The sequence below is a fragment of the Aphis gossypii genome, chromosome X (genome assembly GCF_020184175.1).
Source record: "Aphis gossypii isolate Hap1 chromosome X, ASM2018417v2, whole genome shotgun sequence".
Taxonomy (NCBI): domain Eukaryota; kingdom Metazoa; phylum Arthropoda; class Insecta; order Hemiptera; family Aphididae; genus Aphis; species Aphis gossypii.
The window spans coordinates 43900518-43972606 of NC_065533.1; the positions used below are offsets into that span (position 1 = coordinate 43900518).

Here is a 72089-nt window from a genome sequence, read left to right on the forward strand (position 1 = left end):
TAACTACAAAATCATTTTTCAATTTTCAATTAATTGATAAATGTTGTCAAAATTTAAACTTTAAATACTTATAAGAAAAAAAGGTGCCTATGTATTTTTATTATTTTTTAATTGATGTTGAAACAATATATCAGGAGCCTTGTATTACTTTTTAACGCTTTTCTACCGAGCAAAACATTTTTTATTGACAAAGTTTAAAAAATAAAAATAAAAATCGAAAATTTCATATGCCTATAAATAGTTTAATACGAGTCAAAATATTTTGAAAATTTTACGATGTATAGAAAATGCCAACATAAACATTTAGTGGAAATTGTATGTGTACGGTAATTTTTTTACAGTTACACTAAAAACCAAAATCGATTTTTTTTCGAAAACTGGTTTAATTAAAAGAAAGTACTTTTACTTCCCCAAACCGTAATGACAGACACACACAAAAAAAACACACATTATTGTAAAATCAATACATTCATCGCTCCGCTCAGAATCTAAAAGTTTACCAGAAAGTAATATTGATTTTTTATGACTGTTTGAATTTAACATTTTCATGATGTTGGATTTTCATCGGTAAATTAACGAATTTTCATCTATATTTTTGACTTTTTGTTGTAGTTCAATAACAAAGAAGCTTAGATAATTGAAATTTACATCATATGTTTATTTTATCAATTCATATATTATACTTGATAACATTTTCAAAATATTTTGACTTTTGAGGTGTTTACGGACATTTTCAATTTTAATTTTTTCTATAAATGTCAATAAAATTTTTTTGTTGGGTAAAATAGCGTGAAAATGTTATACAATACTTCTGATATATATTTTATATAATTTGAAAAATATTAAAAATACATATTATGCACTTTTTCGTTTTATAATCATTTAAAGTTTAAATGTTGACACACATTAATAATAGTCTTAATAACAATATTTAACTTTACTAATTTTATTGTTGTATTTTTTATTAGAAGTAGTTGTAGCTACAAACCACGTATGGCAGGATATAAGTTTTGAATTAAATAATCGAATGTCCAACAATGCTCTGCATGTATTTGTTTACAAAGGATACCATGGAATAAAAGAAAAACTCGGCTTGACGCCAATTAAAACACCAGATGTAGTATTACCCAAAAATGATATACTCAATAATTTAGACGATAATGATGGTTAGTTCAGTTTCAATTCAAATGTAATTTGTGTATTCCATGCATTTTTAGTTATATAAACTGACTCTATATTATAGATTCCGAGTCTATTGACGAATTGGATAGTGACGAAGATTTTGCAAATAAAAAATTTGTTATTACATTCTCATCTGACGAATGGAAGACAATTCACCACAACGGGTTAAATATAATTTTATGGATAAAAAACGACCTCTTCAGCGTTTTAAAACCTATGAAGTTTTACCCAAAAACACATGGACACCATTAATTGCAGAACATTTTTGGATACACACGCAATTACCATGCTGCCTTTCATTTCACCGAGCGAAAGTGTCACCAAATGGTGAAAATTATGTGTCTGTTGTTGGGCGGTGTTCTGATTGTGGATCCTATTTTAAAGGAATAGTATCTGAAAAACCACCAGAAAATTCTAGGTAATATTAACTTAAAGAATATGAAGAAAATATTTTATAATATATTATTATAGAGTACTTATGCAATGTACATATGTTGGGAATTTCAATGAACTGCATAAAGCTACTAAAAAACGACGTATGATAGGTCCTGTTATAGAAAAAGCGTTATCGTCTATAGTAGAACAAGGGATTTCGTGCGAGACATACAGAGAAAAGGAAGCCGTACGTCTAATGAAAACAGGTAAGTACCGAAAATTCAAATACAATTGCCTGGTGATAAAAAAAAATTATATCAACTATGAAGTATAGAATTATTTAAAAAATAAGGTTTACTTAGTTTCAACTTTAAATAAATGTTAAATACAGTTGATCAAAATCAGAATTTTTAAATTGTTTGCATATTATTTAGATTAGATAATATCAGATATATTTATATGCTTTTAACATATTTGTACCATATTAGGAATAATAAAACAATCGTAATTTTTTGTGAGTATTAAACTCCGTGCGGAGCCATGAATGTTTTATTTTGTGTTTGTCATCACTGTTTGGGTAACGCAGCATCAAGGTACATTCAGGAAGTCAAAATTTAAGTTATTTTATAATAATTATTGTAAGCTAAACTTATGAAAAACCTTGTATTAAATTTTCAACTCTTAGATACTTATACAAAAATATTTTTATGAATTATACCTACAAAATAATTTGCAAATATTCATGATTTTGACGAATTCTTGTCAATATTTGAACTTCAAATGCTTATAAAAAAAATTGTGCCTATGTATTCTTATAATTTTTTTCTCTCGATTTTTTTGAAAACTGTTGGAAAATGTTAACTTTTGACCTCTATAATGCACCAAGGATATTCACTTTTACATCGGAAACCACCCCCATAGTTTGAAATTGTAGAATTATTTCGACTAGTTATGCTGTACACAGACACAAAAAAAAAAAAACACACATCATTGTAAAATCAATACATTCTTCACTTCGTTCAAAATCTAAAAATTTGAGGATTATTCAATTTAAACAATTTTACGAGTGTTTAAAGTTTTAATTTTAATTTGAAATCAAAAATACACGTGTAAAATAACGTTTTACTAATAAATAATTTTCGATTTTTGTTATTTTTAAAAAATTACTAAACGTAAGATCTTCAAACTTTTACTTAAATGTTTGAATTTGTTTCAAAATAGAATATATGACAATATTTAAGTATAATATATCCTAGACTGACAAATCATCTCCGTTCAGAATCGTTTTTCGTATACAATAATACCTATCATTGCATTCAAATTTAACCTACCTAGTCCGAAGTCCACCCCACCCCTTAATGTACAGCAGAGCGATACTCACTTACCCGCTTTTTTTATTTATACTTAGGTGATCATGAACCAGCTATAATTCCAACTGGACATGTTTTGAGAAATTTAAAAAGACGCCAACGCTTAAATAATCAAAGACATTCAGACAAATTGACCGCTATATGTATTATGAAAACTGAAATTGAATTTAAAACTGTAATTAATGACATAGGTCTCGATCCATTTTTCGTGCATTACCATACTGGAGAGCAGATTCACTTATACAGAAATTATGCACGTGAATCTAAGTATCCACAAATTATTTTAGATGCAACTGGTTCTGTAGTTTCGAATTTTAAAAAATATGATAATGAAAAAACAAAGTATATATTTCTTTATGAAGCTTTGGTTTATGATCAGAAAAATGAATTTAGTTTTACCATCAGTAATATGCTTAGTGAAAGACATAGTAATGTTGCAATTTTTAATTGGCTTGCTAATTGGAAAAAAAGTGATGTGCCGTTGCCAAAAACAACGGTATGCGATCAGTCATTGGCAATACTATCGGCAGTGGTACAATGTTTTACTCAGTACTCCTCTCTCCAAGATTATATTAATGCTTGTGCCGATTTAATTGTGAACAATCTTCCAGCTAACAAACACTGGATTCCTAGATGTTTCGTAAGGACAGATATTGCTCATTTTTTAAAATTAATTACCAAATGGCCACCACTCAAAACTGTAGCAAGAAGAGTTAGAGAGGTTATACTCCGGTCATTTTGTATGTTAATAAAGAGTCAATGTCTAGAATCGATGTGTTCTCTGTTGTTAAGTCTCTTCATTGTACTTACAAATGAAACAGATGGTACTGACAAAATAACCAGAGAAAATACTCCATGCAAATTCACAAACAAAAAATTATCTTTGTTAGTGCAACTGGTTTAATGGATAATGAAAGTGTATTAGAAACAGTATTAGATCCGGAAAACGACGAAGACATATATATAGTACAATCACAGGAAAATTTGAATGAAGCTTTAGGAAGTTTAAATAATCCATTTCAAAAACTTGTTGAACAAATTTATGATAAGAGTAAATCTTTTTTACAAACCGGAGATAATATAAACCCTCTATATTTACCTGAACTAGTTCCATATATAATAAAATGTATGAAGCTAGTGCCTTTATGGTCGGCTATAATGGTACCCATTTTTGGTTATGGAGATGAAACGGTGAGTTCTGCAGCCGTCGAATCAAGCTTTAAAAAATTAAAGAATGTTACGTTTAAAAATATTTCACTACCCACGGATATTGAATTGTTTTTAGAAAATCATATATCTTCGCTCCGTGGCATGTCCCTATTAAAGTCAAGTGGTTGTTTATTAAAAGACACAGAAATTAATCATAATAACCAAAGCCAATTCAACAAAGACGGTTCTGGACTTAATGTAGAAATTGACACTAATAAAGAAAGTTTACATTATGCAAATTCCGGCGAACAAAAATCACCACAATATGCAGAAAGTCTAACGAAAATAAGTTCACCAAGATATTATTCTGATACTAATTCCAATAAAGAAATATCACTAAAATTTTACGAAGAGAGCCCCGCGATTAAAATAAGTTCACCAACATATTTTACAGATAGTCATTCTGATGAGAACTCGCATCATTACGGAGAATATGATTCAAATACATCCACGATTAATATGGATAGTGATTCCATACTAAAATGTGTAGAAAATGATAGTTTAGAAAGTCCTAATTACAAAAAGAAGATACCGGTAAAAGATAATTATGAAAAGAAAGTTGATAATTATATTGAAAGTATATCTACCGACTTCAATGCAACAAACAAAACCAAAAAATGCCCGTTATGTTCAGTAGGTGACTTTCCAACAGATAAGTCTCAAAAATGTGCCGTCTGTGAAGATCCAGTTCATACATTGTCTACCTGCTCAGTTACTAGACCTGGACAGAGTGGTAGTGGAACATTCATTATATGCTTAAAATGCTCTAATGATGTCCTCTTTGTTGATGAATTGACAAAAGAAAATAAAAGTACTGAAAGTTGGAATAAAAAATCTACGAATAAAAAGAGAATACGGTCTTATCTAAACCCAATCCTCATCTTAAATATCTGGAATTAAATAATTTAAAAAAAATGAAAACTTTACCTATTTTAAAAAATGGTTCTCGGGCTGAGGAATAAAAAGTTGTTCAATTAAGGATTATGGTAAGATAATACTAAGTAACACTTGTGCGTTTGATTCAGCTGCGTCGATATTAATGGTTGCATACTGTGATAGTATTAATTATAACACTGTGGTCGATAGCTCAAATAGTATGTTCCTTAAATTCATTGCTGAAATAGTCAAGAATGGGATTTCAGCTAAGACATATTCGAACAGAGCAGAAATTATGGTAATTCTTTATTATATAATTAAATAATAAAACAATGACGAAAATTATAACTTACTAAAGTGTCTGACAAAAAATTAAAAAAAAAATTGTTAGGTATGTAATTTTAATATTATTTAAACTTTAAAAAAGTTGTTTCCGAATAAGGGAAATTTAAACACTGCACGGGGGGAGTATAGTGATATATTATAATAATGAAATAACGAAAATGTTGTTGTTAAAATAATTATGCCATTTTACAATCACTAAAATGAAAACAATAAATTAATTTTACTTATAATATTTTATTATTTAATATATAAATATGTATAAAATTGTATTAAAAATTACAACATTATATTATTAATAAAATATAATATTATATATTATTATATTTATTAAGTTGATTTATATTTTATTTTATACCAATATAAAATTATTTTGTATAAATTTTGTATAACAATATAAAAATGCCGTCTAAGCTCTAATTTAAGGAGGGGGAACCACTGATTTACAAATATGTACACTTAGGTCTGACTTTTACATAATTTCCTAAAAAAGTCAATTTTTTGAAAAAATCAATTTAATGTTATTTACAATTAATTGTTTATAAAAAAATTACATTCAAACACATTAATTAAGTTAATATATTAAATAATCAATCAATTAATAATTTTTTTATATAATACGTATACTGAAAATAAAATAATTATTAATTCACTCATATATTTATATTTATAGATAAAATACTTAAAACCTAGAATGGAATATTTGGAATATAATACAACATTGGCAGTATGTGACACAACAGTAGGAAATGTTTTCAAACAATTATTGATAGAGTTTCCTACAGTATTGGACAATATAAACTGCACTATATCCACTTGTAATAAAACAACTAAATGTCCAATACCTGTGCCATATATAACACTGAATATTACAAATGGTAATTTAAATTCGCTTGAGGAAGATATAGGAAACAGATTATTAAGCGAAAATTCCACATGTCATCATGTTGATACAAAAGGGGAAACATGTAAAGGATTAAAAACTATTCATCCAATTGCTTCACCGATCCATCTATTTATTGAACTCCTTAATTGGGAAGGTATGTTATAGTTACAATAAATTTTATACCTATTTATTACTTAGTTAATTATAAATGATTATTTAATTACACTTCAGAAGATGCAGTCGACAAGGATTACAGTGCTGAAGTTGCACAACAGGTCAACGTATGTTTAGACGATGTACCTCCAGTGTTAACAATAAACAACATTAAGTATGAACTGAGGGGTATATGTTCACACAGACACGGGTTGAGTAGATTGAGAAATAGTGTTGGACATTATCAATCATACTGCAAGCGGAACCACATACAAAACTGGGAACTTTATGATGACATGAAATCCAAACCAATGCCAGTCAAATCTAATACACGAGTACCTTGCGAATTTTTAATTTACACAATATGATATTTATACAATATATAAAGGTAATGGATCATATATTGTTCATTAGGTAATAAACTAATAAACGTTTTAAAACTTCATCCTTAAATTTGTTCTTTTCTCAAAATCTAATACCTACAGATAGTTTTTACCATACATCTTACGTATTATGTAGACATACGTAATAATCACGATGTAGAGAATATAAAACTCGTTACTGCTATACTTGTTAATTTTAACCGTCACGGATAATGATACAATTAAATTCGTATATCAATGTAAATTGTACAATCTAGTGTGAGTTACAATATTAGTTAGTAATATAATATTAAATATTTTTATTATAAAATAATATGTAATTTACTAGCTGGACACAGCAATACGTTTTTGTGAATAATGCGAGTAGTATATATTATCAGGTAGGCAATCTATTATCTAGTATATTAACAGGTAGGCAGTTTTTAAGTTCTTGCGATTTCCGGCGAACGAAGATCGTACAAATTTTGAAAACGGTCGTACAAATTCATACAAATTACGTACTAAAACATAGGACTGGAAAAAATTCGAAAACGCTAAAATTTGTCCGCGGGGTGGGGCTGGGGTGACGCCGGTTTTTAAGTTCTTGCGATTTCCGGCGAACGAAGATCGTACAAATTTTGAAAACGGTCGTACAAATTCATACAAATTACGTACTAAAACATAGGACTGGAAAAAATTCGAAAACGCTAAAATTTGTCCGCGGGGTGGGGCTGGGGTGACGCCGGTTTTTAAGTTCTTGCGATTTCCGGCGAACGAAGATCGTACAAATTTTGAAAACGGTCGTACAAATTCATACAAATTACGTACTAAATTATGGTGTAGGTTAGAGTATGAATTATTTAATGTTAACCTTGGGTGGGGCTGAAATCACATCACCCCAGCCCCACCCATTGTTTTTGGTTGATAACGAGAAAATCAAGGCCGCACAAATTTTGAAAGTTGTCATACAAATTCATACAAATTACATACTAAATATTGGTAAATAAATTTTTTAAAAATTCCAAATGGGTGGGGCTGGGGTGATGCACGTTGCAATGTGCGCTTATAATATGAGTGTGCGGCTCGTCCGGCTTACACAGTACACACTGCAGCACACATAATATCATAAATTAGGACAGTGAAGTTATTGTATTAAAAAACATAATAAATTGATTGCATTATTGCATTAAAATATACAAAAAATTGCGCTTATATAATTTTTGAAAATTGCATTATTTCCATTATTTCTATAATATGTACCTATTTACATTATTTGAATCACGCAATTTATATACATTACAAATTAAACAATATTATACATATTATAATACTATGTACAATATTATGTTATACATTTTTAAAACATCGAGTTTTTTAGTTTATAACTTCCTACCTTATCACCAACGACTCAAGTTCAACCACGGAATACGTGCTACGTCGTTTAAATTATTAGTTGTAATCGGTCGCATTGTCCTGCACAGCTACATTGATCGCTACAAAACCATTCTCTGACATTTAATAAAATTACAACTCTCTTGTTGTATTTTAATTATTTAACGGAGTATAATATCGACCGAGTCGTTAAAAGCTCAGGTTGAATATTGTAATGATATCGGCGTAAGTATAGTTTTCATAATGGTATTATTTAGGTCACCGTAAATATTACAGCTCGGTAATACATTCAAAAGCTTAAAATATATTCTGAATTACTCAACTTGTAGACCATCCGACTACACTCTTGCAGTGTCATCGATAATAATAATTTATAGGTAACTGAGTTTCAAACAGTAATTGAAAATTATCTACTATAAAAATTGTGTTCTATTAAATAGTTTCAAATACGTAACTCTGTTTTAGGATGGGGATATTTGTAAAATAAAAATAATAAGGTTTCTTATAAAAAATGCCAATGCTTGTCTATCAAAGAAAAAACGATAAGAAAGAAGTAGAAGTCTTTTTCACAAAATTTGTTTAATACGTAAAAACAATCTATACGTCTTTTAAACGATTTATTTTACGTGTTCATAATGCATAAGTAAATTAATATTACATAAGGTATGTATTATATATATTATTAATATTAAGTAAAGCGTTTTATATTTTCGTGTAGCTACAATACTATATATAGACGCGTCTTTAGGCTTTGGTCAGGTACAATATTCCGAATTCCGATCTCTCCCTCTGCCCCTTTCATATTGACGACGTCGCACTGTGAGACGTTTATAATCCGTTACGGGTCCCCCGACGACACAATGGGATCAAAGTTTACTCCGCAGCGCCGAATAAGCGCCGCCACGACCTAAGTCGACTGTATAATATGCACACTGGTTGACTGGTACACACAATAATAGCAGTCAATACAAATATAATATGTAATACACACACGTACCTATATATTATATTAATATATTATATACGGACACGATGCGACTGCTGCGACGGGGCGCTAATCCGACAGTTTTACCGACTTTACCTGTTGCTTTGGCGGAACGTTCGCGCGCGTAAATAAAATAAAAATAAAACATAATAAATAACGTAAAATTCGTTTCACACAGTTCGGTCTCTGTTGTGTACTATGTATATTATATAGTTTTTGGTTTCGCGGCTATCTTTCATGCTCGTTATATAATACCTACATTTATTATACACATAGCTAGGTAAATAATAATATATACTCGTATATATAGGCCTGTCGTGGCGGTCTGCACTGCAGTCGTTGTTTTGACAGCGTCGGCGTCACCGGCACCACATAATAATAATAATATTATGATCCGTTTACACGTATATAGGTAAGACCGCCATAATACGACTTACATATACAATATATGTGTGTGTGTGTGTGGGTGTGTGTGGAGAGGGTACGTGCCGATTAAGACGACCGGAGGACTGCTCGCAGGGATGAGCTATCATACGCTTTGATAATATATTATTGTGTTATAATATATAATATATATATATATATATATATATACGTCTTAATATTACCTATACGCAATAAATATAACGCAGTTCGACTTGGCGTGATAACAATGTATACAGGTATACGCACACTACGTGATATCATAAAAACGTTCCGAATTCTAATGACAAACGGCACTACAGGCTTATGTGTGTGCGTATTATATACATATCACATAAGTCACGATAAAATTCCGTGCTGCGCTATTATATCATAATATTATTGTTATTATCGTGATATAAGATTATATTATATACTTACATCCCAAGTGTACGAAATAACTTGTGGAATGTACGCATATACAGCCTGTATATTATTATTATTATATTGCTATACGGACTTGTGCGTTTTGAAGTCCCGCAGATACGCGTACATGTATAGACACGTAGTATTGTTCAAAACCCGATTGGCGCGAATTGTGTGACGTTCGACTTCCTGAGCTTTTCCCCTTGATTTTGGAGCTAAACAGTTCACTTTAGAAAATATTTATAGGTACTTTTATATTGTACTTAAAGGTTTTATAATATATGTTAAGCTTCGTGCAGACTGTAGAAAGAAACATATTAGAGCCAAACTGCCCAAGACATTTCAAAACACGCGGTTCTTATGAATAACCGAGGAGGCGAGGGCTACGCGGAGACAACAGTTATTAATTATTTAGGAAAAATAAACGTTTTAGTTATAATTAAAATGTAATTTAAGAGTTATGGTTCAATTTTAGTGATCATTTAAATAACAATATAGAAACTTGAAAATTTCTACAATTCATAATCTTTTAATCAAAAGATTATAATATGCAGAATGGTTTATTGTACCATCACTCACTATTTCAAAATTTTTTTTTTAAATTTTTAGATACATATTTTTCTACAACTGTATAAATGTTTTAGTTTTTTCACCCTTTTATTATAATATAGTATGTATATAATATAAAACCTAAAACGCTTCTAAAACAACCCAACTTTGAACAACTTAAGCCTATAACTCGTCAACGGATCAACGAAAGTTAAAAATTTTAATGTGAAAATTCATGAAAAAAATATAGCTTTATTAATTTATGAAATTATTAATATAGGTTGCTATTTGAAAATTAAAAGTTGAAAGTTTTTTATGATTAAATATAAGAGTGAAAAAAATAAAAAAATATATATAGTTGTAGAAAAACATGTATCTAAAAATTTGAAAAAAAAAACTATATTTTTAGAAATAGTGTTCAATGGAAAAAAAACACCTTATATATAAATTTAAAAAAAACATTAAATTTTCTTTACTTTATTGTATGAACCTATCCTTAATTTGAAGCTTCGATCGGCTTTTAATTTATAAAGCGATTTGCGCCTATAATTAATTATATAGGCACATACAACACAACAAATAATAATAATATTCGAAGCGTTTATTTTTTAAAGGTTTTTTCATAGCACGTACACGTGAACTCGGTTAAATCTGACGATGCTTTGCAAGTGCAGTTGAGGAGAGAAGAAATGATGATTAATAGGGCTTGTAGATTGATAACCTGAAAAATATTAATTAATAAAAAAAAAGAAAATTTTAGTCAAATTAATAATTTTAAAATTTTATAGAAATCAGAAACAAAATAAAAAATAAAAATTAATAATTTTTGAAAATTTAAATTGATTAAAAATGATCTAAAATTACAAATCTTTAAACGCAGTATTAACTATGAAACAATTGTAGACTAAGAAGTTCCAAAAATATAAATGAAAAGTAGTCATCAACTTTCAAACCCTAATGATAATATTTTCAGAGTTTAGTCACATCGTTTGGCTATTAAATTATATATTAGGTATTTGAAACGGTTTTTTTTTGTTTTAGTAAAACTAATGTAAAATATACATTAAGATTCAGTGCTCTTCAGAAGGGAGCGATCGTAACACTGTTAATGTATTTGGTGTTATTTTTGAAGTGTTTCGAGTGTTTAAGAATATAATACGAACAGTTAAGAGGTCATATTATAATAATACGCTATATTATGTAGACGGAAACATCGTGAAGTTGTTTTTTTGGTAGCGTGTTCACCTGCAGGCCACAAGTCCTATTTTGGTGTTTAATACGTTAATACATTGTGTGTACTACGATTTTCGTTTTGAACAGTAAGAAATTATTCAGTTTGTAACGACTTATTAGTTATTTCTAACAGCAGTATAAACATTATTTTTATCTAAAAGTAAATATTCTTAATAAATATGATTTTTTCTTTAATCTGATAGCATAATAATTAGTAATTGAAATTCCCCTCTTGTTGTATCCATTAAAATAAATGATAATTTATGCAAGCCAAATACTAATAGTAATTTTTATGTTATTATATTTAAATCATTTAAAATTTTAAGCTTTAAACGATATTATTGTCATATAGGTTAAAAAAAAATTTGTATGGTCATCTTAATCAAGATATAATTAATCAAGAATATTTAAATAAATAAAAAAATTAGCGCCACACAATGATGGATCTAGGATTTTTTATAGAGGAGGAGGATGCTAAGATTAAGATATCGCATATTGTATACTCTATCCAGTTTTTATATATATTATATATATATATATAGAAATGTCTGCATGTAGAGCTTATTTATGTGTCGATTTTAAAGCAATGTGAGTGCTTTGTTTTTTAATGGTTCGACGTTTACCTGGTTAAAAAGTGTTAATCGTTAATTTAATAATTTAATATAAAATATAATCTGTGATAACACTATTTAATATTTCATAATAGTGTTACCATTAATTTTAGAATCAATTTTCTTTAATCCGGTTATCAATTATTGAATAATTGAATAGGGGAAAATTACTTCTCAATTTTTTTTCTTTATCATTATTTAACTGATACAGTGATACCTATAGGTGCTTATAATTGTTTGAAATATCTAGATTAACTTAAGTATTTAAAATGAACCATATTAATTATTAATATGCTCTCGTAATAATTAGGAAATTAACATAATAATTAATGTCCACAGTTGAATTATATTATACAATATCAAATTTAATAATACCTATATTTTAATTTAATTTCAGTTAAAAGTGTGCATATATTTATTTTTCATTTAAAAAATGTTTTATTAACATTTTATAAAAATATTAATTACGTCTTTATTGTCTACATATGCATTCAATGAATTACACTTATTTGACGAATAAAAACATACTTATAGTTTTAAAAAGTACCTAAAAACTTTTCAATACTAAGTGTAAAATAAAACGTGACAAAATATAAGGTATATTGTAAGCAACTGTATTAACCTACAGGGGAATCGTGTAGTATTATAAAACGTATGTTTTCAATGTTAATTCTTTCTCTTAAATTCTGATTTCTGACGAAACTTTCGACACCACTCGTGTTTTTGACGTTTCGATAATCTAAATTAAGTCGTTGGGGGGTGATGGAATCAATTATTATTTATTACTGATATTATTTAACTCCGTCAGTTTGCTGAAAGCAAAAATTAATAAACATATTTTGTAATTTGTCCAAAACGCGTAAACATGTAACAATAAATAATAATCAGTCCGAAAAAACAACAGCATTTTATCCGAGAAAAACACACGGGTATAATATGGTACTAACGTCGTAAATCTACACGAATTCAACAATAAAATGATCGATTGCGTCTCGCGGCATATAAAATATAGCGTACAATTCGTCATGCGTACACAAACAGACGATTATTATGATTGAAAACAGAATTATTAAACACTGTTTAAAAATTCGTCGGATTTCGGAAGTCGAAGTGTACACACGCGGGTAGTATATATTATGCACGTATAGAAAATCTACACCGTTGTTTGTACACATCACAAACGCACTGCGCAGACGGCGTAATATACGACCGACCGTTTATCAACGTATACCTATAATATACACATAATATAAGTACGTCATGATCTCCAGCGTACATGTTGCCGTTATAATATATAATATTATGGTAATATCGTATTATTATTATTATTGTGATGTATCCTGATGTGACGTGTATACGGTATACGTTATGGCCGAATGTCGAAAATAAAAATTATTTACCGGGCGATATTTCAATTTCACCGGTCACTCGCGGCTCTCGCCGAGTCCTGCTGCGGGCCCAACACGCGAACGCATTAAACTTATTGTTTTTTTGTTATATACCCCTCTGCACGTTCCACGTTATTGTTATTTATTAGAATATATTATTATTATTATTATCATAATGTCCGAACTGAAATAATCGTATATTGTGTAATATATAATATATATATATATATCATATAAAAAATGCGCCGTGCACACACGCGAGACGAGCGTACAACGAGTACAACACGAAGTCATGTGCGGTACCTATACAGCTGCAGAGACGATCGTCAAAGTCACGTCACAATATTTTTATCGATCGCCGCGTATTATGTACATAGTATATTGTATTTTAAACGCCGGTCAAAAAAAAAAACGAAACAGACTTCTTATGAGAAAAGGATGGGAGGAAAAAAAGAAAAATAAAGAAATTCTATTGAAATAGGTACGCGTTCCCTCGGCGGCGTCTGAGATTATACGCCGTTCGATTTTAGTCGATATATTATTATTATAATATAATATAATAATGGGCGCCGCCGAGTATATAGATATTAGGTGTATATATAATGTTTTGACCTTTGAGGGATTACCGATCGGATTTCGGGTTCTTTTGGTAAAAAAAAAAAAGTGATGCGGTTATACCTTTCCACAATGACCGCGGGTGGCGTTCGAGTCGTATATATATATATTATTACATTATAACACTATACCATACACTCGCATTTCTCCTGCGTGTATATTATAATATCATTATTCGTGTGCGGCTTACGGGGCATTGTACGTGTAATATACATAATATATTATATTATATTATAACGCAATAAAAATGTACATAATATATGACAGTGTCCGCAATATTACGTATTATGTATGGTGCAGCGTACGAGTACAATATGTGTGAATTTCTCCCGGACAACGGGTTTGGGGCCTTTTTAATTTTGCCGGTGTAACGGATGTGTGTTGTCCAAGAGACGCGGCATAATAATATATTATGGTACATAATCCGAACGAATTGTACGTGCGGTGGTGTTATACGATGACTCGAACAATAAACGGTTTGGTAGTGTATAATATGTACATTTCGGGTTCGAATATATACAAACGCCGCTTTGTCGGTTTAGCGTTTCTGTGCGCCGTGTCCGCCTATACATGTATATTATATCGACCGATATATGTGATATATACGTTACCTATGACGTGTATATTATGATGTATACATATTATTATAATAATGTGTGTGTACATCGTCGTCGTCCACACGTAATAAGGACATCGCACGACGATGGCAGGACCCGCTCGCAGGCAAAAAGGGACACAATGCCGAGTATACGGCTCACAGACGTAAGAAGTAAGCCATATATCGTACATAACCCGTGGTGTGTAAGTATTATTATATTGTCGTGTCCCGAGTCATCTATACGACGGTCGGTGACGGTCCGAGAGAGCACGCCGTCCATTGACGACGATATAGTATTATACGCGTATATTAGCGTACTGTATACGCGTCACGTAAAAACACGACGTTTGTTATTATTATAATGTCATTAACCCGACGGATAAGCGTAGGCGTCGATAATGAATGTTATATTGTACCTACAGAGTACCATATATAACCGCGTGACCGGGGGTATTTTGCCCGGCAGTTGCGGACGATGAATTCAGAGAGACGATCGCTTCAGAGTTTTTTTTTCCTTTTCAATAGCCGGCCGGGCGGTGATTGGTGAATCTTTTATAATATTGTAAAATTAGGTAAAATGATACTCAATTATAGTTAAGTCGACATAGATCTGAACCATAATTAGTTGTATAGGTACTTGTATTATAGGTACTAATATATTATTATCGCGCAGTAATCATATTTATGTTAGCTATCCCCATCCCAACGCAATTTTAGATTTTGAACGAAGTGATGAATGTTTTTTTGTGTCTAAAGTGGGTCCTCGGTATGTTTTTTTTGCACTTGGAAAGTGTTCAGTTTACTATGGAATTGCGGGTACTGGTAAATCTGCAGTGTTATTTCAATGCGGTGAATTATTAATCGGCCACAATATCGCCTACATTTATCAATAAAATATCATTATAATATTTTACGCTATAACATCGTCATAGAATATAGAATCACTGCAAACATTTTTGCTCGAGGATCTACAATCTACATCCCTTAAAAATGCCATAAAAAGTATTTATTATTGCTATTTAAAAACTAGGTATTAAAAATATCTACCTCCTTGAAAATAAATATGATTTTTTTTTTTATAGAGATTTAAAGTAAAAATGTTGACAAAATTCGTCAAGTCCCATTTAATTTAAAATAATTTTGTTTTTAAAAGTATAACATATTTTTCAATTTTTATAGCTATGGTTGGTTTATAACCTAGATTAGTATTGGAGATGGTATTGCAGTTGTGTAGGGAAATATAATCTCATATTATGATGTCGATTATAATCAAAAAAAAAAAGTATTGTTAAATTAATTTTTGCAATAATAGTTGCAAAAAAATGTTCTATCATGTATTATAATTTTATTACTCATTAGGTACTATACATAAACGATACTAAAATTGTACAGTGTCACATCAAATTTTTGTAAGTTAAAATGGTCAAAAGTCGCAATACAAATGTGCACGGTAGGTACATATTGTTCTATAGTATATTATAATTTTAAATTGAACGTTAAGATCTATGGAATATTATAAATTTATAAACGTATATCCTAATCTGGTTAAAACATAAACGGTTAAGCGAGTAACACAATCCGTAGTGAATATCGTCGCGATTTAATCTAGCAGATTCATCACAGAGAAAGCGTTACAATATTATTTCATGATTTTACTAACTAAATGTATTATAACTATTTAGCGACTAGAAAGCGAACGTGAAAATAATATTATATCCGTACATCCCGTTTATCCCGTGGAAAATATTTATTTTTTTTTTTTTTGCGTGGTCTAAAGGTCGTAAGAAGAGCCCTCGAGCATTACTCCCGGTATGATCTCTGTCCTCGTGGCTCTGCAGGACAGCTGATGGTTCAGTTCGTTCTTGTAGTCCTTTGACCGTTTCACGTCTTCATTTCGTGTCACTGAGTCTGATCGTCTGCCGGCGTACGATCTGTCCGTGCCGCCGTTATAATTATTCGTCGAAAACTGTATAGTCCGACCTTCTATTGACGGACGTTTGTAGTTGGTCTTTTTCAAAATCGCCTGTGAACCACACATTATAGTGATTGTTACGTGGATAATTAAATGGGCAGTAACATTAATAATTATAAATGTGCTGTAGAAAAGTTTCGATGAAATAGCTAACCTGAAAATTGTACGGAGGATCATCCTCGTCAGCGTAATCCGACTGGTATTGTTTACCTCTAGATTGTAGTTCAAGAACAGGATTTGATTTAGCTAGTGGTCTAAAAAAAATCAAATTCAATTAATCGAAGACCACAGTTTTATTTTAAAACATATATAATGGAAGTTATAATATACCTAACAGATTTACTGGTTTCAAATATATGTATATATATGACTATTGGATGTTTTTTTGAGAGATGAAAAATAACAAGATATGTTTCTTAAATGTATATACCTAACCCATTTACATGTTTTAAATTCTATACAGATAGATAATACACAGCGATGTTGAGTTTTTTATGTACCTACCAATGTCCATTGTTCATATTATGTAGTACTTACAATATATATCATATTGTTTTAATTTATTTGGTATTATCTATTATGTTACCTATAATAAAGCTATATAGTTTTATCATTATTCTCATTCTGGATTGAAATAAATGTAAAATCGCAGCTAGAATTGATTTAGTCTTACAAAAATAATTGAAATTTCATTTTTTCAACATTAATTTTCCAACGATTAGGTTAAGTATATACTCTCTAGAATAAAATGTTTGTCATTAATATATTAGTTATGGAATATCATCGATAATCCAAACGCAATCTATAAATTTATTATTTAAATACTTGTATTAAAGTAGATTAGACATAAATAAAAAAATATCGAACTACGAACTTGTTAATGTTTGTTTTGTTCGCAGTAGTGATAGTTTTAGAATTATTGTTATCTTTCGTATTGTATCTGTTGTCACTCACAGGTCGACTTGTTGGTTTTTCTTCCTTCTTTTGATACATTCGGTTGTTTTCCTATTACAAAAAATTAATTTAGAATACATACACACACATTATTCTCATACAACACAAAGTACAACAATTGTGCTTACAAATTGTGATTTACTGTAATCGTTGTCGGTAAATCGTACTCCTTGAGTGATGTCCACTTGTACGCCTTGATCTATAAAAATAATTCAATAAAATACGATTTTATCTAAAAATATATATAAAAAGGATATAAATGTTTTATATTTCACATAATTTGAAAATTCAATTATTTGTAATGTTAAAATTTATTGTTGAAGTAAGCACCACCGAAAGCTTGTTTTATTTTTATATCTTATTTATTTATTTATTTAATGCCCTAACAAGGAAATACTAATAGAAATAAGTACTAATATTGTTAAAAAATATCTAAATAAAGGCGTACCTTTAGGTTAAATCCGGTTAAAATAGTTTTAATATATATTAACACGAAATGTTATTATTAACCAGTGTATTTTATTAAATATTATACAGTTATGCCATATATACAATAACATAATATGCTTTGTATGAAATACAAGCCAATGATATCTTTAAAAAAATATTTTAATTTTTAAAATTTTAAACAAAAAATTATTCTGTAATTTTTCTGATAAACTTAATATCTCAATCGTAATAAAACTAACAATACATATATCTATATACCCAATGAATTCAAGTAAACATATATTTATAAAATCAAAATACAACCCATAATATATGTGTTTTTTGTTTTTTGTACGAATTAAAGTCTACATTATAATCCATTGTGACCTAACTATCTGTTTTCCATTAACATAAAATATTATACACCGCATAATCGACTATATTATTAAGTGTAGACTACGAAATACGATACGTAAATGATGTTACCTCGGACAGCAAACGAGTGTTTCAAGATTCTAAATGCAGCAGTAGATTCTGGTAAACGATTCAGAGGAGAATCCCAATTGCAGTCATCTACACTGTTCGTTAAACTGAAACAACAACCACAGATAATATAAATGTTTATTACATTAAAGAAATATGTTGATGCATATTCCACAAGTGCGTAAAAATACAAACATAGTAACAACGACTAATTTACAATCAAAAATAAATAAATTTATATAGGATTTATGTAGGATTTATTGTTACATAACATTTTTATAAGAACAAAAAGTTGTATAATATTATGTTTTGAAAAAATAAACTTATTTTGCGATGAATAAAAATAAACTATTTCTTTTAGCGGATGAAAAAAAAATTTGAATAGGTATTATTTTAATATTTTGAAACTTTAAAAAACTTTTGATCAACAAAAAAATCTGGTAAATTAAAACTTCAAAACGAAAAATGAGGTCATGTATTGAAATTAAAAATTAAGATGATATTAATTTTGGTCAATAGTCTATACTGAAAAAAATATTATGCTTTTAAAAATTGTGGTTGTTTTGCTTATAGTATCTTGATTATAAACCGTTAGTCAATCCTATCCTTAGATCTAGATTCTAGACAGTTGACAGTGGTTCAAGATGTTTTGGTTGTGTAGGAAGTATTGAGTGCATCACTATTGGTTTGTTGACGATACAGGTACCACTACAATACGGCATCATATATATTTTTTATAATATTAATATTACTGCGTGTTGTTAGACTATCTTACTTTTCATCTATAAAGATATTTTTATCGGTTTCCGTGTCTATTTGATTCAATTGGAACGGTATCTTGTACAAATAACACCTCTTGCTGCCCAAGAATTCGTTTACGCTGGTCGTGCTCATCACATCTTTTAACATAACCGGTCGGTGGTTGATGTTGTTCAAGCTACTAATCGCGTGTTGGTTGTACAAATGCACCTGTGGACGAAGTCTATATTACACCGCGCATTATACACAGAACCACAATAAGGACATAGTCATCGATCAGTCACAGCGACCGAGAGCAATCGGAATCCGATCATGCAGGGCTTCCGAGTAGACAGTCGTTTTATCGATGTGTGTAGACACTGAATGCTGATGTCAGATAAACATTCGGTTACGGGAGATCACGACACGACACGTCGTGTAGGTACTTCCGAGTTCCGCTAGAGAAACGTAGGTGTTTACGGATTTATTGATGACTCGATTACGTCAATCAAACGTTTAAATTTCGAAAAATTTCAGATTATATTTATAGATTCTACATTATAGAAACTCTCGAGGACATGAAAAAAAAAATAAGTACTCGCTCAGAAAAAAAGAAGATAGTGTATTATGATGGAATATTTCAAGGTGTATATTATTTATACGATAACCGATAGATAATAATAATAACAACAACAACAACAACAATCATAATAAGTAGATAAACATACAGACTAAAACTTACCTGTAACGAAAAGTATACAACGTCTTGAAGTTTGTTGGCGCGATCCAACAGTACGATTTGATAAATTGATTTTCCTTTCCATTTATTGAAAACCATCTTCATTCTTTTACGTCCTTTGGCATCAAGTTTATCTGATAAAACATTTGCTTAGCAATAAGTTTTGTGTAAAAAATGTATATACAATTTAAAATATAAATTAAATAAGATATTATCATTTAAATATCAAAGTTTTTCAAAATGAATATGCCCATAGATAATTTATATTCAGTAAAGCTTTAATATTTTATTATACCGGAAGATGATATTATTTTTATAAAATAAATAACATTTATATTATAAATCGACTTATTGGTACTTACCTATTTGTATTGAACCGCTTTTATTTCGCACTTGATATCCCTTATAATCTAAACAAAAATAAAAACAAATTTACCAAATCAATTTATATTTTTTAAACATGTGGCTGATCTCAGTGTTGTCTGTCATTGATTATGATTTATCGACGAGTAAAAATCATTCTCGATAAGTGGTCGGTATATTATATACAGTATAATAATAATACGAAGGCCTCGAAAATTAACATATATTATAATTTAAGTGTGTCAATCAGACAGTTTGTCTTATCAATTATCACCGTATTACGAACTATTCCTTTTGTGTTTGATTTCGAAGGAAATCTTAAAAATGTATAGATATATTTAACTAAATATTTATACAACGTTTAATTTATTTATGTTATATGTATAGAACGTTATCAAATAAATATTTTGTAAATCTCTAATGATTGTTATTTATTTCTAAAATTAAAAAAAAAAAAAACTAAACACAGTAACCTGACGGATGATTTAATCACCTGCTTAGTGATTAGCGTATGTTTACTGGACAATATTATATTATCTATTTAAAACTTATAAACAGATATGTATGATACAAAATGTGTTTTAAAATCTCACACAAATCATATACTTTAAGAGAAAATTAAGTCATCAGTTTTATCAAATTTGGTAAAGCCTTTTACCACCGTCATATTATCATTTTTTATAGATTTATGTGCAACCATTTTCGTCTTGGTGTGAACTATTTTAAAAAGTAATACAATAGTGGCTGTGTAAAATACGTACAATACGCACAGTTAAGAAGTTACTAATATCACATTAAATATTGTATGCTCACGTTTTTGTATGACTAGAGCGGCTTCCTCGTGAGTCGTTGAATATTTTCGTTTGTTCGCTGAAAACCATAGTTCATACGAATATTATTTTATTATTAAAATAAAATTTAAATATTTATTTCAATATTGACAACACGCGAATGTAGATTATATTTAAAAAAAAAAAAAACCAAAAGTAAAACTTCAAAGTATGTAAAAAATACAATGTATCTATAATTACTGGGTAATGACTAATGAGTAAGTAGCTATGCTTAATAGAATAGTTATCTCATTAAAATATTATAATAAATACGAAATTAATATAATTGTTAAAATATACGTGGGCGTACGTGTTTTAGAAATATACACATAATATTACATACTAATATTATGTGTAGTCATGTAAGATATTTGTATTTAAAGAAATTATTGACGGGGTAAATGTCAATCAAAATTATTATAAAAATCTAAAAACATCTAATATAAAAAATGTAATAAAATATAAACATGGTTTATATAATATAATATATTACACGATGAAGGATTTATGTTTTCATTGTATTTATAATTTATTTGCTGAGATATACATTATACTATTTTCAGAAAATGTGGTACGAATTCGATAATATTTTGATAACACAGGAAATTTTTGAAAACTACGCTTTCTCGATCAATAAAACAACAACAACAACAACAACAATAATAATAATAATAATAATAATAATAATAATATATTTACAAATAATGAATAAAAATAATGTATTGTAATATTTAGTTCAGTATTTATTTTAATATGTTAACATTTATTGATACCGAATTCACACGTTTTACATCAAAATCTGAGAAACCGAACACGTAAATATTTGAATGTCTATCCAGCAATACTATTGATGGCTGTTAGGTAAACAAAAATATTAAAACAAAACTAATAAATAGGTAATTATTATATAATACCGAATACGTCCATCGTTAATTGGTAAACTTTTCAAACTACATTTAAAAATGAAAATAAAAAACATGGAAATCGAGAAATTATTCAACTATGTATAATATTATACTCGTTCAGTGTAGGCCCACGTGCAGGATTTATTGTTGGAGATGGTTATAAAAAAATAAAAATAGTATAATAAAAAGCATTAAGTGCATGAAAAGCGTTTATTAATTATATTTTTTTGATTGTACGTTACACTTCAGGAGTAATGCAGAAATAAATTTATTATAATTCGATAAAACCAATAGCTGTTAATAGATTCAAAAAAAGGGCGATGGGGGGTTTTAATCCACACCCACCAATTGATCAAAAGCCTGGTTCAATGTATATTTTGTTGTTTTTAATAAAAAAAAAAAAAATTGTAATCTGTATAGCCATTCAAATTTTACATCATGAAATATCTACGAATGAGACAATAAAATGAACTTATATATTTTTTTAACATTTTACACATAAATTACTACATAACATCGAATCAATTTGCGCGAGCAACGATAATCGAGTAGGTAAACACTTAAATTCACATTACCCAGCTTTAATAAATTAAATTAAATATATGAAACATTCTACACACTCAATCAATATTAACAAAGTAATACACGACAAAATCGATCTAAAATAAATATCGCTGAAACCGTAGCCTCTGTATACACCCAAGTCGAGTATATAGTATAAAGGTATATCTACATTTGAATTTATGAAGATCGAGAAAGCAAACTAAAAACAAAAACAAAAAAAAAAAACAGCAACAAAACTGTGACTAAGATTTAAATGCATACAACTATTATTCAAGTACCGAATTATTACTCAATTAAAAACATTTATACTGACCCATATGGGAGCTGACGTCGATCATAAGACAGCAGTTAGACCACTCTAACAGCACCACTGCCGTTTGTACTCCAGAACGTGCGAATTCAGATTTCGTGTAAGTGTAGGTACAGTAATATTTTAATAGGTTTAGCTGTAGACTATCGATTTAAACCGTGTCTCGTCGGTTCTCAGATTTCGATTATAGAAATAAAAAGTTTTAAGTTGTTTTACGACCATTAGTATTACTAAAGCACGACAAATAGCGTATTTATTACAAAATATAAAATATGTACGATCATGTCGAATGAATTATTTTTTACATCAAAACAATCTATGTCAATGTAATTTTGATAATATAAAGTAAAAAGTGTTTATTTGAATTACAACTCGATCGATATTTATTAGGTATAATATGTAAAATTTGATTATTTCTCAGAGATTTTTCAGCAAAAATATAGCTGTATAAAATGCTGTCGAACTCCGCGGTGTTATAGGAACCAATTATTAAAAATAACGAAGACGGGAAAATCCTTAAGAAGTAAGACCCCTCCGTCATTACATCAATCCCTCAAAGAAGAGAACATTGGAGCAATTTGTAAATTTTTCCACGCGATAAATCAAAGTCGTAAGATTTTTAATATGTTTATGTATGTTTAGTTTTTAAGTAAATATCAAATAAATAATAATAATAATAATAATAATAAAAATTGATTTTTGAATATCTGCAGTATCAGTATTTATTTTCCGTCTGTACAAACGATTTATTTTTCACTAACAGATATATATACTATTATGCACATATCATTATCCTCCATTTCCACGGATTGTGATTGGAAAACTGACACACTGTGTATTTAGTTGATATGTCTGTCGTTTGATCCTGCAGCGAATTCCGAGTACATAATATAATATTTATTTCAGTAGTGTATAAACTAATTTAAAAAAAAAATAAACCGGTAGAGAGGTATTATAGCGGCGTTACTATAATAGAACTTTACCTACCTATCAACCTATGCATAACAAAATAATAAATGAGCTCAAAATGAAAAACCACTTTTGCGTGTTTTTATTGTTTTACGCGTACCTCAGTGTGTGTGTGTGTGTCAAAAAAGCTAGTGTATAGGTACACTCGAAAGCGGCGGAGAAGAGATTTTTTTTTTTGTCGCGTTTCGTTAGTTTTTTGCTCTCCGTCATTCCCACCCGATCGCACGTTTAAATCTCCGTCGTCTCTCCGCAATCGTATAATATAATGTTTGCGAGCATTTGTGTGTGTGTTAGCATACCATGCGGGGCTTTGGGTGGAATGGGGCTGTGTGGGCCGCCGCGGGGAGAGTAAAGTCTCTTTGTGCGCTCGCGGCCCCTCGGCGGTGCCGACCAGACCTTTGATCCGTTTGGCCGACTTCAAAGGATAAGCGCAATTAAAAAGCCACCCCCTGTGCCCCGCGGGCAAGCGAAATAATCTCTGCCCACTCGTCCGGAGTAGCAGGGAACTACCACCCCGTCATCGATGACGACAGGAACCTCCCGAACACGAGGGTCCCGCACCAAATCCTCCGAACGCGAGCGCTTGTCATCGTCATCAACGTCATGACATGTACCCCTTTGGTCGTGCACAAGTAGCGGCCTTGCCGTACAACACATAATGCATATATGTATACATACATACGCGTACACTTACGCTGTGTATTATTATGCGCGGATTATTATTGTCATTATTACTACGATTATAATGTTTTAACTTAACTCGCAATTCGTTCATGTGAATATCAAAAACGATTGCAATTTACGATGATTGGTTTATACTTAATTTATGTTGGCGTATAAGAGCAATTTTTATTGGAGATGGGGGGGGGTTATTATGTTATGATAATGTCATGTCGGTATGACCACCGATTAGATTTACTAAATCTGTAGTTTAACAATATTAAATATTTAATTTTTATAGTATTATAAACAATTTAACGCAGTGAGTTAATCTCGAGAAGCGGTAGTTCTTATAAAAATATTTTATCTATCTCTTTATATTCGTATAGCATATAGGCTGTTTCATTAAACAAACTCACCCACATTTTTAATACCTATTTTTTTTTTTCAAATTCTGATTTTTGGAGCTTTTAGTATGTTAAAGATCGTCATTTTTAAAAGTTAAATTGTTAATATAATTTACCCCTTCGGCATCAACATTTTTTTTTCAAATGAAAACTAATATATTTTATTATTAAAAAGTCGATTTGTTTTTAAATGTTGATGAATTTACGAGTATATAAAATTTCGAACTTGTAGTTTTTAAATTATTAAATTGTATATTACCAAGGACAGTAAATAAAGACCTTAAAATGGTCCTAAAAAATATAAAATATAATACTAGACCCATCAAACTGTAATACATTTAATATATTAAAATAATTATGGTATTATTATATAAAATATAATTTATTGGTAAATAATTAATATCTAGTACCCATGTTTTGTTACGCGTTTTTAATTTTTTCTCCAAAAAATTGGCGTTTAATCCATAGAATACTCTATGGTTTAATCATCGGTGATCGATATAAATTTATTTAATATCTATAGTAACCGGTGTTTTATTCTATTACACTATTCAATACTATTGTGTAATGTTTTATTTCTATGACGCGTATAATTACTATTCTACTATTGCATAATATGTTATTCTAGTTTTATCGTTGCATTAGAGGTACTTTAGCAGTTTTATGTTTCTAAGTTTCTAACTACTCGAACTCTGAGTATAGTTTTAGAAAAGTTGAGATTTCTAAAATAATATTTTATAACATAATCAATTGAAATGATTTAATGTTCATCACGATCGTTAAATTCAACTACCAGTTCACAATCAAACAAAATTGGATGATCTCTGTGTTTGACAAAATAAGTAAATATTTTTATTTTAACATGGATTTCGAGTAATAAGATTAGTTGTGCAATTAAATTTGGCTTAACAACATTACAGTATTTTTTAATGAGCTATTGTTTACGACCCTCTTCGGACACTGTTGATAGTGTAAAAGCATTCATTATTTTACTATACAAGCATTTTATTTTACATATGCGAGTCGCGAAAAGCTTTGAAATCATTAGTGCGAATTGGATTTTTTTCTTGCAGTTTGCATTACTAAGACCACCTAGTTTTGATTTAAAACATCTCGTATATAAGTTCCAAACATGTTTTTATTTTAACATAATGCTTAACCTATTTGTATTTATGATTTCAGGAGATTCAAAAAAAAAAAAAAACAATTAAATTAGCTAGAAAAGAAATGTTCCTTTAACAGTAATGGTAAGTAATAGTATAATTTTATGTAAATTTAATGGTATGACCATTCACCAAAATAATATGTGGGTAATAATATGTTATATAATGTATACTGTAATAGTACGATTGTTGGATTTGAGAAACACAAAATTATAATAATATAAGAATTTTCCTAACTCTTAAAAAATTGTATATATATATAAAAAAAATAAGTTAATTATTTGAGAATATATTTTTATTTTATTATTAATATTATTTTTCCAACTAACAAAACTACATGACGCGAATCTACTACAATAATTTAATAACTATGGATTATAATAGTATAATAATAATATAACAATACAAAAAAAAAGTAATAAAATTGTATGTTACTTCAACAAACTAATTTAAAAATTTAAGACTGCATTAACGCATCGTCATTACCAGATTGTTGTTTTATTAATTGTGGTGCAATTTTCCTTTTTGTAATGAACGCTCGGAGCATTGACTGAACTTTTATGACTTTCTTCACTTGTGTTTCGTAAAGTCTGAAAGTTTTTTTTTACAATTATAGATTATTATAAAATATTATTACCTATATGTAATTGAATTATAAAAAATATATATACATTTAAAAGTAGCATATGTGATGAAAAAAATTGTTACTTAGATATTTTAAGAACCAAAGCAGAAAGAAATGTTTTGATAGTATTAAAGTAATTTTTCGTGGATGAATTATATTAATTTGTGTTTTTTATTTAATCGAAAATAAATTAAATTGGATTTATGAAAATCGGTATTAGCAAAAACTGAAATATTCTGAAGAGCCGGAAATGAAATTGTTGTTTCATCAAAAAACTATATTGAAAACAGAAATCAAAATTTTCGTTTTTTTAAAAGCTCAATCAAAATCTAAACCAAAATATCATCAAGATTCCAATCCATGGATATTTTATTCAGTAGTCCTGTTAACGATAGACATGTTATTTCAATTGTTTAGCTGTTTTACGTACCTAGACAAGTATTCCTCGTTGTAGTATCGTAGAAAAACTTTGCTCTTTCCAATTAGCCATCCTTCCATTTTCAAACGAATCAACAATAATCGACAGTTTTCCTTGGTGACTTCAACATTTTCATAAAAATCGAATGCCAAAAACTTGTACCTGTGTGAAAATCATATTTTCATCATTATGATTGACTGTTGTAGGTATAGTTTGTTTTTACTTATTCAATACATATTTTAAGCAATTAGTTACAGACTTATAAAGATTTTTTAAGGAATGTTATGAAAAGTTATTATTTCAGCTAATTAGCTAATTTTAATTTTAAAAATAAATGTAGTTATTTTAATTTGTTAAATATTATTTTATAATATGTTTACGAAACTATAATTATCGTATTTACGAGTATACTAAATAAAATATTAGTATATTTAATTTAGGCTATTGAACCATGTAGCGTGTAACTCTCGTATATTTTTACCTACAAATTTTTCTTATTTATATTCATAATTATGTATTAAAATAAATAATATGCAGCATAAATAATAAATATATATGATGATATAACGTGTGGTAATGTTTTATTAATAATGTATACTGTGTTTTGAATCGAGAATCAAAAACAATTATTTGTATTACAACTCAGAAGGGAGAGAATTTTTGCAAGCTGAGTAATGAGCCCTATAGTCTATATCTACTATGCGAAATAGTCTATAATCACAGCATCGACTTGTAATATTATATCATCGATAATTAAACAGAGAAAAAAGAAGAAGTTTTATTGAGTGTATTAAATTCTATAAATAATATATAAATATATACCTTATTTTGATTAAGCGCAAGTTGAAAATTAATAATATAAGGTTCAATCAAAGCTTATTTTATTAAGTCCTAGAGCGCTATATCTTTGTTATTCACTTTTTTTTTCTTTTAAGTTTAAGTTTAAATAAATTTATATTTACTTTATATTTTAAATAGTACTCTAAGACATTTTTTTCGATCGACTATACTACTTAGGACAGCCGAAGCTCAAATAAATAATATCCAATAGACACAAGAGAATTACAAAATATAGGGCCTAGAGTGTTTTTTTTAGTATAAGTTATACAACAGAAGCTTGTACACAGGGTCTTGTATTCAGTGAAATGTACTGCAAAAGTTTCGAAATGCGATGTTTTTCCTTTTCAGCCGAATATCAAATTAAAACAATATTTCATTCTATAGTCAAATAATAAGATAGGCATCACGTCACACTGTGTTATCTATGATTGTGGTTGGGTTAAAGAGTAAAAAAAAAAAAAAAAACATCACCTCATCATTTAAATATTTTATAGCCGTAGTATTGTATTAAATCACACAGAGTAGTACAAAAATAATATTTTAATGTCCTGAAAGTGCAGGTTTGACGAGAGGGTGTCAATCATAATATTATTATTCCACTGACGTGCGGTCAAAATAGTGAACCACACAGACGTGTTTAATCAAAGCACACTGCCAATGTCGTATCCGCGGCCAATCGTATATATTATACTTTACCTCTGTATAAACTCGTGGAACGATATCCGGCACGAGTAACCGTCCTGCCGGGCGGACACCGTCTCGACGACGGACAACGCCTTGAGCTGCTGCCTGACCACTTCCGGTTGGAAGCCGAGTGGCTCGTCGGTAAGCGTAGCTCGCAAGCACCGGACGAAGTGCACGCCGTTCTTGTGCTCGGCCGTGTCGGCCAGCGACCGCAGGATTTCCATGCTGCTGGACCGATACACCGCAGACGCGGTGCGCATGCGCCGAGTTTGCGAATATTCCCCGCGAGATTCCGTGTTGTACCTCTGCGAGGGTGCACAATAATAATATTAATAAGTATTGTCGCTTTAATACTTTCAACGAGATAGAATATGATAATATCGGCCTATGCGATATCGATAGTTAATATTATTGTCATTGTTCCTGACTGATTATACAGTCGTTGTATAGGTATGTGTCATTATTTTTTAGTGTAATACTGGCCGTAAATGTTTTAGAATTTTACTTTGTGTATATGGAATTTGTGTTAACGCCAAAACACCTATAGTTTATAACCCGAGTACCTATATAGTGAAAATATGTTGGTTTTTTTTGGAGTTTTATTATTCGAATATTATCTAGTCTAATTTTAAATATATTACTTGACTTATTATTTTAATTCGTTTTATTCCGATGATTTGGGAATTTACTACTCTAGAAATTTTTCAATATCGTTTTTCCGAAAAAAAAGTATGGGTATGTAATATATTAGAACAGCCAAATAAAAAAAATTGTACTTAAAATACGGGTAATAATATACTACTACTATAACACTGTTTACGTACTCGAATTGGTGTTTTTTCTGACATCAACGCAGCGCCCCATCGACTGATTTTAGTGTTTTTAGTTTTTACCAATAAAGTTTTATCTCTGCAAATTGTTAGATTTCCAGATTTTGTCAACCGGTTGGAGAACAAGTCCTTTATCACGTTGTCTTTGGACATGCGCATTGTCTCGACAACTTCGGGTGCCAAAAAGTCACGATTTTTTTCTAGTACGTCTTTAAGCTGATACGAGACGGTGCCACTGTAGTGTGCGACACTAAAGCTTTTTGAACTGACCACGTGGATGTATGGTTCTTTGGGGTTCATCTCTAGTGCATCTATTATACAAATGAGAATATTTTTAGTTTTTCACACCTACTGTTTTTTATGGTTTATTGTTACATCGTAAAATAGTAAAATAAATTATCGAGTTACTAATTATGATAACTTTTTTTTTTATGATTATTTTTAATTATTATTGCACCATATCAAAAATTAATTTGGTTGGTTTAGTTAGGATCCAAATTTTAAATAATCAGGAAAATAGTATGATTAATATGATTGTTTAATAAAATATTATATTCTCGTATGCATATCTATACAACTATTAACTATTAACTATTAATTAGTATTTAATTATTAAAAAAATATATATTAACTCGACAATTAGTTTTGATTTAATACATACAACAAGCGTCGTTTTTGATAATTAAAACAGAGAGAGTATACTGATTATACTGATTTATTTATTAGGAATTTATGAAATATTATAGTGTTATATTAGTTATTACTATATGACTTGATGGTATGTTTATTACTTGTGATGTATTCACAGTTTTCTTCACAGTTTTTAGTAGCATCGTCAAACATGTAAAAAAGTCCATCTGGGTTATTCATAAGTGCATCTATTATCGGTTTATTGTTTCGGTACTGCATGCTGTACTGGTCCATGCCCTCTTCCTCCAAGTCTTGCTGCACAGACACTTTGATTAGTCTGTTTGTCGACGCAGAGCCGACAAACCATAGAAAAATAAGATATAAAGATGCCATGATTTACGCAACTGACACATCGAACCATAAGAACGATCGTTTACAAAAGAACATAAAACAATGCGAAGATTCTTTTGTATATTTTATGGACCGGCGCGTAATGATAATAAAATACTTTATATACATCATAATCTGCATTATTGTCGCGATCGCTTTAAATTTCTTAAGTACTACTCGACCTACTGCTTAGGTTCTAGCTGTCATGTCACGAGATATTTAAGTGTGATATAATGTGTAACACGTTATTATAAGTCAACGGCTCTAAAATAAATAAAAAATAATTAATTTTTTGGAAGTCTAGGTACTAAATATTATGAGTTTCATCGTGTTGAACACCGATAAAAATACCTAATATCATACTTCCGCGAATATAATATTACATTTTATAATAATTTCAATCGTTTTTCCTTCCCCTTCAAAACTTACCATTTCCCACGCGAACATCCGTTGATTGTAATGGTATTGGAGTTGTTCGTTTAGACAGTTGACGTACAGTTGATCCAAATTGTTCTGGCGGAAACATTCGAAACCGAAAGTGTCCATCAAGTACACCACGTGCGTGTCTCCGCTGCAAACAGTTTGATATTTATATGACAAGTACAATATAATAGGACGGTGTTCATAAAAATGAGTAAATAAGTCAAAAGGAGACACGAAAAAGTTTTATTCGCATCGTTTTCTTATTGTTATTTTTTTTTTTTAATTGATAAAATTAATATTTTAAATGTATTACTTCTTTATTTTAATTGACTTGTGACCATTATCACTTTGAATTTAATAATTGTATGACTTGTGCCTTTTCTCGCATACTAATTTGTATCTAATCACACATGAATAAAACCATAATTTTTGTAATAAAGGGCACGTGTCATAAAACATAATAATAATATAATATTATATTACTTGTGGTACTTACATTAAATACTCATCATATTTGTTTTCTTTTACTTATAATATTATAATATTGGTAACGCAAATATTTGTCACAAGTCAATTAAAATAATGAAGTGATAAATTGAAAATATTAACATTTATTTTATAAAATTGAGATTAAAATATTAATTTTATTAATTAAAAAAAAAAATAATTAACAATAAACAAAAAGGTGCAAAAAAAACCTTTTTTCGTGTCTCCTGAAAACTGATGAGTTTAGACTTCAGCCTTTTTTCAGTCATGTCTAACCGCGCATGGATGTATTTCGGTAACAAAAACAGATATAGAATTAACAATGGCACCAAACGACTCAGCTCGAAATTTCCTACTAAATTAATGTATAATACAAAAATGTCAAAAAAAAATGACTTATAACCTATTTCACAAACACCGTCCAATTATAACTATAATTATTTTTTAATAATTTTATATTAAATACGCGAGCGTTGTTTTGTCTAAAATATAAAACTATATAGTTAGGTATAGACAGTATTGTTAGGTATAGATAGTATAGTTATTTTTTCAGAATCGATTTAAAACCACACGTACAACACGCAGTCGTTTCAACTCACAATATGGCCCTAGTAAATGAAAGCTTTAGATTGATGATGTTCACTATCCAATCGAACAGTCTGGCGTATAATGTCTGGGCGAACACTCGCATGCTCTCGTATACACCCGAGATCGTTTGCTTGCGACGAACCGCAGTGCCGTTGACCACAACACAGTAATTCAAAAACGACCAGCTCAGTTTCTTCGAGTCCACTTTCAACAATTCCGCGACTGAAAAAAAAACGTGATTTTATTGAATATACTGTGGTTAAAGGCGTATACAGCTGTAACGGTTATATCTATAGACTGCAATGTAGTTGATAATTAAAATGTGGGTACAGAGAAAATCGGGATTTTATCATCGTAAACCAAGTTACAATAATTTTCATTGTAAAAATACTTAATTAATAATTTTTGAATTTTAAGAGCAAACGCGAATGATCATCGAAACAACATTTTAAAACGGTACGATCTCAGTGAGTAGTTAAAAAATAACGATTTGAATGCATTGTATCTCTCTTAATTTGTCATTAATCGTAAAGCGTGGGACTTTATTAGTTTATATAATATGTATATAATATTATGTGACACTGTTCCGTTTACGTATAATCCGTACAAGCACGAAAAACATATCGATAAAATCACAACGTTTTTATTTTTAAACTATAGATAAAAAAAAAACCGCTTTCCTATTACATTATTATAATGAGCGAAACGTCGGGAAAATGATTAGTACATCCATAATGAAATTATTGTCTTAATATTATTCTGTACGATTTCGTATAACACAAGCGATCAAACCGTAAAGTACTTATCTGCCTATAGTGTCTATCTACCTACATACACGTACACATATTAATATTATACTGTGTATACTGTATATTGTGTGTCGTTACGATACCTATTCGGAATTAAACTCAAATTTCTTCTCTAGAACATCGCACCATACGTGGGCGTCATTCGCCCGGAGCGATTTAGTCGTGAGTTTTAGAAATAATTCGTGCGGACAAATTGTTTGTGATTTGATCGCTATCTACGTACATTTTGTATAATAATTATTGTTTATAACGTATTCATAATAAACACGTTTAGTGTACGCGACGGTGTCGTGTTTGAGCAGTAGGAACGTGGGCGTTAAGATAATTAATATTTTTATTACTATATGTATTTAATAAAAGTCTGTGCGTTCAGTCGGCGGGACCGGTTACGAAATATTGTACAGTTGGATTTATATTATTTGGTAAGCCTATTGCATTGTTAAAACTTGCGAATAAAATACATCTAATAACTACTAATAATGTACAATATAATATTGCGTCTATATTGAATTTCAAGCAAAACTAAGCACAGTTCGCCTTTTATTGAATTTCTTAGTACCCACTCTAAAATATTTGTTTAGTTTCGTGGGGTACTTTAAAGTTTAAATCCTTATGAAAAGTGTGGCGAGTGTACAAATTAATACCTATATAGATTAAATTACTTACTCTTCGTGATGAGTTCGGCGCTTTCGATCTTTACTTCGCTATCGTCATCGTCGGAAACGCTTAGCTCGCCGAGGTTGAGTATGGCTGCTAAAATATTCCACGTCGTATTCAACTGTTCATCCGTAAACTCCAACGTGTCCTTCATGCAAGTCAACAGTTTGTTGAAGTTTTTCACGTTTGACGTGGGCTGGTATCGAAATTGTTCTTCCGAACCGTCACCCACTAAGTATCTATACCGACAATCCTCCTCCAAGTGGTATTGGTTGATAACATGATCGGCTTTGGCCGCTTCAAAAAAATCATAGAATATGTGGAAATTCTTTTGTCCACAATTTCTAAAAATAAAAAAGTGTAAATTAATTATAATATGTATGTATATAAATACCATAGTCAGGTATCATATTTTTTTATTTTTCGAGTTATCAAGTATTATAATACGATCAAAATTTTTATATGAATCATTTTAACTTAAAATTGTATTTAAAATAAAATATACTTAATGGCCATTACGTAACACAGTTAAACATAGAATTTAGCTTTTTAAAACTTTAAAAATGACTTTAATTTCATAAAAAATTTTCCACAAATTTCTTAAGTCTTTTACTATTTTTTAAATATTAAAATATCATTATTGCCTAATGACATATGGTAAGCTCCCAAATTTTTTTAGAGTAAAAAATTATATTTAATATAATTCTGTGTAATCACAAATATTTTATTAGAAGTACTTTATTTTTTAAGTGGATAATGGTTTATTATTATTTTTATTAATTTATTAGGAATTTAAAAGTATTAATTATACTTCACATGTCTCGTTTTGTAATCAAAGACTAACATAATCTAATATTTCGACTTAAACTTTTATTCGCTTTAAGGCATAATTATTTTTAGAAATAAATATAATAATACAGACAGGAAACTTATCAAAACATATTATACCATTTCTGGTTAAATATATACCACTACAAGTGATAAATTAAATTTCAACCACTCACTTAGGGTTTGTTACTCTCCATTTCTCAAGCTGGTAGATGAAAAATATTGCACCACTGATCTTACCGGTGGACGAATATGTAATTTGCGTCTGGTTTACGTGGCGAGTGGAGTTAATGTGATATTTGTTGGCCGCGTTTCCGAATGCTTGAATTACGTCTATAGCGCATTTTATTTTCAAGCCAATGTCATTCACTTTTACGTGGTTTTGCTTAAAATATTAAACAGATTAATTATTTTCACGTTTAAGCTTTTCAGTTTTCCTAAGTTTAAACCCACATATTAGAATAGCAAAAATGTAATATATTTCTGTTGTCCAACTTTATCGGTATATATATATAAGTATGTATCACAATATTATTCTATCATTATCATAATACGTATGCAATTTGTAAATATCCTGTTTCGGTTTCGGGGTAGGTAATAATATACATACAACACGATATCATATCGAGGGCTAGTAGTAAATATTTTTTTGTAATGTTGAAACGATTTTTTTACCCCCGAAACACGTGTTTATCTACCAATATTCTACTACAACGAACGAAAAAAATACATACCTCTCCCAAGAACACTAGATGTTCAATCAGTCTCCCGTAGTTCAACGATTTTCCTGATTTTGTTTCGCCCGCCATCAGTATGTGTTGTGGCTGTTCGTGATGTAGCATGTCCTGATAAGCTGCATCGGCTACGCTAAATATGTGAGGCGCATTGTCGGATCGACATTTGAATTGATAACGATAATGATGCTAAAACATATCGCAACAATAATATCAATAGGTAAAACTAGCATAAACAAATGTTTAGATTACCGTGCGTGGTACAAAACTATTGAAATATGATATGTGGACTTGCTCGGGAGACAATAAAATCGGATAGATACATATTCACAATTATTTCGGTGGTAAAGCGTTAGTCTTTAAGTGAAGAAAGCGTTGAAAACAAATAAATTTGACGTATTTAAAATATTATTAGTACTTGTATTTAAGAAATATTACATCATATATCATAAGCTGTAAATTAAAAACCAACCACGATAACGAGTTAGTGGCAGTCGATCACACGACGCCAACAACTGAAATAATGACGATTGCTTAAAAAAATAAAAATACGAATGGCGAGATATATCTCATAGCGCAAAGATAACCACTAATCATTTTTTTAATTTTCCTTGCACGTTATGCCTAGTAGAATAAGACAAATTCGACATCGTTTCAAATTTATTTTTTCTACAGTTTTTGTCGAGTCGAAATTATGAGGAGTAACGAAAATATTTACAATGGTTATTAAACTGATGTCGATTTCGATAATTTATACTTTAACAGTTATGATTTTATTAATTATTTTTTAATATGAGAAATATTTTTTCGTTTGTATTTTTTTTTTTTTTTTGTTGGTTAAAAATATTTTAAATTTATAATATGTTGGAAACGATTTCTCGGTGCTTATTTTTAATCAGTTAACGTATTTTATCCTAGTTGGTTCTTTAGTTCATACAAAACTACAAATAAACCTATACGTATAATATCGTATTAAATATTACTGTATTTGGTTTCGAAAAATAGAACAACGACTAAATACAAATGCTACAGAAAAATACAAAACAAAGTACAAAAATCAAAATACCCGTAACTACGTAACGTGGAATATTACTTGTTATTTAATTTTGAAACCTAATTTTCAAAGATCGGGTTTAGTTATGAAATTACAACTTAAAACATAACTAACCGCTCTAATTATTCTGATATTATGACCTAATGTGTTACTGTTCTATCGGTAACCATTTCATTAATACGTACAGAACACGGAGACGTATTACTATTTAAAACCACAGTAATAAAAAATAGTTTTCAGCTAGTGTCGGCCAACATTACCTTTTTCTCGTACAGAGGTTCATCTCGATTCGGGTTCATGTACAACAGCACGTCACCGACAAACGTATAACTCAGGCCGTCTAGATGGCGATTTTGCAATTCGTCGAGAACCGTATCTTCGGACACCACTTTCAACGCGGCTAAATCTTCTAGATGCATGGGTTTGGCAGCTTCCTTTTGATTCACCTGTAACATAAATCATTCCCATCATTTGAGACGTGTTATACACGTCGGATTTCTAGCCGTTGTTCGGAACACAATTCGCATTTTGTACCGCACACGCTCAATAACAATTATAATAACTTTACAAGACAATGGACGCGGCAACGTTCGCGGTGGACGTGCGGTTTGTTCGTCTCTCTTCGCTAGATTAGCTTCCCTTATGTTTGTCGGGTAATAGAACCACACATATTTTCAATTCTTTATAGTAGTCATTTACTTTTTTTTTCATTTTTAAACATACACATTTTAATTGGTATTTAAATGCGCCGAAATGCAATAAATTAAAAAACGCGCACTCCTACGTTCAATTATGCGATTTTTACATTGTTCGTTAAGGTTATAAGACAAACATTGTAGTTTGTCTTTTCTCGAGACGAATTAGGCTGCAGAAATGTTCATCTACGGATGTCATTGAAATGACAGTTGATCATATACACTATACTCGCCGAGTTTTCAAATTAATATGTTTAATCGTTTATATATATTATATTTTTTTCAATTTTTATATTTATTAAAAATATTGAATATTTTTTTTTTTTATATTTACAGACTAACGAAAATATTTTCGTTGATGAATTATTGTAAAAAAATATTTTACGGAAATACGCATGTGCAATTTGCATTTCTATATCATGTTTATATAAAAAAAGGGCTCGGTCCGTAAAAATATAAAATATATTTATGTTGGCGACCTCTAATTATAGTATGCAATATACTTGTGTTTATGTATTTGTATAATACTTTAATGTATTCTAATAGGCACATAATTTTAATAATCGAAATCAGTCAATACGTTTTGATTTTTTTGATTGCCACATATTTTAATTGATACTAGTAGTCGAAGGTATTTAAATTTTTATCGAATGAATAATTAATAATAAACCAAACAAATTAAATATACATACCGTAGGGTCATCTTATAGTAAAATTAATTTATATTATAATAATATTATTATTACACCTTTTTAACTATTATGGTAAAGAAACAATACATGCATATTCATTAAATAATTAGTAATTGATGAGCAATCACTAAATGTGATAATAAAAATAAGTATGATTCATTATCTATCGTATTTTATGTCATTAAAGCATACAAGATGCCAAGAATTGTTGTAGGGAAGTCAATATTTTTGGTACCATTCTACTCGGAGTACCTCTACAACTATTTGTCCTTATTAAACAATTCGCGCCCAATAACAATTAGTTAATCTAGATTCTCAAAACGACACTGTTATAACTCTATAATTCTATTTTCAAAACTGCAAAATTGTAAAGTTGTAAATGTTAAAATACCATATTTATTTGATACATAACTGAATTTAAATATTAAAAATGTATACTTGCTTTTAAATATCCATTTTTTATAATCCTAACTTCTGGTTTTCGGATAGACGTCACGTCATCAACAATAGATGACATCACTGACTTAACTTCTTGTTGTACCTAAAACCATTATAAGTAATATTTTAGACATAAAATCAAATAGGTATCTACAATAGTACTATACTAGTTAAAAAAAAAGTAATTAGCTAGGTATACTTAATAATATAATATAGTGTATAGGTACTATTATTATCTAATGTTTTTTGATTAATAATATGTTTAGTATAAGCTTACATTATCTGGAATTTGCGTTATAAATGGATGTTCTAAAAGTTCTTCCATACATGGACGATGATCTGAATTTTTTTCTAAACACCTGATATAATTTGGAAAAAGTTGTTAGAACAGTATTATATATTGTATAAATCTATAGATTCATTATTTTTCGCTGTGACATTATAGCATAAAATATTTGATCATATTGTGAGAAATATGATAAAATAGGTAATAATTTTAGTTAGAGTTCTTTATTGCGTTTTGATAGCAAACATTGGTATTGACTTCAAGTAATATAGCTAATAGAGTAATATTTTTTGAATTAATAACTTAAACTAAAACTTAAAATACATTGTTAGTTAATAATAGTGCAATAAAAGTCAAAAATAAGAAAAAGCGTTTTGAATGAAATTTTTCGAGACTATATTATAGATTATTTTAATATAATATGATTTTTTTTATACATGAAAAAAATATATGACAAAAGACACGATAAGAGCGACAATTTTTATAAAATATAACACTTATTGGTATATTATACGGTATACGCTAGGCGAAAAATGAATATGTACTTGTGAATACACGTTCAATGTTTTAAAGCGTATATTCTTTTGTTCGTATTTAACGAAAGTAAGTACTCAAACCCCGTTTAAGCTAATTACAACGGCGTTCCCTTGATCTCTGATACCTGTCCTGTATAATATCCTTTCTTTGGTAAAGAGCGTAACCGCACTTATTACCGGGATATCCCCGTCCCCAGTTTTTCTTTTGTATCACTTTAGTCAATATGTCGAGATTATTAGGCACCTACTTGTTGTACGGTATTTTGTTTACAGTACACCGCAATACATATTATGAGTACATGACCTATAAAATAAAAATAAAAAACTATACGATACAAACGGGTCGACTTGTGACGTCATTCCCATTGTTTCAGAGCTGCTCTAGATAGTATATTATTTAAAAACACGTTTGGCTTTTAATATTTTTAATGTATTATTAAAAAAAAAATAATAATAATAATAGTGTACGATTATAAGAACTGACGCATTAACAAGTTAAGTTTATATACACACTGAAGGATGCTGACAATGGCGTGAGAGATGAACGCACGTGTCACGCTTCGCTAGCGCATCGTTGACATAATAGCCACTGTTGCATTGTTATTTTTGAAGTAAGACAAATCGTATATTTAATCATCGAATACGATAAACGATATTCAACAGATTTGATGATGTTTTTGAGATTTTAGTAGGTACTATCGCACGTAAATGAATGCTTCAATAAACAAATAAAAATGTGATTGGATTACTACTGCTTGTATATATCTGTAATTAGTATTAGTTAACTTTGAATTTATTTTAGACATAAAAATATCCATAACACAAATAAAAGTGTATTATGTTATCAAAAATTGAATCTAATAATTTACGAATCATGAAAATATAGAGTAATATACAGTTAATTTTAAAACAATGTACCTATCCGTATAATTGAAATATACACAACAATATTACAATTTTAAACAGATTATATGAATACAATTATGAAAATAAAATATATGATTATATAAATATATATTTAATTGATGATTAAGTCAGTGACTACGACTTAATTCATAAAATAAATACTTTGCAATAACATTTGGAAAAAAGTAAAATCAAATACTCATACAAGCAATATTAGTGTTTTGTTTTAAAATTCAATGATCACATAAGTCAAGTACTAAATAGCATATTGTATTTTTTAGTCAATAGGATAACTTATTAATAAATAAACATAATATATTGTGTACTATTATCAATTTTGTATTATATTCTATGCTGTATTGTCGCTTATGAAGTCGATTATATTTAATTATCAAAAACATTTAAATACTCGTATTTGTAGTGTTTCAGTAACACAGTGCGTATTACACATCTCAAATGACTCAAACACAGTATACGATTGAATTGTTTAAATTAATTTCGAGGAGTCACCTGCTCAACAATGTGTATACATTATAAACTATTAATTCTAATATACTGCGATTAGCTGACCCAGCAAACGTTATACATCAAAAACATTTTCATCACACACAACCATCTTATGTCAAACAAAAATCCCCCCATATGTGAAACTTGTGGAGTGGACTACACAGTAAAACATATAGTCACCGAATGCCAAATATTCGATAACCTGAGAATAAAACACCAAATTTCACCTCAAAGCACTAGGACCAGACCCACAATCATCAATCAACATCCTACGATTTCTAAAAGAAGCATAACTTTACAATTTAATTTAAGCCACAAATACCTAAATGTAAACATTGTAACTAACATGTAACCTAACCAATCTTTTTCTCAAATTATTCAATTTTCCAAACGACTTTTCAAATTTTTCTTTTCTTAAAAACCTTATATGGGTTATAACTTATAACGAACATTAAAAAAAAAAAAAACTCATTCTTTCTATTAATTTTCAAATTATATGAGATTACCAACAAACAGCATTTCATTTTTATTAGTGTGTATACACTGTATAGTCTCATACACTACTAATCGATCATTTTCGTGTTTGTGGTTAATATAGTAACACAGCTGCGATATTAACCACAATGCACTATTTCCCCTTACCCCTCCCATACATTAAGTGTAATTGCTTACTCGGCAATGAAGTCATTAAACAATTGCGTCCAGTTTGATGGTTTGGATAGCCCTGGGGGCGGATTTCTAACAATTTGAAACAACGCCCTCGTTGGGTGGATGTCCAGGTACGGTGGTTTTCCGTCACCTAATTCAATCGCAGTAATACCTATAAAAAAAAAAAGAATGTTAAAGTATGCGTTAAATATCACGTCATTAACCATTGTCTATTCGGTAAAATTTTCATTTTTTCAACGAACCAAGGACAAAATAAACAATTATTAATGAAATGTAATTGAAAAAATTATTTGCTAAATATTTTATAAAATGGTTGTATTACGATTTACAAATCGGTTTATTCATAACCCTTTAACGAACTTACCGACTGCCCAAACGTCGATTTTCTGATCGTAATATGGTACTTCGCCGGAATTGTCTTTGTTTTCAGCCAAAATCACTTCTGGTGCCATCCATGCTGGTGATCCGACTCCCGTGTTAGCTTTATACTCCGGACTCTTTAATTCTCTTTACAACAAGTGATACATGAAACATTAATACTATTATTGTGATCAAAATTTTGCAAACTAATAACTAGTATTAAGTAAGTAATTATCATATGTTTAAAATATTTAAATATTTATAATGTTTTCAAAATTCAAACACTTTTATTTAATGACATAATATTACAGATTAAACTTAATTACTTATTTAATAGGTAAAATTTTTATATATAAAGAAAATAACTTTCAGATGAGTTACCCTTAAATAAGTTTATAATCAAATATTTTTCCTGTTACGAAATGTGACTATAAATAAAAAAATCTTAACGTAAAAAATCTAAAATTCGGCTTTACCTCAAAAGTATGGGTATGAAAATTATTTTCATTTCTTAACTATAGGTACTTTTAAGACAAGGAAGAAAAATTTAAGACACGTAATAAAATCGATACATCTAAATTTTTATGTCTAAAAATTAACATAAATTAAAATGACTATTTAAATTATATTTCATCTCTCAAAGGGTCTGTAAAATCCCATACTACATCTACAGGGGTCTATAATTCCCCCGTTGTATTCTATTTATAATATTACTTATCACAACATTTTTTTTTCTATTTTGGAATTTTCTAATTTTTCAAAAAACCAATAATAAATCAATCAAACATTTTTAAGTATACCTATATATTTGTTTATAAAAAAAAATATAGGTAGCATGCAACTCAATTCTAACTTTTTTAATATACCTATGGCATATAATTAGAATTTTTTTTTGCATATAATTCGAATACAACTAACATGATTTTGAAGGTACGTGAACAATAATATGATAAAAATAACACTTATTAAATTAGTATTTATTTATTTTAATAAATATATAATATTTCATTTTTTACCATAAAAAAATTATATCATAAAAATTAAATTAAAAATAATTATAACACATTTTAAATTAGTTTTTATTATCATTTACGTTTTCCAGAAAATTAGTTTATGACTTAAATGACAAATTTCCTAATACAATATTATGTACAATTTTTTTCATAATTTTATACAAACATGTAAAATTATGCACCTCTGATGTACAATATATGTATATATATATACGTACATTATTATATCGTTCAAATCCAACGCGAGTGGTACGCCGAAGACGCGCTTGTATGGGAGCTACACACAAACGATATTCGGGAGAGTAATAAATAAACGGCGGACGCGTTACAATGGTAAAAGCGATTTTAAGTGCGTGTCTCGCGTGAGGAAGTTATAATATAACATTATTTTAACACGATAATAATATTATACAGTAACATTATAATTTAGTTTGGTAGCCGTCGTGTAGGTACAACACACACAACTCCCACACGCGTACACATACGTACGTATATATAATATAGTAATGTAATATAACCGAATAACGATGTATACATTTACACCGCGAAGTCCTGTTGAATGTACGTGATCGTTAATGGCCGCAGTCGGTCGGTCGGTCGGACGGTCGGTCGTCGGTCAGTTGGTCGGTGAAAAAAAAAAACGTGAATATTTTTTTTATAGGTATACGTGTGTACATACACCTACTCGTGGGGGTAATATAATAATATGATGTGCGGTAACGTGGCTATTTCTTCCGGAATAGACATCACCGTTAGGTTCTTTTGTTTTTAGAGAACTTACACGGATATCGACGTATCAAAAGCGACGAAATAAAATTTTTATAGACTTATGATACATGCAATTTACGACAAAATATGTCCGAGCACACTAAGCACGGCGTTTTTAGCATAGTATTTCAATATACTTAGTTAATTGCATAGGTATAATTTGATTTGCACTACTGCATCGTAGATTCTCTAACGTCCTCAGAATCGTATCATCTCTAACAATATCGTTACCTAGCTGTTTTTGATTAAATATATAAAAACGATATGTTATCCTATAACACGTCTTATTATAAATTTCATGTTATATTTGAGTAAAAAATAAACAGCGATTTGCAATATCATCTTGTATTAATTTAAATTAGCAATATTCCTAGATACTATTTAATATTATTATCAAAATAATTATTACTAGAAGACGAGTAGATACTACTACTATTTAATATTTTAGTATAATCGCAGACCATGATAATTAATATTAGTATTTACTATTATTGTTATTTAGATTTTAAAGAATTTTTTTTTTTTAATTTCTATTTATTAATCTAAAATTATCTCGAACTAATATAAAAAAAAAAATTAATAAACAACGATAAAGAAGCTGAATGATTATTTTTCAATTATCATTTGTATTAGTTATATTATGGTTTTAGGTTTCGACTAATCAAATTTTATTTATTTTATTTTTAATAACACAATTTTGATTAAAAATATGTTAAGTAATAAATCATATTATAATTTCATTTAAGTTTTTTTTCCATTCTAATTTACTAAAAAATGTACGTAGGTACCTACATGTAAGTGACTATTTATTTGTTTACAGTATTTATGTGGATAATTTGAATTTTACACCATAACTAATTTGTGTATGACTAGCAGAATCCGAAATGAAAGTTATTTAGATAAGTAACAATTAATTTAATTGGACTAAGAATGAGTAAGATATGACGCAATATAGTGAGATACAAATATGCAGCATAAGTATTTTGTTTGCTTGCGTAACAAACGTCAATCAAAAAGAAGAAATTAGGACTGATCATAATATTTTATTCGTATCGGTAAGATTATGGGACTTACTCCAAATAATAATATTTTATTTACTTAACTAAAACATTTAACCATATTATAACGATTTAATTTATAATATTTAAATATTCAAGCGTCATGAGTAGGTACTTATATAAATTATTAGAATTAAAAAATGGTCATAGTTTTCTTTCAAATTGAAATGTCGATAGGTACATATTTTAGTGTTTGTACGCATATATTTATTATTGTGCAACGTTACCTGGATTGACCGAAATCTACCAACTTCACTTCCCCGTTCTTCGTTAACAGCACGTTCGAACCACGGATGTCTCTATGAATCACGTGATTTTCGTGTAAAAAACACAAGGCCTAATATATTAAAAAAAGATAAAAATGAATTTTTATTTTTATTTTTATTTTATTTTGAAAATTAAGTATGAATAACGTATGCGATATTATTAGCACCACAAACGCAACGTCGTTACGAATATAAAAAAAATTGCAAAACGGTACATTCAAAATCGAAGTAATAGTAGGTGAATGTTTTTTTTATTGTCGTATATGAAACTATCAACCCAGAATGTTTGAATTTAAATAAATCAAATCTCAGAAAACGTACGAAACATTTTTGAGTACTTTTATTTTTTAGACAGTAAATTACTCAAGTGAAAAATAATTCTTAACATATTGGCATTTTATTGCTATAGCTTATTAAATACGAATAAGTGTTGACAATTTAACTATAGTCAATTGTATTAATATTTTAAAAAATAAATGATTTATGATTTTTGTATTTATTTTGTATTTAGTTTTGCTTATTATTATTGAACACATACCTTGACCAGTTCTCTGAGTATATATCCGATGTGTTCTTCTTTCATTTTTTTGTTTTGTAACAAAAGACCATTGACCAAGTCCAAGACAGTTCCTCCTTCACACATCTGTAAATAACATCAGCGATGGAAAGAGATTTATAGGCTATAGTCTTATATGAGTTGTAATATATTATTATCTACTAGCACATTATTTTATTCTACGACCTCAGGGTTTTTAATAATACCGATTTCAAAACGAATACAATCTACGGATATAAACCTATACAGCTTATAAATTATTAGTAAACAGTTAAGTGACGAAACTTTTATTGAGTATACGTAAATTTATTTGAATCAATGAACTATAAAATCCTTTTAAAAAAATTTCAAAATATATTATAAAAAATAAATAATATATTACTTAATAAAATAAAGAACGATAATAAGATAAAATTATAAAATATTGCAAACTTCGTTATTTAATATTTGTGAGAAATACCTATTCAAGCATGGTTTTTTAAAATTAAATTACTGATAAGTAAATACCTATGTATAGTATCTACAAATTACAATACGTTTTATTAAATTAAGTTATTAAGTTATATTGACAATTGAAGTGAAAGAAAATAAAACTTAAAAATATATTTAAATATTATTCATAATAGAAGGGTTTTAGTAGGTATTTCTAAATTATAAAAAAAAATCGAAATATTATGATAATTTCAATACGAATATGAACTTTTTCGACGAGAAAATGAAAAAAATTATAGGTACAAAATATAATAGAGCTGACATATTATCTAATAATAACTATTATAAACAAAACTAATGATAATTAGTTTCATTTATATTAATAAAACCAACTACGAATATTATACCTCCATGACAAACCACAATTCGACAGCATTATTATTGGTGTAAACACCATAAAATTCTGGCATGTTCGGATGCGATGACAGATCTTTCAATATCCGATATTCTTCATTGATATCTTTTTCGTTGGCCGAACATTCGTCGAGGTTTTGAATTTTGATCGCGACATTTTTTCCTGAATTATAAGGGTTAAATATTTATGCAATTATTGTTCCATTTAAAAACCTGTCGTAATACAATATTGTAAGAAATCAAATAATTAAGATACATATTTTGTCAAATAGTACACAATATAACATTATAACGTTATGTAAATAGTGATCTATTTTCAAACTCAATTTTACTAATACCTACCTACAATAACCATGTTGATATATGTCACTCGCACTCGTAAAAAACGGATTAAACTTTGTTAAAATACTAAACTAACACGCTAATAGTACATTTGTAGTTAAGACAGTAAAGTAGTTTTTACTTTAGCTATTAAATTGGTGTACCTACAGAAAAAAAATGTCTATTTTTATCAGGAAAATAGGGAACACATATATACATAGATAACATTAAGTAGTAAACGTTTAACTATTTAATTACTACACTCTGTTTTTAATTTAACCTCTCCCATAACATAAATCATTAGAAAAATAAAAAAAACACACATGTTCTGTTATTTCAATGTATATAGTTACTTAAAAATCTTAACTTTACTAATGTCACAAAAAACTTTGTTAATTTTTTTTTCAATTTGTTACAATTTTTAATGTGAAAGTGTTAATCGTGTATACCAATATATACTACCTAATCTAACTACTAATGTATACTCTTGATTTTTGTTAACTTTTAAAAGTTTCAATATCACTGGCAAACAACTATTACAAATCGTTTGAAACTAAAGTGATTTCGTAATCTTGCAATCATTTTTAACAGTATTATATAAACTATAAAAAAAAATCATCTTCGGTTTATATTCTCATCAATTTTCAGCTTTAATGCCATACGTATTTACACGGTCGTCACGCGTTATATTTTATCGATTAAGTTTGTAACATAAGTGTTAGCAATATATTCTACTAAGCCAAGCAATATATTATATTATTATTGCTTTTAAATATGATGGAATGAATAAGTATAGTAGATGTATAAAATGGTTTTATAAAAAAAATGTATTGTATAAATATAAAGCACAATCAATCCAACCGAGATATATGTGTTTTTATTTTTATTTCATACGCATTAGTAGATATTTTAGTATCTATTCAAATCGCTATTACTTGTGAAGACCATAAAAATTAAATGGCTATAGGACAGAGTTTCGATGAAGTAACTCTACGCGGAAATCGCTCTTCAATCAAATCGATTTATTTATATTTTCATGTGCGATGAATCCGACAAACCGCAATACAATTAATACAATAAACACATTTCCTCACGGTTCATAATGATCGTAATATTAATATAATCGTGGTGATTTGAATAACTCGGTAAGAAATGTAGTTTTTGAAGTTCAAATGATAAATTTATAAAAGTAAAATTCCTAATATTTGCCACCACTGACGTGTTAATCTTAAATGAAAATAATTTAATTGTCGAATTAATAACCAAGAATACTATAAAGCATTTTGTGGTTCACAATAATTAAACCCCACTGTGTACAAATTTAAGAATAATAAGACAAATTAAAACACTTTAGTAAAATGTACAATGTTACCGAGTTCTATAATATTAATTATCTAGAACATTAAACATTCCAATTTTTAATATTATCTATTGCTATTTTCGATTTCATAGTTTGTTTTAAAATAATACTTCATTATCGTTATATAAATCATTTAATTACTTAAAGAAATTATCTATTTTGATAAATGAAATATGTTTATAATGCATTATGGTTATCTGTGAAGACAAATAGACACAAACAAATAATGCATAGAAATGTTATTTCATCAATGGCAAATTCCAGTATAAAACTATAAAATATTATTTGTTATTCATTACTAATATTATTTATTAAGTATTTACGAGTCTATTAAACAACTGTGTTTGTTATATTTTCCATTGCGTTATGTACATGTTGGTTCTAGTATAATGTATTGAAAAACTTTTTAATCACTAATTTAAATAGGTATTAAGTCTATTCGATAATAATATACCAATCGTCATAGACGAAAAGTGCCATAACTATTATAATTTACGAAAAAATCTTTTTCAAAGTATACATTTTGATTGTACATTATAAAAAGAACACAACATTAACAGATTCAATTAGTTATAGAAATACAGAAGAAAAATATTAAATTTAAAAAGTAAGTGTATAATATAATATAAAATTATGTGCACTTTACAACAGTGCAATTGTCAATTTGTTTATTGTTGTGTGAGCGTTCATTGTTTTATAATTTAAAAAAAAAAATACCTACAACTTTTTATTAGTCACCGTGTCATCAGTTAATAATGATATATAACTTAAGCAATAATTCAAGGACATTAGAAGCTATGTGAAATGAGTAACGAATAATAATTGCTCGATTGAGAATCGCATTTGCTGGACAGCATAAATTCTAAAACTCGTTGACAATAACATTAGAATGTGTAAAGCTATGGTTTTTCTTCGTTATAGTTAAGGTTCATTTAGTATTTTTTTTTTAAATTATTTATATCAGTTGCTCTCTTATTTTCTATTTCTGTTATATTCTTAAGTTATTTTTGAAAGTCGAATGTTAAAACCATTCCAAAGCTCAATAATTGCAATTTGTCTTTCAAGGCCTAATAAATACAATTATTTATACGTAATAATATTAAATATTTTATTAAATTATATCATTATATCAATTACATTTTTTTTTATGTATAATGCTAATGCTTCGAGCGAAACAGCATGAAAGATAAATATTTCGACATTTGACGGCTAACTATAATATAATGCTAACGATATTTTATTCGAGGGAATTTTATGCGTGTGTATGTGTGTGTGTGTGTGTTGGGTTACAATAGTTGTTGGCTCGCGGGGCTCAAAATGGGCCGCTACGTTGAATTCAACACTCTGAGCCGCCGTTTCACCCTTAGGTTGTCACGGAATTCATATACTTAACTACCCAAAACAAAACCCCTCGACCACTTGACATGGAAGAGCGACACGGTTAGTGCGCAGGGATGGCGAACCCGTTACCCACGTCATATCGACTTATTGATTAATTATTGTATATTTGTATATTACACTATAGTTATAATCGAAAAGAAAAATATTTGATTTTCAAAGGGTGAACATGAAATTAAGTACATCGTACGTTCACGGAAATTAACGAAATCAATACAAAGGGTAATTCAAAATTACTCTTAATATGTTTGATTTCATTGAATGAACATAATATAAGGATTCGTCGCGGGAATAAAATAATTAATAGAATATAAAACGACTTTCTACCGACAGTATAGGGTAAATTCATTAGGTATACGTTATACACGAATATGGGTTCGCCGTCCCTGTATTCGAACGGGGCTGTTCATCGCTCATTTTCTTTTTTAGTACTCAAGAAAAATAACAACCAAAAAATTGAAATTAAAAAAAAAAAAAAAAACTAACCCGATTCAGTGTCGACTGCCGCGTAAACGGTACTGAATATGCCCGAGCCGAGAACTTTGCCGAGCTCAAAACGATTTCCGGCTTCCGGCAGGTTGTTCACGTCCAGTCTGTCGGAACTGAGTCCCATGGCGCAAAAACGTCTCCGTGGATCTTGCGTAATAGTTTCTGATCTATGGGGTCAGGTCGTTTCCTCTATCGTTCACTCGTACGACAATTTAAGCGTAGTGCGTGCTGCGTTTAACGAACAAGTCGCGTTGGCCAGGCACGGACGACGTTCACCGTTCGGATGTCAGACGGAAATCCGGAGGAAAACCGATGAAACGACTGCGGCAGGCTGTGCGACAACGACCGAAATTCCGACAAATTATATTATATCTAATATTATTATTATGGTGATATTATCGTAAAACGTGCACGTAAACTCCACTAGACGACCGCACCGCGTTGGGAGTTGACCCGGTGTGTTCCGTGTTCGGCAGCAGGCGGACTACTGTTACGACTTTAGGTGTTGTGTTCTACAATATTTTGTATTTTGGCGGTGCAATAAAGTCCGACGTATTGAACGTGCCGTCGTCTGATGCCCGACTGAATCGTCCTGGCGTTCGCCGGTCACGGCTATACGGTTTAAAAAACAGGGATTATATGAAGAAACCATACGAATGTTTCCGTTGAAGTTGACATAATTCGATTATGTAGGTATATAATAATAATAATAATATAGGTAGGTACTGCGTACGTTGAATAACAATACCGCACCACGCAGTGTTTTTATTTCTCATTTCTATGATTTTTTTTTTTTTTTTTTATCTATATGTAAGTATATATAGGTATAATGACATAGCTAAACCGTAAGACCGTGTGCGTTTGCGGTATACGGGTATCTGGGTATAGGCATATGGTGCTATCCGCTGCTTTGCAAAGCTCTCGGCATTTATTTTTAACGTTCGTCCCGCGGTGTGTGTCGACAACCGCAATAATTCGCGCGTCCGAAGTTCCACGCGCCCAGTAAATGGCAGTAATATTATTGTATTGTGATGATATTGTAATATAGACATGTCACAGGCATTATTACCAGTACTATATTATAATACTCTGACTATCGTCGTTTGTAGAAATAATTTTATACAATTTATTATTTACAGCGGTAGAATGATTGTACAGACAGTTAATTAGAACTCCGATTCAGAGAAAAACGTAAGTGTGCTACCGAGTTGTAGTGTCCCCGCCCAAGTGTAATATACATACAGTGGGTAAATACGAAACGAAATGATTTATAGCTAGTAATTAAAAAGATTCAATAAATTATCTTAATTTTTTTTAATCATATGTATTAGAAAATAACTGCGCACGAAGTAATTATATTAAGTCCGCAGAAAATATTTTTTCTTCATATTATATATCATGTTCCAATACAATTTTAATTTTGTATTCTTATAACACATAAAAAATTAATTTTTTATTTATAAACCATTTTACCTTAATATACAGCAACAGTTACTATTTGAATTTGTTTTTACTTAACCTTTATGATTATCTGTTAAAAAATAGTACACTTATTTATTTTTTTAACATTTAAAATGTATTGTTGTTTTAAGCAAATTCGATGAATCTTAAACAATCTGAATTTGTATTTATTTATGTTTGAATTTACTAAATCATTTTTAGTTGATCGTTTGAAATATTAAATATGACTTTATTGATTACCTAGCTTAAATCAGTTTTATTTGTCACAAAAATCAAGATAAAAAAAAATAGGTAGAACCTTTTTTTTTATTTGTAAAACAATGTTTTATCAGTGCCGATTTTTGTGATATAAATCCAAATGGTATACATTCTATACATACTTATAGAAAATATCATATTATTTTTAAAACGGGTGAAATATATTTTAAATAGGTAAAAACAATGTGAATAGGGTTTTTAATTAGTTTTGATGTATTCACCTACGCTCAACGGCATTCTATAATTATTTTTGTACACGCGTTTTACGCGCGGATGAAACAAAAACCGTTCGGTGAGCTTATTGTCATTGTAGGAGTATATTGGAAAGGTATTTGTCAACAGTGCCTATAGATCCAACACGAGTAACATTATCCGACTGCGGTTGTGTTCTCTTTCTTCGTACTGTTGTCGTTGAATCCAGACTGATCTTTTAAGCAAACACAGAATGACTAGTAGTTGACTTAGGCGGTCTTTGGCTTTCATTTTGTTTGGCATGCTATTTCACATGTCTACGAGACAACGGCTAACCTTCTTGTCCACTTATACCACACTCGTCCGCGCCTACCACAACCAGATTTTTGATTTTTTTTTTCCACCTTCTCTCGTCCGAGTTATGTGTCAACAAAAGAAATAAAACAAAATCCATTCCACGCACACTACGAAAAGTAGTAAGTACCGACGACTTTTACTCAGACACACGGCACGAAAACGGACAAGACGTATTGAGTTATTTCGCGTTTTTGTATTTAATGACACATAGTGTAAGTAGGTACATAGGTGCAACGATGTTATGTCAATAAAGTGTTGTGCTTTTTGATTTTTACAATAAGTGTGTTTATTCCTGTATAAATTGATTGATGATTTCCATTATATTTTATTGTTTCGTATTAGTTCCATTGTTCTGTGATGTCTTCTGAATACGTGTACCGACTTTAATTAAATATAAAATCTTTTCTACACTGCACAGGTATATTTATTAACGCTCAGTTATGCCGTTATATTTTGGTATCTGAATTTCAGGTTCAATTCAGAAAGTTGTCAATAAGTATTCTAAAACTTTATGATAAATCCAATATAACAGAACTTACAACTCTAATATTATAATACAAGTCCGATTAACTCCTTTTTCGAATAGCGTTTTGAATTCCAATTCATACAAAATGAACAAAAAAGAAAAAATTTCAGAAACAAATAAAAAAGTTTCATTTTCGGGTTTCATAATTAAAAACATAAACGATTTTTATTATTGTAGGTTGTATTTAGCTACTAGATTGAAATATAATCGAAAAAATGGATTATAATAATTTATCATATTTTATGTTTTACGACTAATTCGGTTATGGTTATCGTTTATCACTTAGGTATCATGGAAATTGTAATAGAGATGAATATTAAAATTTTACCGATTGTTTTAAATGCTGTGATTTTTGTTTGAGTATGAAATATTTTAAACTTTAATTTATTTGGAATATAGCTTTTTATATTGATTCGATAAAAGTAGGTTTGGGTACGGCTGATAATGAAATAATGAAATTAAAAGTCTTCGTATACGAATCGTATCTATGATTAAACGGATAATGAGACAATGTAATATGAGTATAATCTAATATGACCTTAAATGCGTAACTTTATTGAATACATTAGTGTTACACAATATGAAAAAAAAAGTTCACTTCAGAGAATTTCACTATACTATACGGTATAGTTTTAATTTTAAAACCGTTTTATTATGATTTTTACCAGACACTAGAATACGCGTACGTATAATCTTATGACTATGTGTACCAATAATAGTATTATAATATGAATAATATCCTTATCGTGTTCATGTACTTTTCGTTTGTTTACTTTGGGTTCTTCTCGGAAAATAATAATGTGAACTGTATTGTATCAACACTATTACACTATATTATCTAGTATACATTAGGCATTTTTCAATTTATTTTAAGGAAAAATATTGTTCTTAAATCCTGTTAGGTACGTATAGATTTATTCTACACAGGTACAACTAATAATATAACGCCTGTATACTCATAATAGTTTATGACACGATGACATTGTGATTCTTTTTATTATGATCAATGGGTTTATGATACTTGACCGTTTTCCCGTTACCTAAACATAATATTATATAATAAATCGTTTTGTAAAATATACAGTGTACATAATATTATATATATTTATATACATATACTTCGTAGTTCATGTACAATATGTGTATACTAATTCTACTCGGTATATATAAATATGTACTAGTACATTTCTGAAGGACAAGATTATTTCTGAATAATCCCTTATTTCAAAACATTTATTATATATATTATACTTGTATATTGCCTATATATTATGACTAGGTATATGTGAACCACATAATATATTATATTTTTACGTTAACAATGAGGCGTTTTAGAAAATGCCGAAAAAAACATGACACAAAAAATATTCAATAATATTATCAAAACTATACATATGTAAAAATATTATGTAAATTGACTCTCGAAACATATTCACATCAATTTTTTTCTTTAACAACTAACTTATTCAAATTTTAATTTTCGGTGTTTTTAAGTATATTTATTAAACATAACAATATCTTAAGTTATTTTATTTTTATACAATAAGTGTTTAAGTACTAAGGAAAATACTCCTTAAAATTAGTTTTATATAAAATAATGTAAAATAGATTGAATATCGAAACTAATATTCTTTAAGCTTATAATTTTTACAGATAATAATATTATATTATCACTAACCCAATATCTACCAAACCCACAATCGTATACTTATATTATAATTAGTAGGTACATAAAATAAATAACTCAAGAACTTCTCGACTCGTTCAAATGTCATTATTTTCACATAAAAATATTCAAAAAAATCATATGCTAGGTAATTTTTAGAAAAAAAGGTAATTGTCTTTCGAAAATAAAACTTTGGTTTTTCCTTCTTTGAGAAAAATATTAGATATGGCAAACCATAAGACATATTACTGTTGATTTTATGTCCTGATCTTGAGGTTTATTTATTTATATTATTAAGTAGTTGAAAGTAATAGATCACAATAGGAATAATATGAAATATAATTTTTTGTTTGTAAATGTTTAACATGGAATTTTTGAAAGTCTATTTAGGAACTTGTCATTTCGTTATTTTTCACTTCACAATATACTACCTACTCGTTAAATATATGTATCAAACACCGTTACATATTTTTTTTACCCTTAGACAGGGTCTTATTAAATATGTCAAGAAGTTACTTACTCTATATGACACTCCTTATGGTATGACATATTTTCTAAAATTTTAGAAATTATAGCTCTTGTACTTATTAGGCGTTAACTATATATATTTAAGATTTCTTAATAAATTGTTATTTAAAGATAGTTTGGGCAAGACTACGAATTATTATTATACAACTATAACATTTTTCGAACATTTAAAAATGCATTGTAAACTTGAACGTCAGTCATAATTTTCGAAACAAATGTACCACACCTAGAATTAAGAAATTGACTATCTCATACAATCTATGATCTATTATGTATCTATTATAATATTATACGCAGTGTCTATTGAACAAAATACTTTTTTTAAGCGTTTCTTTCGTTTGTCGCGATAAAACTTAGTATACCGTTAAATGTTATTGCATGATCTTAACGGCTATTATACACCGGATGTAATATATTTTATAACACAGTAACATATAATATGCCAATACAGTAGAATATATCCTATCATCGATATTACGAGCACAATAATATAATAACGATAGCAGGTCTGCGAATTCTCTGCGTTGAGACGACATTGAGGTAGACTTGTGTATGAAATGTGCATGCCCGACATACCTCGGAAACCCGAACACATGTATATAATACTAAATACAATACGCACACGCGCGCTTATGTATATTTTATAATATAAACAGTAGGCGCGCACAAAGAACGATTTTCCCCGTACAATCGGAACATATTTGAATGAAATAGTTTTATATATATTCGCGAGACGGACAATCGCCGATACGTTTCGTTAAACGGCCGCAATACGTTCGCGTTGTCATTACAGCGATTGTACGCAGATAATAATACCTATTTAAGTGGTAGGTATTTAAATATTATAATATAGTGACGGTGATGCGATTGTCTATTTTTTCGAAAACGTTTAATACGACGACCCGTTGCGTAAACAACGTCGTCCGGACAATTATCGTCTAAGCACTACAGCTCTCGTCCAGCTCGTTTTATACGCGTAGATGCCCGCGTATATCATCCCTCGATGTTCAAACATTATGCAGTTAGGCGTCTCTCCCGCCGACACCGTTTACGACCGTCGAATATAATTTACTTTGTATCTCGTTTGACCGCATCATAAAACGGCTCCGACCAATACGCAAACGCCAAACACGCGGCCTCCCCACGACGTCTGCAAATCTCTCTATACCGCCGAAACATATTATTACATTATATTCGTATAATAAATATCATATTCTATACTCCCATCGGGACCCGCTAGGTTTAATTTCAGAGATTTCGTACGCGTTATTGTCTCTGAAGCTCAAACAAAAAGTTTGAGGTTAGTCGTACGGCTTTATTCTAATATTGACTTACGGACTTCACAGTTGCGACTATATATACAGTATTATATATTATTAAGTTCGTTCCGTCCCACCTCGTCCTTGTACCCCGCAGCGGTTTCGTACCACGCGCGCAACTGACCCGGATTGCGTCCGACAGACATTTTCAATCGGTTGAAATCGCTCCCCCGGTATCGTTCAAAAGAACAAAACTTTAAATTTGCCTCATCCAGTGCTAGAAATCGGGGCCTGGCTAGGGAGGAGAAAAAGAAAAACGATGGGTTACTGTGTTTGCATATTAAAATGAAATTTCGTTTTATTTTAAATTTGCATTTGTATTTATAAAATATTGAATTCCCCCCCCCCCTCTCTAATATGTTTGCCAATTTTCATCGATAGTTTTTATGAATTCGAGATAAAGTAAGATTTTTTACCTATAATTAAATCTTTGTGGTGATACGTAGTGAATGAACGCCGATATTTGCTGTAGCACAAAAAATGAGATGCCGGTTGATGTTGCGAATACAAAATTAGTAATAACAGTACAGTATCCTCAAATACACAATATGAAGATACTTAAAATCATTTATACGTTGTAGTTTCACATTATTTTAATAGTTTACTATTATAATTATAAATATTAAAAAGAAATATAGGACTTAAATTAGAGATTTTTTTTTAATTATTAGCAAACTAATTGAGTGCCAGTCAAATTACAATATGGTGCACGTATAATAGAAAAAAACAAATGCAATTAAAAATAAAAATAATTATAATAAAAATATAATATAATAAATAAAATAATAATATTTATGTTATGCGGTTTCAAAATTATTTTGACAAAAATATATTTTTTATTAGAATGTATTGTTATTATATATTACGTCATCGTCATGAACTTATTTAATTTTTTTTTATTTGATAAATTATTTGTAACTGCTAAAGTTTTGTTTTTATTGCTTGTTTGTTGGGCATGTTAGATCATAATAATTGATATCATATATTTATAAACGATATCTATTATAGTAGGTATGTAATTTTTTTTTTATTTTAATATTACTTTTAACAAATTATACTTTTATATGTGTGTAATATCAATATGCTTTAAGACGTTATAGCTAGGAGAAATTATTTGATGTATAAGTTGTTTTTTTTTTTTAGTTTATTTATTATTAAGTTGATTTTTTAAAGCATTATTATCATTTTTTAAATTATAAAGTTATTTTTGACTTATAGAAATTTTAATGTGAAAATTGCAATACACGAGTACAGTGGTCTATAGAGTTATTTCATTGTCTAATCTATTTAAATTTGTTTTTTAAAAATTCTTCAATAAATACATTTTTTCAACTATGCAAATAATAATCTCAACGAAAAAAATGGTATTCTCATGTAATATGTTATATCGTATACATTTTAAGCGAAAAATTGTCCGTACATTTAACACTTACAGTGTAATTTCTCAAAATACGTGTAAAAAATTCGTATCTATTACAATATACAATATACAAAAATTGTATCATTTTGTGTGCTCGTCAACCTAGTAGGTACACCCGTCACCGCAATAAATTATGATAGTTCTTATAAACTGGATTTTCATTTCACTGAAAGATCGATTGAGTTATTTGGATGATTCGACGTATATCGAAACAATTTTATTGGCCTATCTGGCAAGTTGTTTACAAAATTGCACGCGTGCTTCACAATGACTGACAAGAGATTGAATGGTTTTATTTAGCTATTCTGAATATTCGTACAAAGAGTAACGTCGTATTATACTCGCATGTCGTTTAATGTATATATGCAATATGCATATGATATATAGTCGTTGGTCTCGTTCTTGATACGTTCACCAGACAAAGACACGTATGAGAATGCTGTTAGATCAGATCACAACAGATAAAAGGCATATTATATTTTATTTATCTTCTATTTTCTCGTGGACAGTGTAAGGTACAATTCAAGGCTGGCAGATCTACTTATTACTCTGACTAGCTTAAGTTCAATCGTTCCAGAGAAAATCAGCTTTGTTCGATTATATTTAATGACTTTAAACTTGATCTATTCGAACTATTGTTGTTTAGTTATTTGAATATTCATAAAGAAAAAAAGAAAAAATATGCTTTGTTTTAAAATTAATAATTTTTTCGAATTAATTTTATGCACCTGTGGCCCCTATTGCCCTAACTCACATATGGTAAAAATATGTACGAAAGTGATTTTTTAAAAAATTATTTGAAAATATTATAAAAAACAAAATAAAATATTGTGTAGGTACAACTATAATAATATTATAGTTGATATACAGCGATTAATAAATATTTTATTCTAATAATCTTAAATTTATCTAAACTTTTATATTATGTCATGGATACATATAAGACTGCCGATACATTTGAGACGGTTTCAATATTGTTTTTAACATTGTTTTATTTTATTAATATCAAATACATATTTCGTATCAGATTCTCAACAAAGCGGACAACTATAATTTTATATGTTTCTCACATATTATTATTATGAACACAAATCATAATCTTACCGTAAATATTACACACTATGATTATTATCGCACATATATATTTGAACCTGGTGCTATTTTCTATGGAAAACTCCGTTTTCTCATACGTCGTCGTCGAAAATAATTATTTATTTTATTAAACGCGTATAGCCGCGGATCATCATTACTTACATAATAAGCGCGCCCAGACGATTCGACGTTCTGGAGATGGAATTTTCTCGAACGTTTCCAATATCAATTACGCAGATCATCATCATTACTACGACGCGTCTTCCGAGTGAGTAATACAATCTGTATACATAATATTTGACCCGGGGCTGGGGGCGCTCTCAAATTCCGTGTTAACACTCTGCATCTACCTATGTATAGTGTGTCCGAACACGAATATTATTTTTGAGCGGATAATATTATAAACGCGTATTTTAAATCGCTCATCGGCCGGTGGTTACCGCAAACCGAGGTGGATGTAGTCGTTGTATATACACAGTCTTACAGTGCACGGCGTGTGCGTACTTAATACATTTTGTTTTTGTCGTCGTGGCGCGTCTCTCGTCGTTCGGACGAGACGACCGAGGCGCGATACGCCGTGCTCTTCGACGAGCTTACCGCTGTGAACTACGTTTTCGAAAACCGATTGGATTCGAAGTGCGGTCCAAATGACCAAACGAAACGAGCACTCGAGCGAAAAACAAAGCCGACTGTGGGCGGCGAACGACTCGGAAACACGCGCTGTGACAAAGAAAAAAATAAAATATAAACAGAAGCGTAGGTATATAGGTACTATATTCTAGAACAAGAGCTGTCGCTGCGTTCGATATAATATTATGTGCCCGCTCCACACGCGGTTACCAGCTATTTAATATAATATATCCGCCTGTAATACCCGTGTTTAATGTTTATTATATATGAATGTACATAATATGTGTTTTCTGTGACGTCCGTATATTCTCTTGTGTTGACGTTCGGCCGTATATCCGCGTCTATCGAGCTACTGCTGCCGCTCGCTGCTCGTGATTGTTCGAAACCGGACCGAGGACTAAATAATTGACGTGCCCGTACATCGGATCAATTAAATCGAATAATGTATACGCGTACGTTATGCATATAATGTACGCCATGTCAATATAACATAATGTGTGCACCGTGCATAAAAAAATAAAATAATAAAAATAATAAAACAAAACAAAAACGCACGCACACAAGAGCAAATGTATTAACACTTGATTGTATATTAGAATAATTGTAAGTCCTCTCTCGCGATTTGCCAACATATATGTACATTGTAATATATTTATAGGCGACCGTCGTCGTATATATCTTATGGCGAGTATAGGTAGGTATATACCTCATATATATAAACACACGCACTCGCACGTATACGCGTATATGGACGACGCATTCATGATTGTTGTCGATGTCCTATTAATTATGTAGAATATTATATAATATATTTAAACGAATAGTTGCGTTGGTAAAGCGTTTTCGCGTTTTCCCAACACAATTGGTAGATAAATTTCATAACTTTTGCAGCTAAAGACGTCCGGTATAGATTATGGTTGGTATAGGTATCCTATATACGATATCTACGACATATTATGTTTTGTTTTCACCATCGTCGTCTTTTTATACTATCATGATATTATACGATATCGCGAGTCCGACAATGATGATAACGCCAATTCAATTATTATTCTCTTATTTATACCCACGGTAATTATTTATTGTTTGCTCGTACGGACGCGTTTAATATATAATTTAAGTCGATGAGTGCACATGACATATTGTATTTTTTATGATTTACGAGTTGACAGATAGGGTATGTTTATCACTGTTTATACAGTTTACTTATCACTCATAGACATTTCAATAGATGGTAAAAGTAATGAATTTCACTGATCGTTTTTTAATATACAGGAATTTTTGGTTGCACATAACATCGCTGAGAACGATTATTATCTTATATCTCTCTTAATAATTGTCTTGCGATCTACTACACGTCATATTGTACTGTTCCCATTCATTGTGATCTACCGTTAGCAATATACACTGATCATTCCACACATTTCTTCTGCGACTTTTATTCAGAATAATTAAGCATTACTAATTACTGATTACTTACTTATTTATTTACTAATTTAATACAAATAGGTACCCAAGTAAATAAATTTAATAATAAAATTAAAGCTAATTGTGTAAAAATTGGATCATTAAATGTGTATGGGACAATATTTTAACACGGCTATAATACAGTAACAATTATAAGTATGACATTAAACGTATAACTTATCATTGAATAAATTTAAAACACAAAAGATAATCTGTAATATCTTTTATGAAAACAGTTATTAAAATTTTCCAGAAATGCGATATACTCCCGGGTTTTGTACATTGTCTGAAATTTACATTATTTGAGTTAATTGATCTATGAAGTATAGGTACATATTTTGTTATGAAAAAGTGAATGTTTAGACCATTTAAGTTTAAATACTCTTCGAGTAAATTCTCGCGATGTTATAGTATATTGTCCAATGCCAATGATTGGTTTTTATTTATAATATAAGAGAAGACACATTTTTATTTTGACCTTGGCTGCTTCCGAATCATTGCAGTTATGACTATTTTAGGATTATTTTATTATAGTTAAATTATCATTACGTGTATTCGAGTTCAACAAATATGTCTTCAAAACAAGTTAAAAAAAAAAAGTCCTTTAAATGATTTTTAAGTTTTTAACTATGGATAAAATAATATTATAATGTAACGCTATTTGATAAGCGCATCACATGTTCAATGTATATAGTCTGCACAGAGAAAACTCCAATACCATAATACGTAGTTTTAGATACCTAATTATACTTATACATAAAAATGGCACTGATCGTGTCTGGCCTCTATACCCGCGCGTAGAATGCATCGAGTTGTGACATAAATTCATGAATTTCAATATCAGTATTATACAGTAATTACGTAATTGTGACAATATTACAATGTTTTATCAATGGTAAATACCTACCATAGTCACCAAACCGGTATTATTAAAATGCTACTGCTATACTAGCACATTACTAAAATGTTCATCGCCAAAACTGGGAGTAATATCACGACCATCATCAAATAATAAAACAAATTATTGATTATCGTAGGACCTCTGAAAATATTTTAATATATTACAGTACTTAGAAAATACACAAATACTAAGCGTAATTAGTTAAAAATAATCCATACAAATTACACCATAATAATATTATCAATTATGTCTTATCCTAAATGTTGAGAATACTTAGTATAAAGCTCTCAAAATGTTTATAAACTACTGATTTCACATTCCATTTTCTCGTTTTATATGTGACTAGTGAATGAAGGCTCTAGTCTTTTCTTTAAAATTTTGAACTTAGTGATCGATGTGTTTTTTTGTGTATGATTACACGATAAAATGCTTCGATATTCAAAGACGGAATGTGATTTTCGATAATTAAATGTATTTGATTAATTTATACTTTTAATAAGTCAAAATTAAAATTCTCAATGTTTTTTTTTACATATGTATATATTTAATCAGAAAAAAACATTTAAGTAAAAACGAAATTTTTTACACAAATCCAACTTTTGATAATATTTGGTTATTTATTTATTTATTTTTTTGTGTTATTTGAAAAGAAATAACTAAAAATAGTGAATCAAATTTAAAATATTTTGCCTATATTTAGGTATGAAAAATTATATACCATATAAGTAAGTATTATATTTGTATAAAAATTCTAAAAATATATGATTGCAATTTTAATATGCATTTTAAAATAAAATTTTGATAGAATTTGTCAAAATCGCAAAAAAATTCCACTTTTTTCTAGTTGAAAATTATAAAAACTTTTTTTTATATATCTCTTTTGAAAATGTATATAAGATTCCTTATAAGCTATAACTCATAAATAATGGTTTATATTGAAACCGTAAAATCTAAAAAAATAATACATAAATGCATTTTTTTCTTATAGATTTTTTAACTTTAAATGTGGACGGAATCACTTAAAAACCATAAATAACGATTTTATTTTTTTTTTTTTATAATTTAAAAACATTATTTCTGGAAACAGAAAGTTTTTACGTAACTTTCACCTATAATATATTATTTTCATGAATTTTACTGTACGCACTGACATTTTAATTTATTTTAATACAATATCTATTTATACTATCTATTTTTGCTATAAAATTAAATTTAAATTATATAACTTGATATAATATAAATATATATTATTATAATAATTAAAAACTACGTTAACCATGAATAAAAAGTATAAACCTACCGTTACACTATAAAGTAAAGTAAATTGCTGTAATAGTAAGTTATGTAAAAAAAAACATAATATTACAAAATAAACTTAGGCTAAGAAACCATCTCTGCTCAGAAAATGTTTTCGTATTCAATGATGTATCATTGAATTAAGATGTAATACATCCATAATAGTAACCCACTTAACACCTAATGTACATCAGAGTGGTACCGACTTGCCCATACTTTTTTAGTTATTAAGTTATATTGTTCACTTATATATTGCTTAAATTTGTTTTTCTCCTGATTTTTTTTTTCTGGTTGGTGGGGTTTTGGGTTGTGCAATTATAAATAAATAAATAAATATAATCATCAATTTAATTTTTAAAAGTTAATACAATATAGGTAGTAAATTACTATGTAATCTGGAGTTCAAGGGTAATGTATAAATTCAAGTCAATGAAAAATATAATTGTTATAATGTGAGTTTCAATGAGCTATTCATAAATTATAGACATATCTCCTATTTAGAATAAATTCAACGATATTATCAAAATTGTAGTAATCAATAATAATATTATTTTTCACTTACAACTTATACCATACTTATTATTTTGCATTAAAATAATTTCAGAATTTTTATACTAATTAGATATTAATTAACGTGTTTTAACAAATGCATATTATAATTCTAAATTATTGTGCTATAAAAAATGTAAAAAATGAACATATTAGTTTTGTAATGAATAAATCACAATTATTTTTTTGATATATTAGTATATTATAATGTTAAAAAATTCAATGCTCGATCATTAATTAATTATCATTTTAATCATTAAGAACTCCTCAAAATTTTATCATGTAACTTGGATAATATTATTTTGTTTTTAATAAAAATGTTGTTAAGCAAATTGAGCAATTTAAAATAAACAACACTTGAGAAGGCCTCGAAAGAGTCGAAAGTCTCAACGATTTTCAATAAAAATTTGCGTGTTATAGGAAAATAAATACATTAAATTAATATAATTGCTTACAACTTGACATCGATATATTTTATGATTCAACAAAATAAGATCATATTTACGAACTGTTTAATAATTTGAGTCATAAATCGTATATTGTTTCTGGCTGAAATCATCTCATATATTATTCGAAGAAGTATGGTTTAATATCAAAACTATTAATAATTAATATATAAAATAAAAAAGTCTCGTAAAATCTTCCACTTATATTTTTTTTTTTACTATTATTATTTTACCAATCAAAGATACGAATAAATATTATTAGACAATTTATGTGTTCGTAAATCATTTAGTTTGAGTTTTATGTTAGTATGGGATATTTTGTCGTAAATAATTAATGTATAAAAATCAAGAGGTTATTAATTTTTTGGTGCCATGTACTCAAGTACTGTTGCATCATAACGTTTAAAATGATTTGGAATATTCTTCGCTTTTTGCACATGTTTATTTCAAACTACATACCAACTTTTTATTTAATTATATACAAATCAGTATAACAAATTATACTTATTATAGTGATTACTTAGCATAATAGGTACTAAAACTAGTATAATTGAATAATATATTATTCAAAATATTCTAATCTTAACGATTATTACACCAAACAATTATAAAATATGAACAGATGATTAACAGCTTGTTGAGATTGATATAATAACAACCAATGTTGTAAAACATCAAGAAAACTATAACAACCATTCTTCAGGAATACTATTAACATAACTTCTTCATACTTCATCATAAGAGATCAATAAATACTATAAAATAAAGAAGAGTAACTTACTTGAGTTTAATAACTTGATTATTGACTTAATATTTGACCAACGCACTTAGCCACTCGTGTGTAATAAAACAACGTAAAGAGAACAGCATAAAACTAATGAGTAACGAATAATAATGTAATATATATATATAAGCTGTAAAGTCTCCTATTGTAAGTATTTTAATAAAACAAAATGAGTAAAACGTGTCTTGATGAGAAGATGAGTGACTATTGTGGTATATTTGTGGTATATTATATTTGAATAAAACAATAGGTAATATCAATTGAATGATAAATGTTTATTTTTTTTACCATTATGATATTGCCCTAATCTTTTTTATCCTTGTTTATAAAATAAATACTATTTTTCTTATTATTAAACGGTAATTTAAATTCTAAAATTAAAATCTGCTATAGCAAAATAATGTTTAAATATTAAAAATATTTATTTATGAATATCAAATATTAGTTCACTGGTTTCTAATAAATAAGCTATTAAATTTAAGTAAAGTAGTAAAGGAAAGGTACTTTTAAATATGTATAAATGTATACTTCACCTACTAAGGAAGTACCTATTCTTCATCCATCAAAATTTAAGTGCTTATTAACTAAATAAAAAAAACAAACTATTTGTTTAATATTTATCTATACAATTTTGCTTGTGTATTCTACTAAATTGTAAAGTGGTTTCACACCAGATTAAAGTTATTAGACATTATAAAATGTTAAGTTAACGTAATATGATGTAGAGTATTTTGCCTAGGAAAAATGTTTAAAAAAAGTTAATTTTTTTGGATAAAAAGAATTTTATTAGTTGAAATAATCATCCTTTATCAAAATATATTCACTAAGAGACAACCAATCATTTTACAATATATTTTATTTATTATTCATTATATTTTTAATTTAACTGATGAAAACGATGTTTTGATTTCTCGTAAATTATAAAAGCTATAGTATAATATTTATATACTTGAACACAACAATACACTTGATTTTCACATAAATAATATAATGTTAATAATTGATTTGTATAATTATAAATGAAACCTAAATAAACAAAAGTATCAAATAGCTAGTCCAAAATCGTAGTGTTGCGATTGAGTATTAATCATAAATAGAATTAATATACTCTGATACGACATAATATTATATAGTTTACGGTATTATTTAACGGATTTCAATTATAAAGATTATATAATCGATTGGACTATGTATTTATAATTGAATTGCACATAATTCAATTATCGGTAAACCTCGTATAGTTGTGTTAGTACATACATAATAATATGTGTAACTAGTCTTGTATTATTTTATAACATTCAAAATTTAGTAGTATGTAAACTACGAGTTATGTAGGTATCAATGTCTAGTCGTCATATTTATGTGATTATGTTATCATTGAAACAATTTTTTTTACCTAATTAAAATACATTTTTTTTTCATCAGGCTCTTCGAGTTTTTTTGTAATCACTTGAAAATAATATATTCATTTCAATCAAAATAATAATGCATTGCCCTTAGTTTTTTAAGTTTTTGTTTATAGTATGATAGGTGTAGTTTATTTTCAAAAATAAATAGCTTATTTTTTAATAATTATAAGGTTTTAGTATTTTTATGTTGTAATGTTGCTTCCAAATTTATTTATTGATAAAAAATATCATCCATGAATAATAAAACTATACGAACATGTTCTCAATAAAAATTGGACTACAATGGTTACTGGAGTTTAATCAAATGGAAAGTTTTTCAATTACCTCAAACCAAATATTATTAGTATTATATTTAAACCATAATTATTATAACTAATTAATAACTAATAATTTTTCATATCATAATTAAGAGTATCAAAAGATATTCAATTTAGTCTTATAATAATATTATATCTTTAACAAAATATGATATATATTAATAAATCCATCCATCTCTTAGCTATTTAGCTGTTATCTAAATTGTAATAAATAATAATATTAAATAATTTTAAATTTTAAGCTAAATATTGTTTCCCTATAACTGGATCATAATACTTGTGTTTTAATCCTAATAGCTAATAGATACTTAGTTTTATACGATTAAAATTTAAAAATCAAAAACAATTCATTAAAGTAAAATTTTTAAATAAAGCGTACGGATGTAAATATAATAAATTTAGATATATATTATTAGAAATTGTATTATCATAACAAGAAATAATTATACAGGTATTTTTTATTGTTCAGTATTGTATTGTATTATATTATTTTTATTAACAGGAAATGAGAAGGAAAAATTAATTTGAAATGCCTAAAGCGTTGTCGCTAATTTCACAAATGTTATAGTTTTAGATTTGAAGTATATTTTTAAGTTTTTAAAATAATATAAAAACATTGATAACTCGTATATGGGGTGATCAATAAAATAAACTATTTGTGTATTACCTTTCGGCTACCTCTTAAAATATATCCTCAAAAAAAAGCTTGAACATTTTTGTATTGTTTAAAAATGAAAAAAACTGTACCATCTCCTCGATATACTCTGTAAAAATATTAAAAAAATATTTTATAATTTCTATTTTTATTTTTGTGTACGTCTCTCTATTATTTATTGTTTTTTTTTTTACTAATCCTATGCATAGTTTCATAATAGTTATTTTGTTTTAATGAGATTTCGTCGTAATTCATAACCATCAGTTATGTAATCTTAATCGTTTTTTAAAATAATACATACACATCGTTATTGCACGTACCTATACGTATAATTTGTCATGCACAGGAATACTGTAAAATTCAAAATGCATTTACAAAATATTTTATGCATCCATAGAAGAAGTTCGATGTAATACCGGTTTTCAATCGCTGAGTATCAATACGATGCCGAATTAAGGTTAAATGCCAATAATAATATATTAATAAATAGTCGATTAGGAAAAGATAGAATGATTATGATGGGAAACGTTTTACCACCATAATACCGCCATCTGTGGCGATGCTGTACCGATCTATATTATATTATGAATTCATACAAAAAAAGTCTTTCGCCAAATCGAATGTGAATTACAAAAAAAAAAAAAAAACAGTGCCCTAAAAAAGAAACCCACGTAGCTTTCAGCATCACCACCCTCTTCATACCACCCAACAACGTAAACCTGTAAACATTTGTGCGATAATACCGCAATAATCAAAAAATATGACGCGCGTCATGTGTGGCTGTAATAGAATATATTATTATAACAAATATTTTTTGTGTCTAAGTGATAAAAAAAAAAACCTACCTATCGAAACGGTGAACGGCGTTATCCACAAACACATATAATATGTATAATAGGCAATAGTTGTATACATTATATTATTATAATGCCCATTTACAATACGTACAGCGCGCCATATATCTGTATATAGGGATATAATATGATATACATATTATATGCGGGTACATTTTTTCTTGAATGAAGATGTTTCTTTTTTTATGTTTGACGAATAACACGACTACGTACAAAGTGCCATTGTTAGGCGGCAACAACAAAAACCCACACACGCACATGTATATAATAATAATAATATCGTACATAATGCGTTTTTCCCAAAATACCGACGCGTTTTAGCGCCATTTCCTATCGTCGTCCGTGTGTGAAGATTATATTATTATTATTATTACCTATTTGTCGGTGAAAACGGATGAATGACGCGTCTTGTATAACATCACGACGGCGGTCCATTCGGTCTTTTCAGCGGGTCACATTGATGGTCTTAATGGTTATATACCGCGGTGGTGGTGGTGGTGGTAGTGATGATGGTCGTCGTCGTAGTCGTCACCGCGGTTGTCGATCGTCTCTTGTGAATGGAGAGATGAACGCACGAGCCGACCGCTTGTATATAATACGCTGCCGCAAGTATATATACCGCGAGTGGCGGCGGCGGAGGCGGCGAGGAGGCTTCCTTTTCACGCCTGCACAAAAAACATACACGTTAATAGAATTATAAAACACACACACACACACACGGATACGGACACTTATATATGTGTCTGCACACCGAGAAAGGTGTAAAAAGAACGCCGGCGCGTATATTAACGCCTTTTTTTCGTTTCTTTTTTGTTGTTGCGTCCCATCTCCATCGACGCCGCCGACGTAGCAGGTACTATATATTATATTATTATAAACGTTTCTCTCCGCACACGCATATTATTATAATATATATATATATATATATATATTATAAAGGTGTATACAATATATAATATAGTTGCACGGTTGATTTTTCTATTTTACATTTTTTTAAATGGGAAAAATGTACCCCGTCGGCGCGCGGCGTACAGGTCGTAAACGGTCCCGCGCTCAGTAAACTTGAAAGGGTCCGTGAACGGCACTTCTTTCTTATTCTTAAACGTGGCCATATATATATATATATATATATAATATACGTGCGTATAATAATATAATATAATAATGTTATATATTATATATAATATACATAAAAGAGGGATGATAATATGTGACGAGTATATTACGGGAGAGGGAATATATCATGTACCTACGTAAGAATGGAAAGAAAAAAAAGAGTATAATAATATAATACATACACCTAATATACTCGTGTATTATAGTACACGTTATATATTATAAAGAGACCGAGCTTGATTCCGGTGAACGCCACACGTTGTTGCGGTGGTGTTAATAAATACATAAATAAAATTGGGTAAAAAACTAATATATATATATACACACACACATGGGTATAATATTATTATTATGGTGTGAGCGTGTACCAGAAAGAAAGGAAAAAAAGGAACCTCAACCAACAATTACCATGCGATATGTGTGCGCCGGGGTCACGATTACGGTCTGACGGTTTGACTCCAATCAACTCTAAAATCGATATATATACTACAGGTGGATTTTTTTCTTCTTTCTTTTTAGGACCACCCAAAATACCCATTGCCTCGTAATTATGGATGGTGTGAAAAAATTTCTGGACCGATTCCCAGTGGCTTTTGGTCGTGCCGCCGCAGCCGCCGCCGCCGGGGCCATAAATTGTGTTTTTGGAACGCGCGGCGGCAATGGGTTTGGGGCGTGAGTTTTCGAGTTTTTCCGACACCCGGGACGAAAAAATAACCAGTCGAAATAAAAGGGTGTCCACTGTATTATAAGATATCAATGATACACATTATTATATGCTATACACGCGGAGCAATGGCGTGGCAAAGAATATTCACATCCCGTTTTTACAGTCATATTAAGCGTATTAACCATCGTTCGCACAATAGCCAATAGGTAGGTGTGTACAATAATAATATATTGTGCGTGGGTGTATTTTTATTGTTATTTTTCGATTTATTTAAATGAAAAACAAAACCGACAGTCAAACTTACACGGTGGTATATGAGCATTCGAACGACTAAAAAATGGCGTATAGCGTATAATACATACATATATATAATGACAGTAGTTAAAATTACAAAACCTATTTCAAAACCTTGTAATATCTAAATCGAATTCTTGACATTACGAATAAACGATAAAGTTCTGCCGAGTAAAAATGTGTGCAAGGGCGCTATATATATATATATATATATTATAGGGCATAACTATTATTTAGTATACGCCGATTGTTTTTAAACACAGAACGATCAAATTTAAACCACATTATGGCTCATGGTTTGAATAGATATTTTTAACATTACCTCAGAGAATATAATAATGATATGTAAATTCAATAAATTTTAATTTGATGAGTATATAATGTACCAGGAAAAAACCACGATCTTATCTAAATAGCATAATATCTTAACTACAAAAGTTATATTTACCCATAATAATGAGAATTTAATATTATCTAAGCCAGATGAAATTAAACATTGCATACTATCATTTTTTATTTGTCTATATTGATAAAATTAGATAAAAATAAATTGGTCTACTGTCCAACCATATATGCGTTAAACGTGAGTAAAATAAAAAAATAATATATTATATACTCGTATATAGACACATTTTCCAATTGATTTTAAACTTTAATGTGCTCGTAAGGCTGGTAATTATTGTACTTCGAATTTATTATATAATAATAATTATTTATTATTTACTAACTGTTTTAAAATCATTTCCTAAATTGATGTAATAATTAGATACGTCATTTTCAGCTCAACCATAGTCCATAGGTCAACTTAAATTATAATTTTAGTAAAGGTAAATCTATTGTAATAAGTACATTTGCATATTATTTGCTTTATACCTTCTAAAAAATAACAATTAATCTTTTTTTTACAATACTTAATAATATAAGATTAGAATCTATTGATAAAATTATCACATATACTTAACTATAAAACGTAAAGAAAATACACGCAATCACTCAAATTGTGTGGACATTTTATAATTATTAATTTTAAAAATGTTTGCAATACTTTATTTAAAGTAAGTAGTATTAATTGAATCGTTTTTATATATTAATAAAATAAAAGTAATAAACTACTATAAGATCGCTTGTAATGATGGGTGTCTCGATTTCGCGCTTGTGTGGTAGCAGTTAGAAATATTTCAGGCGTATCCAAACTACACAGTAACGAAAATAAAATACATCAAAATTCAGCCAAACACTATAGTGTAATATTATGTAGTTCATTTTTTATAATTGGGTTTTGAAATTTTAATACGCAGGTATCATAGAAACAATTTACTAGGAGTGTATTTTGACGCATTATACAAATATCGTTTAAAAAAAAATAACAATTTAAAAATACTGATGAAAATATTTTGTGATGATAAGAACGAATTATACGTATTAAAAAAAAGGCAGACAAAAATTACCTTTCTTCTCCGAATGACGCCCCTAAAAATAAATTATATTAAGAAACATACCAGTCAGTGGGTAGCTTCGTATTTTTAGATGTGAGATGAACGAATACCATTAATAATCGTTTCACTTACAAAACGCCAAATGGTAAATCATAAATTCACATTTACTTGCAGATAAATAGAAATGAAAAAAAATTATTTTAAAATAATATACAAAATGATTCATCAAGGATGCTGATACATAATTTTCTTTTGAAAAGAATTTGTTAAAAAATTGAATTTTTAAGTAATCTGAAAGATCATATTTTTAAGTGCTTAATACTACCATCGAAAGAGTGGCGATGCCAACTTCTATTTTTCAGAATAGAATTGTACTTTTTTCATATAAATTTTTTATCATAAGAGTTTTTAGCAAAATTATTTCACACCTAAATCGAATTTCGAATGAGTATAGTTTTTGAACCATTTAACATTTTCTGTACTTAGAGTAATAGAAGATAACATTTTAAAAAACATGTATATTTTTCTTAATAATATGCAGTAAAAAAAAGGTAAAAAAAAAAAATATTAAATAACCACATGAAACACCAATACTCCATAAATGGTATACCTATACAATTTAAAATGATTGAAAATATTATGGTCTCCTCGGAGTATAGTACTTACTTCTACTTAATAGCTCTAAAAATCAAAATTTGAATAAATCAATTATTAAAAAAAAAATAAAAATGTAGATGGGAACATGTTAATCGAATCGTCCTTGTACAAAATGCAAAAACGGTTTACATTCTATCGTTTTATATAGAAATAATTCCACAATGCGAGTACATCAATATAGCATGGATTACC

At 28.9% G+C, this 72089-nt stretch overlaps 2 protein-coding genes and 1 long non-coding RNA gene across 5 annotated transcripts; 2 read left to right on the top strand and 1 right to left on the bottom strand.

The window, feature by feature from the left end:
- Window positions 1–5102: 5102 nt before the first annotated feature.
- Window positions 5103–6761, top strand: LOC126552504 (uncharacterized). Its single transcript, XM_050207214.1, has 3 exons — window positions 5103–5310; window positions 6028–6394; window positions 6472–6761. The coding sequence occupies exons 1-3, from the start codon at window positions 5176–5178 to the stop codon at window positions 6759–6761; spliced, it is 792 nt and encodes a 263-aa protein (XP_050063171.1). The 5' UTR covers window positions 5103–5175.
- Window positions 6762–16279: 9518 nt separating this feature from the next.
- LOC114123668 (neither inactivation nor afterpotential protein C) lies at window positions 16280–50196 on the bottom strand. 3 transcript variants are annotated; one of them, XM_050205847.1, is made up of 28 exons: window positions 49598–50196; window positions 46026–46195; window positions 45169–45273; window positions 44592–44701; window positions 41530–41672; window positions 41169–41316; window positions 38539–38620; window positions 38266–38364; window positions 36697–36882; window positions 35383–35571; window positions 34825–35033; window positions 33830–34164; window positions 32366–32576; window positions 31287–31428; window positions 30629–30782; window positions 29832–30148; window positions 29020–29312; window positions 27496–27645; window positions 26927–27030; window positions 21446–21502; window positions 20632–20679; window positions 20273–20403; window positions 19568–19761; window positions 18796–18899; window positions 18009–18079; window positions 17801–17931; window positions 17081–17180; window positions 16280–16977 (listed from the first exon to the last, which is right to left on the bottom strand). In XM_050205847.1, the coding sequence occupies exons 1-28, from the start codon at window positions 49722–49724 to the stop codon at window positions 16726–16728; spliced, it is 4362 nt and encodes a 1453-aa protein (XP_050061804.1). In that variant the 5' UTR covers window positions 49725–50196; the 3' UTR covers window positions 16280–16725. The 3 variants fall into 3 exon arrangements, with proteins under 3 accessions (XP_050061804.1, XP_050061805.1, XP_050061806.1); XM_050205848.1 differs by lacking the exons at window positions 16280–16977; window positions 17081–17180; window positions 17801–17931; window positions 18009–18079; window positions 18796–18899 and adding exons at window positions 18177–18233; window positions 19434–19500; XM_050205849.1 differs by lacking the exons at window positions 16280–16977; window positions 17081–17180; window positions 17801–17931; window positions 18009–18079; window positions 18796–18899 and adding an exon at window positions 19398–19500.
- LOC126551757 (uncharacterized) lies at window positions 24989–29013 on the top strand. Its single transcript, XR_007605653.1, has 3 exons — window positions 24989–26119; window positions 26460–26524; window positions 28884–29013. It is a non-coding gene; the product is annotated as an uncharacterized LOC126551757 (long non-coding RNA).
- Window positions 50197–72089: the final 21893 nt, after the last annotated feature.

What these genes read in the sequence shown, in the direction of transcription:
- LOC126552504 (XM_050207214.1), top strand. Translation starts at nt 5,176, where the DNA reads ATGGTTGCATACTGTGATAGTATTAATTATAACACTGTGGTCGATAGC. An exon ending in CGAACAGAGCAGAAATTATG is followed by an intron (nt 5,311 to 6,027) that starts GTAATTCTTTAT and finishes TTATATTTATAG; the next exon opens with ATAAAATACTTAAAACCTAG. An exon ending in TGAACTCCTTAATTGGGAAG is followed by an intron (nt 6,395 to 6,471) that starts GTATGTTATAGT and finishes ATTACACTTCAG; the next exon opens with AAGATGCAGTCGACAAGGAT.
- LOC114123668 (XM_050205847.1), bottom strand. Translation starts at nt 49,724, where the DNA reads ATGGGACTCAGTTCCGACAGACTGGACGTGAACAACCTGCCGGAAGCC. An exon ending in AATTGTGGTTTGTCATGGAG is followed by an intron (nt 45,274 to 46,025) that starts GTATAATATTCG and finishes TGTTATTTACAG; the next exon opens with ATGTGTGAAGGAGGAACTGT. An exon ending in AACGAGGAATACTTGTCTAG is followed by an intron (nt 27,031 to 27,495) that starts GTACGTAAAACA and finishes AAAAACTTTCAG; the next exon opens with ACTTTACGAAACACAAGTGA.